We start from the raw sequence: 65,000 nt of genomic DNA, 5'->3' as shown, positions 1-65,000 counted from the left end.
ACATATCTTTCGTCCTAAGGATACCAGACATATCCTTCATCTTAAGGATACCAGACATATCCTTCCTCTCACTTTCTCCTTTTTTCTTCTCTTTCAGAGGTTCAGGACAACAAGGGCACCTGGCCGAGAAGGAAACCAGCCGCACGATTCGCGTCAAATCGTTTCCCTTTTACTCGATCCTCTCTGCCCTCGACGTCACCTTCATCGACGTCCTCAACCTGGACATTGAAGGATTCGAATTCAAGGTGAGACGGTGTTTGTGAAGTAAAGGACTTCGGTGTCAATGAACAAGTTAAGTTATAATAATTTTTCTAAATCTATTTTGTATCTTCCAGCTACAACAGCATATTTTATTGGTCATATTTCAAGCACTAATTGCATTAACTACATGAAGTTTGCATGTTGCTTTGTTTGGTAAAAAATAAGTTTGTCGGTATGCATAAATATTTAAACCGTATTTCAGACATTTAAAATGGGCCCGTCTGAATTCGGCATTAAATTATATAACATTCTAACAAAGGAATAACTTCCTCATTTGATATCCGAACCGACAACCTTTGAAAAACCAGATCAATGTTTTATCCATTCAGCCACAAAAGGCCTGAATGGTAAAGAAATCGTTGGCCTATTATAGAACAGAACTGAAAAAACACACTGTTGGCCTAGTATGGAACAGGAGGCTGTTCCGTTCCCCACGGAACAGGCTACAATATAAGTGTCGTATAATTTTGACGTTGTTTAATTGGTCACTGTAGACATTGCTCGTTCAAAGCATCATTTTCCTTCCTATAAGTGAAATTTTCATTGAAATCTCTACTTTATATTTTCCTGTGACTCTCTGAAATTCGCATAAAATTTCAGTGCCGTCTATATTTAAGTAAATATAAGTGGATTGGTGGGAAGTCTATTTATTTTGCACAAAAATACTCTCATTTTACACTTATGTAAATGGTAGTAACCCTCTTGTACCTTGTTATGGTTATTTTTCATGGTTGGTTCAAGTCGAGAATAGCATCAGTACTTTTATGTTCCGATTTTAAACTTTCATGGATTGCCTTTTAAATTACACACACACACACACAATATATATATATATATATATATATATATATATATATATATATATATATATATATATATATATATATATATATATATATATATATATATATATATATATATATATATATATATATATATATATATATATATATATATATATATATATATATATATTATATAAATTTCATCGTAACTGCCAGCATTTTTCAAATTTATACTTTTAAATGATGTATGTAAAGTGATAGTTCCCCTCTCAATCATATTTTCAATATATTATCGACTTAATTGGGAGACCTTAAGTTCCTCTTCGTTGTACAGTTCGACTGTATAGTAACTGCAAGTTGGCTGAGGATCTAGATATGTCTGAAACACAATGATTTTGTTGAAAGTTCCAGTTTCCTCAAGCTTTAAGGATAATTCTGTTCAAAATCAGCGCATGAAAACAGCAACAACTAAAATCTAGTCAGCAAACAAGTAAAACCCATTAATGTATTTATTATTTGTCGCCAGACCATTGCACCCGCTTTTGGTTGTAATGAATATCACATGGAGGTCATCAGAGTACTGTGAACATTGCCATAAAAGTACGTGATGGCATGGCACTTTGAGCTACAAACACACTTGCAGTTAGAATGGAATTTGGATTAGTGTCTTGTTATATAAACACAGCTGCAACTGCGTCTGTATAACGAAACACTGATTACTTGGAATAAAAGGAATGAAAGGGGTTGCAGCTCAGGGCCGTAGGGACGCCGCAAAGAACCTCAAGTAATGCCTACAGTGCACAGCGTGAGGCGCACTAACGGCACTACCCTCTCTCTCCACCCACCCCCTTACGAGACACACGTGTATTAGTATCTAGTCTATACAGTGAATTAATATGGAGTTACCTACAATTAAACTGGTTTTTAATCACATTGAAACACATCGGAAATCTCACGCACAATAACAGCTGTGACTGGAGGGGCGTTGAGCAAAAACACTCAAATCCCGCAGTTAACTTTTCTTCTCGTTTGCTTTCCAGGTTCTGAAAACGATCCCCTTCGACAAGATCAAACTGGGAATCATGATCGTCGAACACCTGAACATTCCTGAACCCAAAGCTGAACTGGTGAAATTCATGACCGACTTGGGTTACGCGAAAATCCACGAAAACAAATTGGATTACATATTTGGGGATCCCGAATACTTGAGTAAATTGCCGGGATGGGAGCCTTCGGAATATTTAGAGAATATAGTGGATTTTTTATAAATTGATACGGTACATTTATTAGGGGGAGCATATAAAACAGAGATCATCTCATCTAAAGATTTTTTGTTTAGTGTTCTGGGCATTTCTAGACAGCAAAGGTTTATCATCAGTAGCGATAGAATGAACAAAATGCTATACGATGCATATCTATACAAACACTGAAGGTTAGAGGGACATTGTTGGCCAATCAAAATTTGGGAGATTTGAATTAACTCCAGTCCAGAATCCAAGCAGGTGAATAGGACCTGGTGTCACTGTCAGGTATGCGTCATAGATACGCTTCAGACGTCGTATAGATGCTGGAATGTAGTGACTAATTCATTGCACTGTTGTGTTATTTAGAACTTTACCTATTTGAGGCAGAGTGCTCTTAGTGGGGAGAGGCATTCAATGATGGTCTCATAGCCTGTCATTTTTGTCAATTAATAAGGATTTTTTATTACCAAGCTTAGTCCATGTAAAATATACAATTTAGGCCGAAGGCCAAGCGCTGGGACCTATGAGATCATTCAGTGCCGAAGGGGAAACTAAAGCCCTGTCCACATTAGCGGGCACTGCCCGACGGGCAAACGCTGTTCCCATAACCCGTTCCACTATACTGACCGTCCGAGTATGGAGCCAGAACGATGCGATTGTCTGGTGACACTGCTTCAGAAGCCAGAGAAAATACATACAGCTGGAAGTGCCCGACGGGCATGCCCGCTAGTGTGGACAGGCCATAAGAGCAAAAGGTCTGAAAGGTGTACCCGGAGGAAAACCTCACAGCTGCACTCTGAAACAATCATCAGAAGAGGGTGGAAAGTAAGATGGAAGAAAGTGTGAATGGAGGTACACTAAAAAGAATGAAAGGGGTTGCAGCTGAGGGCCAAAGGGAAGTTGCAAAGAAAAGTTAAGTATGACTTAGTTTAACCAGACCACTGAGCTGATTAACAGCTCTCCTAGGGTTGGCCCGAAGGATTAGACTTATTTTACGTGGCTAATAACCAATTGGTTACTTAGCAACGGGACCTACAGCTTATTGTGGAATCCAAACCACATTATAGCGAGAAATGAATTTCTATCACCAGAAATAAATCCCTCTAGCTCTTCATCAGCCGGCTGGGGAATTGAACTCCGGCCCATCGAGTGACAGTCCGCAGCTCTACCGACTCAACCAACGAAGAGCTAGGGAAGCTACAAAGAGCCTCAAATAATACCTACAGTGCACCGCGTGAGGTGCATTGGCGACACTACGCCCCTACGGGGTCTTAGTCCATGTGGTCGTAGTGCCTACTGATGGTGCCATCTTTGATGTGGTTCATAAGATGCCTCGAAAAACGAGTTCATCCCAACACACAAGGGTTGGGCTTATTTGGAGGGGTGGGTAGAGCTCTCGGCTATGCTGTTGGACCAGCGTTCGTTTCTCCGACCAGCCAATGAAGAATTAGAGGAATTTATTTCTGGTAACAGAAATTCATTTCTCGTCATAATGTGGTTCGGATTCCACAATAAGCTGTAGGTCCCGTTGCTAGGTAACCAGTTGGTTCTTAGCCACGTAAAATAAGTCTAATACTTCGGGCCAGCCCTAGGAGAGCTGTTTATCAGCTCAGTGGTCTGGTTAAACTAAGGTATACTTAACTTCTTTATAAGTGGCACACTTTCCACAGTGAATTGTATTTTTGTTTGTAACAGTGACTGATTTTTTCCAAGGTAGATGTGATTTTAAATGGCCATACTGGATTTGAACCACTTGAATGAATTGAACTGACTGTAGAATTTACAAGCACTGGGACCTATGAGGTCGTTCAGCGCTGAAACGGATATTGAAAGGAAAAGGTTTGAAAGGCGTAACAGGAGGAAAACCTCTATGAATCAATTGTTGACTGTGATGTCATGGAAAAAGCCAGAAAATGCCATAAATGACGGTTTCCAGGCCAAGAATACTATTTGGTTTGTCAAAGTTGCATGAAACTGCATGTCCCATATTTTCACTTATGCCATTCTAAGTTACCACCACCTACTTTTCACAATTCCGTGTACAAATACACACTCCTGTTACATCATGAGTTTACTGTAAAAGACAGGCCTACTTTTATTAAAGAAATGTAAAACAGATTTTGGTTACTTCTATTATGACAAGTGATTACGTAATGTCAATATTCAAAGTAACTTGTGTAAAGATTCTAGTGAGATTTTCAACTTACAGCACAAACTGCAACTTCACAAATTACTATGTTCAGCTGGGACAAATAATTTTCCATCTTTACGTATATGTATGTATGTATGTAGAATACACACACATACACATATATACTGTATATACATTATATATATGTATATATATACAGTATATATATATATATATATATATATATATATATATATATATATATATATATATATATATATATATATATATATAATCAGATCAAGTACTAATGTACATATATAGCACCAGTAACATCTCTCAACATTTAAACAAATTCCAGTAACTCCTGTTATCACTGATGGACAAACAAAAACTGCTACTCTGTTCAACCAATTTTTTCTCAAGCCAACAGCTGTTTCAGCCACTAACCAATGGCCATCTTCAGGGCTACACTGCACCAAGAATGCCACTGCACTTCCGTACATAGGAAAGTACAGTCAGAAAACCGGTGAAAAGCAAGAATACAAAATGAAATTGTAACACAAATTTCAGTTTGGAAACATGACATTAACATATTTCACAGGCCAGTGAATACTGACAGTTTAGTTCAGGCCTAATTCACCGGTTCTCTTGTATCAAATTAATTTATAGGCAACAACTTCTGTTATTCTTTTTACATTTCTTTCTCTTTCCCTCTTGCAAAAAAAACTCTAATAGAATACAGAATAGAACAGAATAATAGAATTTAGGCCAAAGGCCAAGCGCTGGGACCTACGAGGCCATTCAGCGGAAAACCTCCAGGTTACCCTATGAAACAATTGTTAGGAGAGGGTGGAAAGCAAGATGGTAGAAAGATAATACGAATGGAGGTACAGTAAAAGGAATGAAAGGGGTTGCAGCTTGGGGCCGAAGGGACGCTGCAATGAACCTTAAGCAATGCCTACAGTGCACCGCGCGAGGTGCAATGACGACACTATCCTCCTAAGGGGGGCAAAAGCTTTAATGGACAAGAAATAACACTTGCACCCACAAATATTTATTTCCCACCTGGGAAATTGACTCAGTTCTGCAATATTTGCTTAAACAGACTGAAAAGATAAATTGATGATCAACAGTAACTTTTAATTTTAAAAGGCAGTCCCCGGTTTAGACTTCTTTGTAAATATTTTTTAAATATATTCATCAGAAATTATTTGATTTACGATCGTGCACGCTGATCCGAAAGAAATTTGGCCCCAAAACGGCAGAATAATCATAATTTGATTTTTTTTATGAAAACTCAATAATAATGCTAGTTTATGTCGTTTTCAATGCACTGGGGCATTAAAACTAAGGTTTTCAGATTTTTGACATTTTCAACGATTTTAAACAGGTTACGAAAAAGAACGAACCCCAGTTTGGCTGGGACCGCCTGTATTTGGTTCATCTAAGACAACTGTTCCTCATTTGAAGGTCAACCTTGTGTGCAATAAATAACTTCATTCTTCTTTAATCTAGAGTGCTTTTAAATAAAACTGAGACTTCTTTGTAAATATTTTTACTGAATGTTTGATTGAAAAGCCTATGACTTTATGAAAATTCAGCTATAAAGCCTTTCAGTGTTTTAAACAGTGAAAAGAGTGAGTGATTTGGCTGGACAGCTAATTTGCAGATTGAGGGACGAGGTAAAATAACAGACTAAACACAATATATATATATATATATATATATATATATATATATATATATATATATATATATATATATATATATATATATATATATATATATATATATATATATATATATATATATATATATATATATATATATATATATATATATATATATATTACATAATTGCAACAGACAAGCACAGTGGAAAGTAAAGTTTATTAAGGAATAAGTAGACGACATTTAAGGAAACATTTTATTGATGGGAAATCTCAATTAGTAAATATATTTTTACAATAAACCATACTAATATAAAAGTTAAAATATTAAAACTAATAATAGACATTCAATAATATCCTTAAATATAAAACATCAACAGTCAAAAGTTATAAAATACTAGATACCAGACACTCAGATGGATGAGATGTGTGTGTGTATACACATATACATTTTATATATATATATATATATATATATATATATATATATATATATATATATATATATATATATATATATATATTGTATACTGTATATATATACAGTGCTCCCCCACTTTCTCGCTAGGATAGGTTCCAGAACCCACCTCGAAAATGCAAAATCTGCAGAAATGCAAAATCCATGAAAATGTAAAATCCGTGAAAATGGAAAATCCGCGAAAATGGAAAATCCGTGAACATGCAAAATCCGCGAAAATGCAAAATCCCCTCTAAAAATGCTTATAACTGCCAAATTTCCTGTACCCCTTAAACTAAAATGCTTATAACTGTCTATTTTAAAAATTCACAGCCTAATTTAGTACTTCAAACAAAAATATACCTCAATTTATCATAATAAAACAATTCATTATCAATTCAAATAAAAATACACCCCAAACCATCATGCCAAAATATCCTAAGTCATCTTAGATTAGTACCGTTTTGCAACTCTTACTCTTATGTATATATGCCACCTAAAATGCTTATAACAATGATTTGCCATTTTTAAAATATTAATATAAACACAGCAAAATGTCTATAAAATGTTTAATACAAATTAAATAAATCTTTAATACAAATTAAATAAATCTGTCTTACAGAATGTTTGACAACTAATCAAGTTACCCCTGTGTGCATAAGCATAGTCGTTATCTCTCATAGTACTGAAGTTGTCCTGTTTTCTTCAAATATCAGGAAAAACAATTAAAATTATCACTAATTCACTTTCTTTTGTAGAGCAACACTTTATTCACTACTTACTGCATTTTTCACATTGGGTTCGTGACTAAATACAAATTTTTATGATATAAATAATTTACAGTGTACTTACACTGTAGCAATGTTATCTACAAAATCCGCGAATTACTGAAAGTTCCCCTGTGGAAAAGTGAATAATGTGTTCCACAAAAATCCGTGACAAAATGAAGCGTGAAAAAGTGGGGTAGCACACTGTATGTATGCATGTATAATTATATATATATATATATATATATATATATATATATATATATATATATATATATGTGTGTGTGTGTGTGTGTGTATGTAAGTATCCAGGAACAAAATCAAAGCAATTCCCTGATTACACAGCTACACAGTAAATGCCTTTTTTATTATTTTGAAATATACAGCCCAGCTACTGTAGAAGGACTTTGTGATCTGATCTACAGATCTATGAAGCTGTAAAGCCAATCACTGGGGCTCTTCCAGCCAATCAGAGCTTAAGAAAGAGAAAAAGAAGGAAATGGAGTGGCTGGACAGTAAGATATAGAGATCCAGAATAAAAAAAGAAATGAAGGACAAATATCCAAAAGGTAGGACTAAGAAGTAACCGCCAAGAGATGCCGGTCAGTTAATGCGACCTGGATGCTTGAGAATGGCATCAAGTGTTTATGTGACCTTATCTGTTGTGTTACGTGATCGATGTAAGGGTTCAAAAGCAAAGACCCAAAACTTGCATTGTAAATCACCTATTCTATTACAGCAGCTGTACGTATTCAACTACAGATGACTGGAGGTCTTTGGTTACTCATTAAACTTAAACAATACATAAATTTTTTGGCTTTTAAGTAACTCTGAGATTGATCTGTCTGAAACTCTCGTAGGAATTCCATTCAATTGACTCACAAAGAATGAATATTTTCACTCACTGTATAGGGTAAAATAAACATTAGCTCTGTTTACTAATACTCTTTAAGGGAAATGTTTTTATGATATTTACCAATATATGGGTAACAGCATTTTGCAATGAATCCGTAAGGATTAAGACTCTCCTTGATAAAAGGAAAGTTAATACATGTAAGCCAACATAACCAGAATAAATATTTATTCCCTGGTAACCGAAAGTTTTATTACATTCTTTGTAAGATCACTGGGAATAAAATATTAAATTTAATTATAACTTACATTCACAAGAACTAAAGAAAATATTAATCTACCATATGTCTGTTTCAGATGTAAATAGATTTTCATGTTTACACTTCAAAAAAATAAAAGGACTGTGACTAGGAGATTACAAACTGAAAAAGGGTTGTCAGCATAACTTCTATATAAGAGAGATTTTTAAAGACAAAAGACACTAACTGAATCATCTAACCTCATGATATAAAAGAAAGGCACTAAAGGCATGAATGTCAGTGGACCTAGTGGATCACCCAAGGGAAATCCATCCTTTTGTTTACAAACATTCAGTAGAGATCTTAAACTGCTGGTTCCTGCTCAACAAAGTAATCTATGAAGTTGCAGTTTTTCATTAAAAATCTGGCTTGAATCCTTATAAAAGCTATCAACACAGATAACAAAAATTCTGAATACACTATGGACTTCACAGCACTGTTTTCATAACACCAGTTACCAAAATTAGCATTACATACTTCTTTGATAAAAGTAAGCATATCATTTATAGTACAGTATACTCATTAATTATTACAAGAGGTGTGCATGGGCATATGCAGGTGAAAATAACTAAGACTGACATACAGTAGGTCACATGGGGCATCCATTTTCATGCACGTTTGACAAACCATATAATATTCTTGGTCTGGAAACCATCATCAAAGGTATTTGCTGACTTCTTTTCCCAGTTCAAAATTGTAAGGACTTCACAATCTTCAAGTTTAAATTTGGTATGGACATTAAAAATCTTATTTACCTCAGAAATAGTCAGTTACTATTAAGAATAACAGCACAGTCTTCACTTTGGAAAGTGTTCCACTTATAAGCACAAGGTTTGTACATTGGAGTGACGACAACTCACCTGTCGAAGCATCTCACAAGCCATCTCAAAGATAGCACCATCTCAAAGAGACCAGTAGCAAGTTTCCGAACTGAAATTCAAAAGGCCTGACAGACAATGACCACCACCAAAAGGCCCTACAGAGACCAGTATGGACTAAGTTTCCGAACTGAAATTCTTATCAAAGGCCTGACATTAACAGACAATGAGACTGCACCACCAAAAGGCCCTACAGAGACCAGTATGGACTAAGTTTCCTAATTGAAATTCTTATCAAAGGCCTGACATTAACAGACAATGAGACTGCACCACCAAAAGGCCCTACAGAGACCAGTATGGACTAGTTTCCCAACTGAAATTCTTATCAAAGGCCTGACATCAACAGACAATGAGACTATCACCGAGTGCCTCTCCCTATTAAACACACTGCATCATATAGAAAACACTCTCAATAAACCACCAATTCAAAGAATGATTCTTCTCTACATTCTGACCCTACAGGATGCATGCAGCATACATATGACTCCTTCTTGACATTAACACCATTTCCTATTTAGCTGCTGGGACAGTGCCTGCTGAAAGCATTCTGGATTCTGGACTTGAATTAATCTCCAAACCCAAATTTTGACTGGCCAACAGTTTTCCCTCCACCCTTCAGTGATGGTATAAATATGCCTTGTCAAGTATTTTTATTCATCCCACTGCTGATGATGATGAGAATGTGAGGTCTAGAAATGTATGCGTAACTGTGAGGTCTAGAAATGTACGAGTAACTCCTCAGAAGTTTCCAAAGCTAAGTGGTTGTATAGGAAATGTGTGTAAAAAAGAAGTAACATTATTTAGCATGCAAGCGTATGGTCGTTCCATTCAAGTGAATGGCAGTTCTAGAATGCATTTCTGAAATCTCCTTTTAACCTTAATACCAAAATAGATTCTGACAGTAAAGAATATTTTAACACTTTACTTTCATAATAAAGCTTAAGAATGGTTCTACTGCAGCACACACATTCAAGTGTTGAATTCTTAACCTAGAGGTAATAAATATACCATATATAAATATATAAATATAAAGTCCACTACATTCTCTCAATGTTACGATGGCTTCCATCCTGGTAGTTTACTCAGGTAATCTGGATGTGCGAATATATAATCAAATTTGTTTTGGTGGATTTTCTTGTAGCCTAAGTTGGTCATGAACTTCACCAGTTCAGCTTTGGGTTCAGGAATATTCAGGTGTTCGACGATCAAGATCCCGACCTTGACTCTGTCGAAGGGGATTGTTTTCAGAACCTAAAATGAGAAGAAGTGTTAACTTTGAAATGTGTATTATTATCGTTGTCATCTTGTCACTGTCATGCCTGTACGTTTGATTTCTACTATCTTTCAATATGATTAATGGAATGGAATATGTAATTTAGGCCAAAGGCCTAAGCACTGGGACCTATCAGGTCATTCGGTGCTGAAAGGAAAATTGAGAGTAAAAAGGTTTTAAAGATGTAAAAGGAGGAAAACCTCGTAGCTGCACTGTGAAACCATTGTTAGGAGAGGGTGGAAAGTAAGATGGAAGAAAGCAAATATGAATGGGGGCTCGTAAAAGGAATGAAAGGGGTTGCATATGAATGGGGGCTCGTAAAAGGAATGAAAGGGGTTGCAGTTAGGGGCCAAAGTGACGCTGCAAAGCACCTCAAGTAATGCCAACAGTGCAACGAGTGAGGTGTACTGATGCCACTGCCCTCTTAAATGACACGCTTAACTGCAGTACGTTCACAATGGATTACTGTATACTGTATCTAGATGCTAATACAAATTTGAATACTTCTGGGTTTCTGTTTAATATAAAAGTTATAATGTCATGATAGAGGTTTGATGATCTAAGATAATGGTACAGTTCATGAAACATGGCACTGTACTGCCAAACTCTTCCAGTTACGATTTTGCTGCATAGCTGACACCGGCGTACATATACAGTTTCCGTCTGGGATACGAAAGAAATTCGATATTGTTAAATTTGTCACTTTGTTGGAATTTTCTGTACTTGTAGTTGCAGTTTCCTTTCATTTTGGTCACTTTCCTCCTTATATTTTAATGGTTTACAGTAAACACCCCCCCCCCGTATTCGCGTTCTCATGATTCGCGGACTCACGCATTCGTGGGTTTCTCTGTGGAACATATCTAGACATTATTCGCGGAAAATTCGCCCATTCGCGGTATTTTTCACTGAGAAATATTCACTAATTACAGTATTTTCATATAATTTTCATGAATAAATGCACTTTTTGTGATAAAACTATTAAAATACTCAGGTATATGCATTTTTACAGGGGGTTTCTTGTGCTTAAATTATCAAAATGGGCAGTCCTAAGTGTTTTTAGAGGGATTTTAAGTATTCGCGGATTTTAGGATTTTAACTATTCGTGGGGGGGGTGGTACGCATCCCCCGCAAATACGGGAGGTTCACTGTACTTAAATTTGTATCTATTTATTTATTTACTTGATTTTGTTAATTTATATTTTCTTTTCTCATAACTGATCTCTTCTTTCTGTTACCTTCTGTTATTCCTTTCAAATGAACACCGTATTCTTTGGAAGCTTGAATTTCAGGCCAACGGCCCCCGGAGTCTTGATCTATATAAATAAGGTTCATCTTCTGAACACGTAATGACAACTTGCTCAATGCGCTGCTCCAAAATGAGCACATTAAAACACATCAACTCTGTTCCACTCAATAAACAAAGCTAAGTCCATTCAACTTTTTACTATCTGTCATAAGTCCAACCAACTGCTTCTGTTTGAAATGAATATCACGTAGTGTCATGAGACAGCCTTCTAATCCTACCGTGAAAATCACACGATTACATTACAGTCTGACTTATGAATGCATCTGCAGTTAGGGCAGAGTTTGAAATAATTGGTGTTAGGTTATATACACACCACTGCAACAGGATTAGAAGGAAATGACGTGCACCATAATCCTCAAAACATTAGGAAACTTAACCTTTCAATGATATCACTGCATTGTTTTTTTAGATTCTTATTATATTGACGTCCTCAGCAATCAAGATGCAGAGAGAAAACAGACTTAAGCTCTCCTAATCAAACTGATTATGTATTATGAAGAAAACACTGTTTAAAAAGGATATGCAGTATTTGAAACACGTTGATTGTTGTGATGACGATATAGATAAATAGATAAAAACACACACAAATAAATATATATATATATATATATATATATATATATAATATATATATATATATATATATATATATATATATATATATATATATATATATATATATGAACTGGAAAAAACATGAAAAACTAAAAACATGAAAAATAGCCATGCCAAGGTTAAGTAGATGTTTACTACAACTTAATATATGTAAAATGAAAACACTTTTGTGAAGTAAGAGGGCTTCTCAACAATTCAGATGTATTTAATTTAAATCCAAACGGCAATTATATTTTTGTTTGAACTTAAGTCAGTCACAACAACAGATATAATGCAGAGATTCACTGAAAATACTGTAAGTTCCCGTATAGGAAGGCAAATGACGTTTTTAAATTTTACGACAATTGTATTATACCGGTACTATACTAAGCCAAAAACTTTCTTTCCATTCATTCCTCCATGTGGTTGAATGGATAAAACATTGGCCTGGTGTTTCAAAGGTAGGCGGTTCAAGTATCTAATCAGGAGGTTACTGTTGTCAGCAAATTTTACCATTTGATGCTGAACACAGATGTAACCATTTGCAGGTCTGATGAATGCTAAAAATATTTCTATTTACTGATAAATTTATAATTCACTAAGCAAAATGACATGACAACTTCATGTGGGTAATGTAATTGGTGCTTGAAATATGACCAATAGAATATGCTGATATGCCCAAAAGATTAAAAATAAATTCTGCCAAAAGATTAAAAATAAATTCTGAAATACTAAAAAAATTACTCATATTTGTTCACTCAGGTTAAAGATCTTTTTAAATTAACATAATTTACTTAACAGATACCGTCTCACCTTGAATTCGAATCCTTCAATGTCCAGATTGAAGACGTCGATGAAGGAGATGTCCAGGGCAGAGAGGATGGAGTAAAAGGGAAACGATTTGACGTGAATCGTCTCACTGGTTTCATCCTTGGCGAGGTGACCTTGCTGCCCTGAGCCTCTGAAAGAGAAGGAAAAAAGGAGAAAGTAAGAGAAAAGAGAAAGGATATGTCTGGTATCCTTAGGGATGAAGGATATGTCTGGTATCCTTAAGGCAAAGGATATGTCTGGTATCCTTAGGATGAAGGATATGTCTGGTATCCTTACGATGGCTGGTATCCTTAAGATGAAGGATATGTCTGGTAACCTTAAGGCAAAGGATGTGTCTGGTATCCTTAAGAGGAAGGATACGTATGGCATCCTTAAGACGAAGGATACTTATGGTATCCTTAAGACGAAGGATACTTATGGTATCCTTAAGACGAGGGATATGTCTGGTATCCTTATGACGAAGGACATGTATGGTATCCTTAGGATGAAGGATATGCCTGCTATCCTTAAGATGAAGGATGTCTGATACCCATAAGGTGAAGGATGTGTCTGGTATACTTAAGATGAAGGATATGTCTGGTATCCTTAAGACGAAGAATATGTCTGGTATCCTTAAGACTAAGGATATGTATGGTATCCTTAAGACAAAGAATATGTATGGTATCCTTAAGACGAAGGGTATGTCTGGTATCCTTAAGACGAAGGATATGTCTGACACCCTTAAGACGAAGGATATGTCTGGTATCCTTAAGACGAAGGATATGGCTGGTATCCTTAAGACAAAGGATACCATGTATCCTTAAGACAAAGGATACCATGTATCCTTAAGACGAAGGATATGTATTTTAATAATAATAATAATAATAATAATAATAATAATAATAATAATTATGTAGCAGCCTCGAATGCTAAAAGTTATAAAACAGAAAAAAAAGATTTCCAGTATTCTACCTCTAAAAAAATATATATATAGAAATATCTAGATATATAGAGAAATATCTAGATTTCCCATTCATGTTACAATGCCCTCGGACTGCAAAGAAACTGTCTAAAGTTTTTGCCCATGCAAATTATTTTCTCAGTTTTGAAGCATTACCTCAAATCATGTTTCAATATTTCTCAAAAAAAAAAAAAAATAAATAAATAAAAACTAGGGGTATATGGTCATAATTTTGGCTGGGTGAAAGAAAATTTTGAAAGGTTTAGAATTACGAGCCTTAATCGTCGGACAACTAGCGAGAGAGAGAGAGAGAGAGAGAGAGAGAGAGAGAGAGAGAGAGAGAGAGAGAGAGAGAGAGAGAGAGAGAGAGATTGTGTTGATGTTGACACAAAAATACAGAAAATTTAATGTTAAATATTTTTCAATTTAAAAATATAAAAAAATCAGGGTGCTTAATCATAAATTTGGTCAGAAATTATAAACAGCCTTAGTCTTCGTACGACTATTGACAGAGAGAGAGAGAGAGAGAGAGAGAGAGAGAGAGAGAGAGAGAGAGAGAGAGAGAGAGAGAGAGAGAGAGAGAGAGAGAGAGAGAGAATGTGTTGTTGTTGACACTAATATTATATACTTAGTGTGGGTGGGGTACCATTTTCTCTTTCTGTCAGAGATGTTTAGTGTTGCCATCTATTGACCGCTACCGTAACTTTTTCATAAGCGTATGTAATTTGATGCCTATTCATTATGCTAGAATTCTTCTTAAAATATGTATTACTACTACTACTACTATTATTATTATTATATTATTATTATTTGTAAAATTAGGAAAAAGACCTTCTTAAATACAGGTTTTGTTAAACAAAATGGCAGTTTCAACAGCATTTATTTTATATAGTAAACGCTCAATTCGTCTTATTAAATATGAATATTGGTCAATTGCTTGCAACCATTCCAGCGCAAGAAAAACAATTAATAAGACGAACTGAGCGTTTACTCTATAAAATAAATGCTGTTGAAACTACCATTTTGTTTAACAAAACTTGTATTATTATTATTATATTATTATTATTATTATTATTATTATTATTATTATTATTCAGAAGATGAACCCTATTTATATGGAACAAGCCCAAAAGGGGCCACTGACTTGAAATTCAAGCTTCCAAAGAATAAGGTGTTCATTCGAAAAAAGGTAAGGGGATGCACAGAACGAGGAGATCGGTTACTAGAAAAACGGATAAATTAACAAAGTAACAAATAAATAAAAAGGTAAGTAAAATATAAAACCTAACTATAAAATATAACTATAAAGAAAAGTGATAAAACCTCCTGGCATCAACTCACGTGAAAAGAAGCTCAGCCGACGATGTCGTAGGCGAGAGAGCCGCCTGCAGAATGTAGGCCTTCCTGTGTTTGCCCAGCAATATCTCGTAGTTGACGGGATTTGGCTCTATGAGTAGACCCTTGAAACCCAATTCTCTCTCGAGGTACAGCGTGGAACTCGACGTCTCTCCATCCAGTGCCCCCACCTCCACGAAGAAGCCTTCACGCTGTTAATTGAAAAGGAGTCATATATATATATATATATATATATATATATATATATATATATATATATATATATATATATATATATATATATATATATATATATATATATCTATATCACTTTTTGTAGCTGCATTATTTCATGTGTATTTCAGCTGCCAACAAAGAAGTTAAGTTACTTTTCACATTATTCTCTGTCAATACCACAATTTTTACTACTACCGGGTGTCAAGATGATATTTAACGATACCTACTGTATCTGATGCTTCACTTATTTTCTGTGGTGAATTTATTTAAGAATTAATGTATTTTATCAATTGCTCCCAAAAGATACTTTTTTCCTACTGAACTGACCTTCCTTGCTTAGAAAATCTTACAGACACTGACCTTGTCCAGACCATCCTACAGACACTGACCTTACCTGGACCATCCTATAGATATTGACCTTGCCTGGTCCATCCTACAGATACTGACCTTGCCTGAACAACCCCTACAGACACTGACCTCCCTCACCTGGACCATCCCCTAGGCACTGACCTTGCCTGGACCATCTTACAGACACTGACCTTGCATGGACCACCCTACAGTCACTGACCTTGCCTGGACTATCCTACAGATACTGACCTTGCCTGGACCATCCTAAAGACACAGACCTTCCCTGGACCATCGTACAGACACTGACCTTGCCTGGACCATCTTACAAACACTGACCTTCCCTGGACCATCGTACAGACACTGACCTTGCCTGGACCATCTTACAAACACCGACCTTCCCTGGACCATCGTACAGACACTGACCTCACCTGGACAGCCCTACAGACAATGACTGCCTGACCATCCTACAGACACTGACCTGTCTAGACCATCCTACAGACACTGACCTTGCCTGAGCCATACTACAGAAACTTACCTCTCCTGGACCATCCTACAGACACTGACCTTGCCTGGACCATCCTACAGATACTGATCTTGCCTGGACCATCTTACAGATGCTGACCTTGCCTGGACCATCCTACAGCCACTGACCTTGCCTGGACAGCCCTACAGACACTGAACTTGCCTGGACCATCCTACAGACACTGACCTTCCCTGGACCATCCTACAGACACTGACCTTGCCTGGACCATCTTACAGACACTGACTTTGCCTGGACTACCCTACAGATACTGACCTTGTCTAGACCATCCTACAGGCATTGAACTTGCCTGGACAGCCCTACAGACACTGACCTTGCCTGAACTGTAGTACAGACACTTAACTTGCCTGGACCATCCTATACACACTGAACTTGCCTGGACAATCCTACAGATACTGACCTTGCCTAGACCATCTTACAGACACTGACTTTGCCTGGAAACATCTTACAAACAAACTTTGCCTGGACCACCTTACAGACACTGGCCTTGCCTGGACCATCCTACAGACACTGACACTGTCTGGACCATCCTAAAGATGCTGACCCTGCCTGGACCACCCTACAGACAGTGACCTTGCCCGAGCCATACTACAGACACTGACATTGTCTGGACCATCCTAAAGACACTGACCCTGCCTGGACCATCCTACAGATACTGACCTTGCCTGGACCGTACAAATCGCCGACAAATTTTGACTGTTCCATAAAGGTGAAATGTTTCCGTTTGGGGTTGGAGAGCTGGTAATCCTCTGTCGATGGCGGACGAAGCAGCGAGCGAATGTAGGTTACCAGCTTTGGGTTTTCCTGCCATAGACCCTGTGGTGGAGAGAGAGAGAGAGAGAGAGAGAGAGAGAGAGAGAGAGAGAGAGAGAGAGAGAGAGAGAGAGAGAGAGAGAGAGAGAGAGAAATTTTGCTTTAGTTTCTATGGTTTTCTTAAGCATATAAGTGACTGTTTTTTCATTGGCAAGACTGTTGATATCACGAGACTTATCCCAAACAATTCAAGGCAAACCAATTACGTGAAGACTACATATCTCAAGACTCTATTTTTATTTATTTATTTGATCTAAGTTTTCCCTCGTTATATTTAGTAGCTGTATAACAGACAAAAATCTTACCTGGTAATTGTTGTCTGTGATTTTCTCAGCTGCTGGTTCAGGATCCCTGATATTTGGGACGTAATCTGAAAAATATGTCCAGATAGAGTTGCTCATCACAGGAGAAATAAATAATGAATGAATGAATAAATGAATGAATGACAAGGAAGAAATAAGTTAAGGACAATAACCTTCGTTTTCTTTCTCGGAAAAAAAAAAACAACTCCCACTTCCAACATGCTTTAGTTTTCATCATCACTTTTTTTTTAGAACTGCGTCTGTCAAGCTTCAAAATACCTCAGGTTCCTGAGTCGCCAACTCAAAGATCAATCTTGAATCAATCTTTCAAACCTTCCACTACCGGGATGTGGAAATCTCTGCTGTATTCTGTACTCCCTACATATAAATTTAATCATTTTCTTCTCAAGAGGTTGGTCCCTTTGATGCTTAGGGCATCATATTGCCTTAATCTACCCAATGACATTAATTAAGGCATTACATGCCACAGCTTCCTTAATATAAGTAAACACCACTTTAACTCTTGGTGTGAACATCAGACTCGAAAATTTATACAGAAACTGTTCGGAGGTTTCCATCACAAGAGCTAAAAATGAATTAAACATTCATATATTCAATTTTAGAACTTGAAACAGTCAACTACAGACCATTTTACGCTTTTCTTTCTAGAGGCAAAAGTGTCATCCATTAACAAGTCAGACTATAACTTCATGGCAGTAACCGTACAAGATTTACGTCGAAGTCATTTCCTTCTTTAATTACAAGACATCAAAGAAAATTTCATATTAATAAACGAAGACAAGCGAATGAAGACAAGCGAATGAAGACAAAAGAAGGAAAAATATGAAAACATAGAGTACGAAAAACTTGGAATGGGAATATCAAATTTAGGTTAAAAGCCAAGAGCTGGGATCTATGAGGTCTTTCAGCGGTAAAAGGAGTTTTGAAATAATTGTTAGGAGAGGGTGGGTGGGAAGTAAAATGGAAGAAAGAGAATATGAAACGAGGCACAGTGAAAGGAATCAAGTGGGTTGCAGCTAGGGGCCAAAGAATATAAAATAAAATATAAAATTTAGGCCAAAGGCCAAACGCTGTGACCAGTGACCAGTGAGGTGAAACAATCAGTGAAAAGGTTGAAACTGAAACAGGATGAAAACCTCGCAGTTGCACTACGAATCAACTGTTAGTAGAAGGTGGAAAGCAAAACGGAAGAAAAAAAATATAAAAAACAGACAGAATAAAAGGAATCAAACGGGCTGCAGCTAGGGCCCAGGGGGACGCTGCAAAGAACCTTTAAGTAATGCCTACGGTGCATCGCATGAGGTACACTGACAGCACTAAGCCCCTACGGGAGAGGAAAAACTTACTCTCGTTTCCCTGAAGACAAAAAAACACCAGGAGCACAAGCAGTCCTAAGGAGAATATCACCAACGTCCTTCTAGACACCAAGGACCTCTGGCTTCCATAGGACATTGCGTCGTGATAATACCTCCTTCCTGTTGCAAAGATAAAATAGAAAGTTCTTCACTTTACAAGTTAAAATTCTGTATTTTTTTTATCCTACACATTCAAGTTTGTGATAAATTATCTTTTTGCTATGAAAACATTAGCCTTTCCCTTATCCCTAATATATATAATATATATATACATATATATATAATCTTTATATATATATAGATATGATTATATATATATATATATATATATATATATATATATATATATATATATATGTATGTATGTATGTATATATGTATATATACATATATATATATATATATATATATATATATATATATATGTATATATAGATATATATACACACACCAATAGGCTATATATGTATATATAAATTATATATATATATATATATATATATATATATATATATATATATTACAATCAGAATATATACATATAAATTATACCTCAGCTCACTAGTTAATATTCTGTAAATTTTTTATCCTACACATTACACTTTGTGATAAAGCATTTTATTGCAAGAAAATCAATAGTCGTTCCCTCTATATAATATAATATATATACAGTATATATGATATATATATATATATATATATATATATATATATATATATATATATATATATATATATATATATTATATAAAGGAATGGTAGAGGTTGCAGCTAGGGACCGAAGGGACGCTGCAAAGAACCTTAAGTAATGCCTACAGTGCATCGCATGAGGCGCACTGATGGTACTCCCCCCCTACGGAATCTGGTACCTTGGGGATTTCACGAGACTGTGAAGATGACGTTGAGAAAGCAGCGACAGAGTAGCTACATTTCTGTCTGGCTACTAAAAATGTCCCATTAGTAGCGAGAGAGAGCAGGGACCTACTACCATGGCAAGTTATGAGAGTTAGCAGACTAGAGGGTTCATTAAACACATGCCAATAACCTGTACACTCTGCTAGGCCCGAGTTCGAGTCTCCGGCCAGCCAATGAAGAATTAGAGGAATTTATTTCTGGTGATAGAAATTCAGTTCTCGGTATAACGTGGTTCGGATTCCACAATAAGCTATAGGTCCCGTTGCTAGGTAACCAACTGGTGCTAAGCCACGTAAAATAAGTCTAATCCTTCGGGCCAGCCCTAGGAGAGCTGTTAATCAGCTCAGTGGTCTGGTTAAACTAAGGTATACTTAATTTTTGTAGCTAGATCAGCTTCTGAAAACATTCTTAAAAATAAATAAACAATAAATGTATAATTAAATAATCAAATAAATACAAATAAAAATAAATACATAATAATTCAAAACTAAATAAAAATAATTAAAAATAAATAAATAATATATTGGCCAATAAGGCCTGTACTACTCTATGCAACAGAAACATAGGCACTGACAAGTAAAACTGGGATTCTGGAAAGAAGTGACCACCGACTGTTCAAGTTCACTGGAGCTGAAATATAAAATCTGCGCCAACGGCCAAGCGCTGGGACCTACGAGGTCATTTAGCGCTGAAAATGACGTAAAAACAATTGTTTGGAGAGAGTGGAAAGTAAGGTGGAAAAAAGGAATATGAAAGGAGGTATAGTCAGAGGAATGAAAGGGGCTGCAGCTAGGGGCCGAAGGGACGCTGCAAAGAACCGCAAGTAATGCCTACAGTGCACCGTGTGAGGTGCACTGGCAGCACTACCTGCGATACGGAGGTTAAAATTCGTGGCCAGAATAGTGTAAAGATCGTATTACGAACGAATAATCGGTCAAGTGGTACCAAATGGCTGAGAGAACAAAAAATCACTTATCACGGGAAATGATGATAACTACGGAATCTGTTACGTCACTTCCCAACATTGCTGTTTGAATTTTGTAATAATTCCCAACAGCCAGTGACTATTTCCTTTCTTAATTTAACAGCACATACTTCTACAGCATCCAAAGCCTTGTTGATCCATCCAAAAGACTTGTTACTGCGTTACTGTAGGGAGATCTCTCTCTGATGATGAATAATTTCACCGCAAGGTGATAGTCCTGTTCTCTTAATCTTTTTATAACACTTATCTTATCAGCAAGGGTTGGGACACAAATGACTCGGGGTCACTAGATCGTGCTGAAAATTCTTATCTCCGGAAAAGCCTAACTTAACTCACTCTGGTCCTAGGATGCTAGTTTTGATCTTTATACTGCTAGTTTTATTTATTTCATTCAACTGATCTTAATAATAATAATAATAATAATAATAATAATAATAATAATAATAATAATAATAATAATAATCTTTATTGCGACTCAGGGCCATATACATGGAATAAACAAATACAATACACACAATCTAGATACATAAGGTAACATGATAAAAATAATGATCGTCAGTATCCACACCGTTGCTGAAGAAGTAGAAAAAAAGAATTCATAATAATGGTAATGACAGTAATTACATGGAAAAAAAAAAGTAAAAAATGATAACAATAAAAAATACAGATTGCAGACGATTAATTTCCATCTGGGAACCTTAGGTGGTTACACGAGTCAGGTCCAGAAGGCTAAATACTAATACTGAAAATTGCAAAACTCTACAATGATATTAATCACAGTAATAATAAAGAGTTTTATTCATATGTCTGTCTTATACCCATTTCCAAATGTCTCTTTCAAAGAAACTTCCCAAGTCCCTTTGAAAGATTTAGAAACTTTCCAAGTCCCTTTGAAAGATTTAGAAACTTTCCAAGTCCCTCTGAAAGATTTAGAAACTTTCCAAGTCCCTCTGAAAGATTTAGAAACTTTCCAAGTCCCTCTGAAAGATTTAGAAACTTTCCAAGTCCCTCTGAAAGATTTAGAAACTTTCCAAGTCCCTCTGAAAGATTTAGAAACTTTCCAAGTCCCTCTGAAAGATTTAGAAACTTTCCAAGTCCCTCTGAAAGATTTGACAGACTGATTTATGAAATTTGGGCTCTCAGGCCAAGCACAGGGGCACTTTCGGCCATTCAGAGCTTAGGACAATGAAAAGAGGGAGTTGGAAGGTTGGACAGCAAGATAAGGAGATCCAGAAAGTACGTGGGTCTAAAGGTTGGAATTGGAATATAAAATTTAGGCTGTGGAGCAAAGCGCTGAGACTTATGAGGTCATCCAGCACTGAAAGGGAAATTGAGAGTGAAAAGGTTTCAAAGGTGTACCTGGAGGAAACCTCAAAGCAGTTGCAATATGAAACAATTGTTAGGAGAGGGTGGAAAGTAAGATGGAAGAAAGATAATATGAACGGAGGCACAGTAAAAGGAATGAAAGGGGTTGCAGCTAGGGGCCGAAGTGATGCTGGAAATAACCTTAAGTAATGCCTACAGTGCACCACATGAGGTGCACTGATAGCACTGCTCCCCAATGGGATGGGTCTACAGGCGGAACTGTAGAAAACCCCACAGTTGCACTAATAAGCAAGAGGTTGGATAGTAGGACTGAAAAAAGAACTGTAATGGAGGTTAATTACAAGGCTGAAAGAGGTTGCAGCTATGAGCCGAAGGAACGTTACAAACAACCATTAGTATTGCTTACTGTGCACCACATAAGATGAACTGACGGCGCTACCCCCTCAGGGGGTCCTTTTGATAGCGCACGAAGCCTCATGAAAAAAATGGGATGCACGTTTCGTCCTTTTCCAAATTTTTTCGTCCCGACTACTAATGTTCAATGGTCAGAAAATTACTTAAATGCGACTGGTTTTTTCAAGCTAGGATACACCGTACGTCACCTATTAATAAATGCATTCAGCATTATCTTTTAAGTCACTTCAATGGGTTCCTAGATCTTTTTAGAGGTACGAATTCTTCTTAGGCTACGGCGGTTCAGGTAACACTCTTTTGGTGGGACGCCATATTGGATTCAAAATCCCTTTCGACACTTATTTTACGAAGACTTCACATGCTTATTCTAGTTCGTATGGCAGTACCCTACAGCTCATTTTGTTACTGAAACTTCAATCTTTTGAAAGGCGTTCTGAAAAGTTTAACTTTTTTGTTTTTTTGCCAACTAAATAGCGAGTGAAAAGTTGCCAACTGAGCGATCGGCGCGTGTCATCGGCGATGTCTTACCCTATTTTCGTAGTTTATGATCATCGAAGTACATTTTACTCGCCAAAAATTAAGGCATTATATCTTATCATGGATTTGTTGATATTCCCTTTCTGAATAAACCTGACTGAACATTCTCTGAATCTTTTAACAGAGCTAAAGTTGCTCTTCCCGACAAGGGTCAACAACTTTGGAATAGCCATCTGAAAACAATGAACAGGAGGTGAGGAGAATTAATCACCTATTTTTTATACTGCTACTCTGTTACGGAACGGATGTGGGAAAACGGAAGTGTGTTACCGCTCATTGTTCTGACACCGCTAGACTGTGGAACAGTCTCCTCCCTGAGGATGTCCTATACAACTGGTACTTGCAAAGTTCAAGCGAAGGTGCAATGCATTACTACCCTAATATTATTCTCCCCTTGCATTTTAATACCGTCATCTCTGTTTATTAATTTAGAGCCTCGATGGCCAAGTCAGTTAGAGCAGCAGCTTCGGACTTCATAGAGGTCTGTGGCACGGGCTCAAATCCGCAGCCGACCTGTCAGAGAGGCGAACACTTTGCTATCCGTGTAGACGCCCTGGGATTATGTATGTAATCAATGGATAGGTTTGCTTAAAAGCAAATGGGTGTTACAGACTAATACACACACAAACAAAGCCAATCCAACATCTCCATAAAACATAACAGACACCTCACACGTCTCGAACTGTCGACCTAATCGCTCAACGTCTCCTCGCCGCTGAGAGAAACGGAGCTGGTGACTGGTACAATACATGTATACGCTACCGGGGTCTAAGTGATGTCAGGCAGGGCAGCCGATCGAGACTACGGTCTACCCCAAAGCCAAATCAAAGTCCTTCAAAGAAGGCATCGTGCTTACCCCATCTAAAAATGGGAAAATAGCATGTTAAAAGAAGAAGAAGAAGATCTCTATTTATTAATCTATGTTGTTCTATTTTAATAAGTGAGATCTGATCTCTTCTTTCTGTATTTCCCTTAAACTCCTCTCACTTCTCCCTAATGAGCACCATATTCTTTGGAAGCTTGAATTTCAAGTCAATGACCCCCGTGGGATTGTTACATATGAATAGGGTTCATCTTCTCAGCATTAAAAAGAGGGGGTTAGAGCGGCTGGACAGCAAGATAAAGTGATCACGAAAATAAAGGAGATGAAATACAAAGATCTAAAGATGGAACTGCACTAGGAGGTAACAGAGGTGTTGGACAGCCAGACTGCAGAATGGATGCAGGAATAGAATATAGAATTCAGACCACTAGCCAAGTGCTGGGACCTATGAGCGCATTGACAGAAAAAGGGTTAACAGGCATAACAGGAGGAAAACCTCGCAATTGCACTATATATCAATTGTTAAGAGAGGGTGGAAAGTAAGATGGAAGAAAGAGAATATGAACAGAGGTACAGTTAAAGGAATAAACAGGGTTACAGCTAGGGGCCAGAAGAGAGGCTGCAAACACCCTTTATAATGCCTAAAGTGCACCGCATGAGGTGCACTGACGGCACTATCCCCCTACGGAAATGGGAATAGAGGCAAAAAAAAAAAAGGGGGGGTCGAAGGGACGCTGCAAAACACCCTTTGGAAATACATATGGTGCGCCTCGCGTACTGCCCCCTTACAGGGAGTACCAGGGACGTCGAAATGGTGCACGCAATGGTTGTTATTAATATTAACGTTCCACTAAACCAAGAATGGAGAATTCTTTTAATTTCGGACACTCACAACAGAAGTTTAAGTACACTATAAGCGAAACCACACATACACACACACATACATCCATACATGTATATATATACATAATATATATATATATATATATATATATATATATATATATATATATATATATATATATATATATATATATATATATATATATACACACACATTATATATAGATGAGAGAGAGAGAGAGAGAGAGAGAGAGAGAGAGAGAGAGAGAGAGAGAGAGAGAGAGAGAGAGAGAGAAACTTAAAGTGGATTACACGAATACAACTTAGGTTCAATTAAGCCCCATACGTACCTTTCAAACACTGAAGAAGTGGCATTCATTAACTTCAACAACGATAGCAGCCAGAACAGCTTACTGTGAGATACGAGTCACTCTGCAAAAATCAAATGAAACGAAACGTTTCTATGCTCACAATACAAGAAGTCTGAACGACACACTGTGACTTACACGTCAGGATATGAGAAACAAAACGACGGAGAATCCAACGCAATCAGAGAGCACCTCTGTCGTCGATCTTACATCGGCGTCTGATCGGTCAACAGTGGCTGTGCCACATCACTTCCTCGATAAAACACGGCACCGATACTTCGGGTACTTTTTTATTCATCCCTACCTAACCGCCCCACCCCTGGTGGAGTGGGGTGGTAGATACCCGACACACTGTCATGGGAATTAAGCCTTAAGGCTATGTGAAAATAGAGGCGATTAGATAACGGAACACCTACGTATTATTTATCTACTTTTTTTTTAAACAGCTTAATATAGACCCAACCCAGCACGAGGTACACTGACAAGTACAACAGCAGCAGCATTATGTACATGCGTACCTTTACCTGTTTCTTAATTAGCCTCCAACTACCTGGATCTTGGATCAGTCATCTCTGTGTTAAGTTTTCACTGGTACTTCGTCGCTACCCTAAAGCTATTCTCCATGCATGTTAATGTATTCTTATCTATTTGTTAATTTTGGTATTTCATTTTTCTTTTTAATGAGTGAGATCTCTTCTTTCTGTATTTCCCTTTACCTTCTTTTACTTCTTCCTAATGAGCACCATATTCTTTGGAAGCTTGAATTTCATGTCAGTGGCCCCTGTGGTGGGCTTGTTCCATATGAATAGGGTTCACCTTCTGAATAATAATAATAATAATAATAATAATAATAATAATAATAATAATAATAATAATAATAATAATAATAACAATAATAATAATGGAAAGTAATTCTGGTATCAAACGAAACAAACACTTTTGGTTCTTCTGCTTAATATCTCTGATAAGTTATCAATAGGCGTGGATAATGAATGCTGTGTGCGGGATTTTGGGAAGGTACATTTGTCCTACACAAATTATAAATATATTTATACATACATACACACATATAAATGTATATACTGTATATACATACATGTATATAATTATATATACATACATATAATCATGAAGCCACAAATGTCGTTTAACATCCAATTCAAGCTACTTCGGCAATATCCCCGATGGGGAATTATCACCGAAGGGGAATTATAAGTAATAAATGGATCGGTAGATGGCTCAGTGGGTAGAACGTCGACTGGAGTCGTTGGACGGTAACTGTGTCGAGGGATCGAGACCCGGCAGTACCGATCCATTTATCGCTTACAATTCCCCTTTGGTGATAATTCCCCATCGGGGATATTCCCGAAGAACCGTGAATTGGATATAAAACGACATTTATAGCTTCATGATTGTATATAAATCACGGTGTGATAAAAATTTCATACATTTCATATATATATATATATATATATATATATATATATATATATATATATATATATATATATATATATATGTGTATGTGTATATATATATATATATATATATATATATATATATATATATATATATATATATATATATATGTGTACAGAGAGAGAGAGAGAGAGAGAGAGAGAGAGAGAGAGAGAGAGAGAGAGAGAGAGAGAGAGAGAGAGAGAGAGCACTTATGGACATAACCTGAACTGTGATGAGAATGACAGGTATAAAAGTTGTACAGAATGACTGGAAGTTTTAAGTACTGAAGCAAGGCATGTGTAAGAATATGTAAGAAGGTGAGTGACTGGTTTTGTATGAAGGTGGCTCTGAGACAGGGGTTATGTTATGCCTCTCTTGCAGTTCGAGACAGTTGTTGGAGGAGTGATGCAAGAAGCCACAGAAAGCACAATACCTGTAGGTGCAAAGTTGTGATGTATCAGATGATAAAGTACATAACAGAGACAGGGACAGAAAGCTATGGAAGCCATTGAGAGTTTGGAATTAGAGGAGAAGTTCAAAGTAAATGTCCACAAGAGAAAGAATGAGGGTAAATGGAAGCCATAAAGATAGGACAATGAACGTTAATGTGGATAACAGCAGAATGAAAGCAGATGATTTGGATAGCCATGATAATATAAATATAAGAAATGTAAGTAGGACGACAGAAGAGGCGAGTCATGAATAAGTGAAACAAAATTGGTAGCAGTGTGTGTTTGTGTGTACAAGTCTTGGAAGAAACTGGAAATGTCTATGGAGGCCAAGGTGTAACTGCATGAATGAATGTTGGGCTCTACTCCAGGGAAATGAACATTATAGAGTCTTTAGAGCAAATCACAAACGAAATGTTTTCATAAAACAAACAAAGAACTCCTATCCCCAAAGTTCGTGCTCTTGGCAAAACATAAAAACTGCTGAGGAAACTATTGATTGTATGGCGAGTGATTAAGTCCACCAAACACACTCCTGGCGCCGTATTGATTTGGGAAGAAAACTTAAGTGTACGGTGACTCATGGTTTGCTATACTGTATATATCTAGTTCCTCGTCAGGGGAGTCGGTAGAGTTGTCGCCTACCACTCGCTAAGCCCGAGTTCGAGTCTCCGACCGGCTAATGAAGAATTAGAGGAATTTATTTCTGGTGGTAGAAATTCATTTCTCGGTATAATGTGGTTCGGATTCCACAATAAGCTGTATGTCCTGTTGCTAGGTAACCAATTGATTCTTAGCTACGTAAAATAAGTCTAATCTTTCGGGCCAGCCCTAGGAGAGCTGGTAATCAGCTCAGTGGTCTGGTAAAACTAAGATATGCTTATTATGGTTTGCTATACCTGACTGCAATTTATCGAATGATGGATAACAATAATTGTTTGGTAGATACACTATTTATGAGCTAATACCAAAACGAAGAAATATTTTACGAAACTGGGCAAGCATGACATTTTTATAATAAAATAAAGTATTATATACACTTTCCAAGTAATTACAGAGCTCTGAAAATGAAATTACTTGGTAAGTTGCTTAAACAAAAATTACATTTTTATAATAAAATATAGTTTTATACACACTAACCAAGTAACTCCATAGCTCTGATCATGTAATTATTTGGTAAGTTGCGTATATAAAAATGACGTTTTTACAATAAAATAAAGTTTTATATATACTTACGAAGTAATTACATGATCAGAGCTATGCAATTACTTGGTAAGTTCCTTATATAAAATTTATATGTTACGGGTTAGCAATTTATAGCAATAGTCCAGTATGAGAGAGAGAGAGAGAGAGAGAGAGAGAGAGAGAGAGAGAGAGAGAGAGAGAGAGAGAGAGAGAGAAGAAAAAAATAAAAAAATATATGTCGTTAATACAGTTTGGCTGAACAGTCTCCACATAGAGAACATGTGATTTGAAAAGGCTACATGTACACTGTATTATTCAGCAATTTATCCTGTTAGCTTTTTTAATCTATACAATGAATCGCGTATAAAATGTAAAAGCAAATATGACTTAGCTTTCATGTATCAAACGTGATGGATCCGAATCCGGATGCTGAAGGATAAAACCCTACAAATAATGTAGGTTTCATTATAACAAGAATATAAAACAAAACAAAACAACAATAATAATAATAATAATAATAATGATAATACCTACTGAAGTCCTATGTAAATACTGGAAAATGTCTACAGCATTTTCTCATGTAACAGAAGATGTTTTGACATCATGCAAAAAAAAAAAGTATTGATTACCAGAACCTATGCTACTTCATCTTGGTGCTTACGGTAATTAGGGAGTTGTTTGGGTCTTACTCACGTAACCAGGCACACAGAACAGTAATTAGCCAGTTTTGGTATATGATACCTAGCTGGGTAAGACAAGGTGCCTATTTTACTTTCCGAGCAATGGCGGTGAAAGATTGTCTTGAAAGTTGAATTCTTAGAGGAGGAAAAACTCAGTGGGTTAAAGAATTTCATTAGAAGAATACATGATTGATTGACTGATTGATTATGAAATTCAGGTCTTGATGACCAAGCGCCGGAACCCTTCAGGATTATTCAGCGCCGTAATGAAGGTGAAATATATAAATTAATGATATGATTGATATTGAATAGGCGAATGATGAGGACTAGTGACAGATCCCAAGTTGAGGCTTCTTGGATCTCAAGGAGTGGGAGTGGTGGCACATTTGTTGCAGGATTCCATGAACCCACGGAACAAATTTTGGGATCAGCATCACATTTTGCCCTCTAAAGAAAGATTTATATCACCAGGAGACATAAGGAGGGCGATTGCTTATCCCAGCTGCTGTGACGGTAAGCTAATTTGATAAAATCGTCCAATATTGATATGCTACCCACCAGCTGCATGAACAAAAGCTCGAAGGTCTAGCTGCATTGCAAAAGCTCGAAGGCCTATCTTTAAAAAAGTTTATGTGGTTTCCTGAGGCTTCTGCCGACCACAGACCTGACATAACCACATCTGATGTATGGATATCCCAGCCCTCTTTTGAGGTGCCCGAGATAAATAAAAGTTTGGAAGCAGGTGGTATTAGAGGGACTCCTGAACTAAGATTGTCTGTGTCTTGTCACCAACTGAATAGTCTGAGAGGACTCATGAGAGTACTAGACTGAATGGTCTTTTGGGTTTCTGGATGCTAACTAGTAGGCAATAGACTGGAGCTCTAGACCTTAGGTGAAATCAACTGTGGGACACCAGTATCTCTAGCATGAAAGGTGGCCAGTAACTCTTTATCATAAGTATGCAGAAGGTTACGGTAGATTGAGAAACTTGTGTATGACCTGAAGAGATCTTTGAATCATGTCCTAAATCACTTAGATCAAGGTGGTCGAGGTGCATACTCCCAATCCCAAGGAAACATCCATCTTGGATGGAAGTAGGTCTGACGTGGCCAAGCTGATAACTAAGCCCAGTTGAATACAACGGTCTGTGGGGCTGTGAGGATGTTTTTGGTGTTTTGCCACCGATGAGACCATTATCATCCAGTCACCCAGGTACCTCACAAACATGATGACCTGCCTGTGTGAAATCCCAGGGGGCTGTTACTACACACAAGTAAGAGTCCTGAACTGAAAATAGTGCCATAACACTAGAATCAATGGCATTCTCTTAATGAGTGATGGATCAGTACCTAAAAATAAGCATCCTTCAGGTCAATTAGGAAGTTGTCCTTCAGTCCAGATCAATGTACCAAAGTTAGGGCATACATCCAGAAGGGAGTCAAGAGTAAGAATCGATTAAAAGGGGATAAGTCGATGATGGGTTTCTACTGGACCAAGGCTTTGGGGACTGTGAACCTCGTAAAGTCTGCAATCACCTCCACCATAGCCTTTTTCTCCATACCAACCTCGTCTCTCAGTCAAGCTTGATGACCTTCTCTGCTTCCCTTGTGCATAATAGAAAATGAACAGGCTCTACAGCCAATGGGGGACTAATTTCCAAAAATCAATGTCAATAGCCATCTGTGGGGGTCCTACGCTTCCCCATTGTTATCAATATCTCTAGAAACGAACCCCCACAGGATACAAGTGGGATCATGGGACGGAGTCATTTAGATGCACCCGTCTTCATTTAAAGAGTGACCTTTGAACCCTTGGAGTGGCTTGTACTGGAACTGAAGGAGAAGACCTACTTGCTAGGGTCCTAGGATACATAAAATCTTTTTGCTTTTTAGAAAAGTGAGTGACTAGAGAGAAGTCCCTCCAACCATGATCCTTAGAGAATGAGAGGTCCTAGCAGGTACAAAGCTCCCCAATGAACCTCATGGCTGGACTAGTTGAGATAGCATCAAGACATCCCAAAATCTACTTCACAACATCTATGGGGAGAGAGTTAATGTCAGAAGGGATCAACAAACTTGACAGCATCCTATGAACTGCACACTTTTTCTTCAGCAACTGGCAAGAGATTAAGCAAAATTCTTCATATTTAAAATGGAAGCTGGCCCCAGAGAGGCTGCTGGTCTCCTGGTTTTAGAAATGTTCTCAATATTGGTACAGGTATTTATCAAAGTTTGCTTTTGCTCCTCTTCCTTTCATTCTCAAGGCCATCTCAATAACAGTTTCTGAAGTCGGTCACTAGGAACTCAAACCCATTAAGAGACTACCCTGTCCTAGCCACTGACTTGGGCATTACTTCAAAATCATACTAGGAAGCAAAACCTGCCTCTCAAAATGATGAACCTCTAATATCAATTCAAAACCTCACTGAATCATGATTTGTCATGATGTGGAAGAAGTACTGCACCTCCTTATTTCCATCAGCCATAATACAGTGAATGTAGGTTTCCCAAACTTGTCATTAAGGTGTTGTTCCTTTTCTGCCAAAACCATGTGTTGTAACCTGAAGACTGTATCATAGGGTTGGCCCGAAGGAACAACTCAAATAGCTGCGAACAGAAGAGATGTGTGGTGCTGCTTATAAGATGATTAGGAGTCACATTACAAACTGTCTTATCCAGAAGATTTCAAGTGAGTAACATCTGGAAAGCAGTCTCCCCAAGATTAAATTACCATCAGCAAAGTGACTCACCAGTCACAAGAGAAGGGGAGTAAAACTCCATATCACCTCATTAAATGCTGTAACTGGTAAACTCTATGAGTGAACTGAAAACCTGCCCAGAATTAAGTTAGCATTCTCACAATAAGTTATGTTTCTTTAGAGCAGATACAGTGTTCAGCAGGATAACCCCATTGTGAGCAGCACGAAATGGGTGGAGCATTGGTGTGAGTCAGTTCAACTGAGAGAGCAAGTCATGAGAAGAATCACAGGTATTAGTACTCTGGACATGATTACTAAATGAATGGTGTTGCATGGCTGCATGATCCGAAAACGAAGAAGGACAAGAAATGTGTACTGCACAGGAAGGTGTGGCACATGGAAAATCTGTCCTAATATCTGAAGGGACACTGTGAGAAGTGTGGGGTGCTGCTGTTGGACCATGAAACTTCCTAGCCACAAGAGCTACTGGCAGAGAGGATGAGGAATATGCAGCGCACTGGCATTCACCAACACCTTAACAGCAGCTTGTAGCCTTTCAGGGGAAGGTGGCTTTCTATGAGAGGAAGGGTAAAAGGTTCCAGTTCAATCAACATTTCCTGAGAGGTTCTCTGAAGATTCTGCTCTATCTTCTGCTAGCGCCAAGAGCACAATACACTCTTAATTCTACAACTTTGGATTGCTCTGTAACTGGCTTTGTTTCTCCAATCTTGTTGACAGGACACTGATCCATTTCCTTATGAGGAAGTGTTTTGAATTACAACAGAAAGCTTAAAAGATTATCTTTTTGATGACTGAACTAGAAAATTTATTAGTATTTGCTGTCACAGTCAGATTTCATGCAGAGTGCACACTTCATCGCTGCTAATATATTTGATGACATCCTATAAGAAAGGGCAGAAAACCACCCACTGACCTATTGGAAAAGCACTCCTTTTTCCTTCTACATCACTGATTGTGTGGAGAGGGATTAGGTAGGAATTTGACAGCTTACTCTGGTTTGTATGTCTATGAAAACTGCAATTAATAATGAAATTTTGAAACTTGTTCCTACAAAAATACAAAACTTACTTGTTAAGTGGGAGGATGGTCTCGCGGAACACAGGTATTGTTTTCTTTGATACCTGGAATTTTTATTTTCTCAGTTACGATGTTGAGCAGAGTAAGGAGTGACTACTGTAACCTCCTATACAGTCTTGCAATATGATGCAGAAGTTAATAGCATCACACACAAGTTTGCAAACTACTGTAAGAATAACCAGGAGGACTCTGTCTTTCCCACTGTACAGAATATTCAGGTTGATAAGGCAGCAAAATTATTGCAACTATTCCCAGATAAGTGTTCTACACTCTACCCCTTGATGAAGAGAGGATGGAGGACGTCACATCTAGAGTTCAGTGCCCCAGATGGATGCACTATTTGTGGCAAACAATACTGCCAACTTGGAAATGGAAAATAAATAAGGCTATTGGGACTTGACTGAGTTCCTTTTTCTACAAGAGAATAAATACTTTGCAGTACCAAAAGAACAGTCACGAGGTTAAACAAAGCATAGGATATGTGGTTTCATTTAAAAAAAACTCACATAATGACTAAAACGGCATTTTACCAAAATTAATGACACCAGCATTATTATGAAATGGTGTCATATCCAACTCTTTTACACTGACTAATAAATGTGCTGTAGTATTCGGCACCATTCATTATGCTGAAACCAACAAGAGTATCAGACCTTATGAGGTAGTCTGCTAAAAATATTCCTTTACTTCATGACTCCCTTGTAAGGTTATACAAGGTTATATCAGAAGTCCTCTATTTCCAGCATGGCACACAACCATACCATATCAGAGGTACAAGTTTCTTTTTCACCCAAAAATTAGCAATCTTGATCTGCTCTACCTTAATCAGACATATACCCATCATGGCAAGAGCTGGTGAATATACAAATGTACATTGGCATCCACAATCTCCCGCAGGAATGTGTGCATGGTTAAATTCTTCTTTCAGTAGTGCAACAGGATGACTGCAGTGGACAATGCAGTGGACAGAGGGTTTATCATCTGTTGTTACAACTCTGTTGCAAAGTGTGTGTTGTAGGAGGGCTTTGCATTGCTTTAGCTGTGTATGGGCGTTGCTGACACTGTAACAGCATGAGAACACGTTGTGATGATGTCAATACTAACAGCATTTAGTAACGTTCTCAGGCAAAGACATCTCTGGTGCCTGGCACCATAATCACCCATGGGGATTACAGCACAATGATGAGCAATGACCTGTTTAGAGGCATGCAAAGCAAAAATTCAATTTGTTAATTTGTGTCCTTGCCTCTCATCGAGTAAGTAGGGCATACTTTATTATGCTTTCATCTGACAAAATTAGCATAAAGGGTGAGCTACCTTGAGCAGGCATCTGATAACTGAGTATACTCAGTACAGTCGACTCCCAGTATTCGCGGGGGTTAGGGACCACAAATGCCCACAAAAAGCTGAAATCTGCAAACACTTGAGACCCCTCTAAAAATGACTATAACTGCCTAATTTATTAGTTCAGGCACAAAATACATGTTAAATTATCATCCTAAAACACTTTAATATTATTTCAAAGTCATCTTACAACATTACCCTTAAAAATATATGGCTTACAGCTATGCGTGACACTCCTGCAACTCTTACCATGGCGAAAACTATTCAAGTTACTCCTATACTCAGGCACACACATTTTCTTTCATACAGTAGTCAAGCCTTACTGTTTTCTTTTAACATATACAGTAGATAGGGGTAACACTGGTACATTCTCAAAATATTTAAATATTTAAATATGCATTGAAAAAATATATGTATAATGAGAAATTTAAGATTTTGTAAATCATATGGGTACTCACTGGTGATGAATGCTGACTGATGAATTAGCTGTACAGTCCAATGAATGACAATGAAGATATGATTGCACAGCAAAGCAGAGGAGTTATATCTCCTCTGGGGGCACCTCTTCCCCTTCTTCATGTGCTTTGTTCACCAATTGCACTTTTTCAGGGGCTTTGGGAGGCTTTGGAGGGTCCTCCTTCATGGGCTTGAGAAACATGGTGACAGGCAGCTGCTGATGCTGCTTCTTCATGCTGACAAGGAGGTTATTATAGGGCCCCAAAATCACATCAAGGGCATTTTAAAACTTTATGGAGCATTCCACATAAGGATCCCAGGCCCCAGTCACCTCCTGCAGCTCCCTGGCTGCCCTCATAATTCAGGACAGACGTTCAAAAGACAGGCCCTCATCCCCCTCCTCATCCCCATCCCCTGAACCTGGCGTGTCTTCTTCCTCGATGGCAGACTTCGTCAGCTCTTCCAAATCCTGGTGTGTCAGGGGGTTAGAGCGGACATTAATGAGGGTGTCAACTTCATCCTTAGTGATGTCATCAAAGCCTTCTCCACCAAGCGTCCTCGCCATTTGGACTGCCTTATCAATGGCTGACTGTTGAATTTCTTTAAAAGAGAAGCCCTTATAATCGTGAACACACTCCAGCCACAACTTCTTTCAGCATGCATTAAGCATCTCCTTCATATCCTTCAACGATCGGCTGATGACGGTCAGACATGTGGCAATCGTGAATTTATACCAATACTCGTTCAGCGTAAATTCACTGTCAGTGTCCATTGCCTTCACAAGGTGCTTGAGGGGGTTCTGGGTGTAGAGTGCCTCGAATGCATGGATCATGCCCTGGTCCATAGGATGGGGGAGAGGTGGTGTTGGCAGGAAGGAACTCGAGCTGGACTTCCTTATAATAAAGATCCACAGGGTGGCCACCTTGAACTCCATGCACAAGCCGTTGAGGTAATCCTTAACTTGGGGGATGAAGCTCTGAACGAACCAGTTAGATGTAAGGACTTTGGTGATCCAGGCCTTGGTGTTGTGCATCCAAACACAGGCAGCAAGTTCTTGTTCATATTCTTGAGGGCCCTGGGGTTTGCAGCATTGTAAATGAGGTCTGGTTTCAGCATGAAGTCAGCAGCATTGCCACACAATGGGGGTAACCCTATCCTTCTGGGCCTTAATCCCAGGGCTCTGGCTTTGTCCTTCATGAGGTATGTCTGTGAAAGCATTTTTTTCCAGAAAAAGCCAGTCTTGTCCATATTGAACACCTGTTCTGGTTGGTAGCCCTAGTCCCTGCTGATATTCTTGAAGGTTTTGGTATATTTCGTGGCCACTTCTGTGTCTGCTGATGCCATTTCCCCATGCAGAAGAACATTCTTTAGGTGGAACCGCTTCTGGAAACGGTGGAACCACACCTTGTGGGTCTGAAAACCTTCAGGAGCTGACGATGGTTCTGATTCTTCCTCTTCTTCTTTGGCAGGGTTGTCGAAGACTAAGAAGTCTGTTTCCAGTACAGTATGTCACCGCCTTCCTTAACAGTTGAAAACTGCTGGTAGACTTTTCGTGCTTCTCACGGATGATGTTGCCATTGAGGGGGATGTTCTTCTTACGGCAGTCCATTATCCACAACACCCAGGCTGACTCCATCCTCATGATGCTCTTATCCCACACAGTGGAAACGGTCTTGGCACTACCGCAGAAGCTAGCATCCACAGTCTTCCTTATTACTGCCTCTTTCTTCTTAATGTACTGGAAGGTACTCTCATTCACTCCACAGCGGTGGGCTACTGTGGCATAACTTTTCCCTTCCTTCAACATTTTCAGAAGTGCTACCTTGTCCTGGAGTGTTATGACATTCTTCTGGTGCTTAGGCTCTTTGCCAGAAGCCTTAGAAAGAGCAGGGCATTTAGGAGGCATCTTAGAACATAATTAAAAAAGATACACAAAGATTAAAAACGAGACACAAAGATATGCAAGGTACTGGACACAGATACGCAGTGAAACACTCAAACAGCAGAGGTCTATGCAGTGAACTGGCAGAGATGCAGGCTCCCACAGCACACCTCCAAAAGACAAAGTCTTTGGGGGGGTACAGCCAATCAATCCCAAGGAAAATAAATGGTGCTCCTGGATTAGCTTCTTTGCAAACGCCAGCCAATAGCATGTCAAGTAGCATTACGCCTAGGTATTTCAGCTTCTAAAGCTGCATTTTCTTTCCAGTGAGCTTTGTGTATGTAATTTGCCCATTGTTTGGCAAACGTTCTTTAAGAAAAAAAAAATGAAGTTTTCATAATAAAACTAATATTGTAATACTTACCTGAACACCTGAATTAGCCCTGGTCACCTACCAGCCCAAACTACATCCCCACAGCTTTTACCCACTAAGTGGGTGATTAACTGTCAAATGAGTTACCTGAGGTACCGTTGGCAACACTGCTGCAAGTCCCGGCCGAGTGAGGCCAAGATCCCCAATCGCATTATTCACTATTCAAACTGAAGTGGGGAGAAGGGTGGGAATCATTCCGGTGTTCAAGTAAGTATTACAATATTAGTTTTATTATGAAAACTTCATATTGCAATACACTCCCTGAACACCTGAATTAGCCCGATTAACAAAATTTTAAGGAGGTGGGACCAATCTAATTCAGCCCGACCTGCCAACAGGGAAAGTAGGTAACTCATTATTCACCTACCCTGTATAAATGAATATATCCTCACCTGGTTATCCCACTCGGCAGGTGAGGATGACTGTAGAGAAAGTACCCCCGACATCAGTCTCATGTCTAGGTACTGTCTGAGTCGAGCTACCTCTCATGTGGTATTCAAACCTCCTCATGGATAGAGAGCAGCAAAAATCCAACCTACCATGTGACTAATCACAGCCTCCCATGAGTAGCAGAGAACGATGAACCTCCTATGTGGCTAATCAAAGCACTCTCATGTATGGAGGGGTATGATGAACCTCCCATGTGGCTATTGTAGACTCTCATGTATGGAGGAGAAGTTGAGTTTGTAGGATCTTCGAGTTCTTCGCTGCCCGTTGCTGCTGATGTCTGCGCAGAAGAGGTTGAAGAAACCAAACCTGTCCACTGGATCTTCCTAACTTCACAGTACTAATACTCTCCCTATGATTCCTGACTAACAGAGAATCCTAAGTTCCTTAGACTACATTCATTACCTAAAGTTCCCCCTGTCCTTGACATTACTATGTAATTATAAGATTGAGTTGGTTGTCACAAAGGGACCCAGTGAGTAACTCTTCTCCGAAGAAAACTGAATGTTTCTGAGGTAGAAAGTCATGAAAACCGACACCGACTTCCATGTGGCCACCTGTAAGAACCTCCGCACTAAGAGAGTACCCTCTCAGCTAAATGAACGCACCCTTGATAATAGAGTTAGCTGCTACACACGGACTAAGAGAATAACTCTCATGTAAGGAGGAGAACGATGAATCTCCCAATTGGCTATTCAGAGCCTACCCTGTATGGAGGGAATGAGGTAGTGTGCCAAGCCGTTGACCCTCCGCCCTGCAGGTTGTGGCAACGGCCTAGGTTAGCCTACGAGAGCACCCCCTTGGACTCTAATAGGGAAACTATCAGACTAGGATACTTAAAACATACTAAAATTAAGTTCATGTGATTATACTATCACTGTTGCTTAAGATTCTAAAGCCTAAAAGGAATTCCTCTATCTGCTCAACCTAATAACCACCGTAGTACGTGAATACCACCTCAGCTAAATGAACGCACCCTAGATAATAAACCAAGTAAAGGAAGAAAACACTGAGACGGACTCCCAAGTAAACTGCCTCCAGAACAGAAGACACTGAACAATTCCTCAGAAAGGAAGATGAAGTGGACATAATCCAAATACTGTGTGGTAATGAAAAAAAAAAACTGTTACTGTAAATGCTAAATATAATGTAAAGTCAAAATTAAACTGTATTCAAGGGCATAAAGCTCGCACCACATGAGAATCGTGTAGTGTGCCCGCAACTGTGTTTGTGGAGTGGGAGCTTATGAACCAGGAACCCTCTCTCCAAAAGTAACTAATCGCATTCTTTGACAGCAAACAGGAAGGATTCAGCGGAGAGACAAGAAGTGTACACAGAAGTGGACAGAGTTTCTCAACCTTTGATAAATAGACTTTAATATTTGCACCGGACATAAAGACATCCCCGCTTGATCGCTGGAACTGAACACTTGCAGATAAAGAACCTTAAACGAATGAGACAGAGTTTTAGCCTTCGACTCTGTCTTCGCCACGAATTCCGGAAGAAGAGAAATACATATCATTTCCCGCCTAGGAAACCAGCCTAGAAAACTTCCTGAAGCTCGCCCACCTTTCCATCTGCAGCTAAAGCCGAAAGAAAGAAAACACCTAATCAGTTGTCTTAACGTTAGAATTTCTGAAAAATCTCACGAAGGAGCCCGAGTTAGCAAGACCGGACGTTAAACTAAAGGAACGTAATAAATCATAGAAATTTTCGGGAAGATGGAAAAATGTACTGCTAAGTGTTGAGCGGTAGCCAGCAATAGCCGAAAACGGAAGAATCTTGACTTTCCAAAGGAATAGGAGAAAATCAGCTAAGATGGAATGACCTTCCTTATAACACATACTTCCACATGTCCAGCTGACCTGGTAAGCTTACGGGTTGACTTTCTCAAGCTGAAAGAAACACTGTCTAGACATAGCTTTAGAGAATCCGGTCTGTCTGGCTGTTCGCTCGGCAGTCGCCTGCAACTAGGTTCATCCTGCAAGAGTTTGGATGATAATGGTGAAAATGCGGTTGTCTTGGAGATCTTCCGCATGAGAAGGGACATCGGAACTTCCGTAAGGAGCATTAGGAGTTCCAGAAACCAAGGGCATTAGGGCCAGCAAGGAGCTAGAGTCAAAGACGTCTTGACACTCCCGCAATTCCTGATTACCTGATGAATGAATCGAATGGCAGAAAGCATACACCTCTAAAGTTCTAATGATCTTGTTCCCCCCCAAGTTCTCAGATACGACATGGTAGTTATGATGTCGCAAAGCAGACCCACTACTCTGTTGCGCACTAGGACTGAAAAACACCAGAGGGCTTCCTTTACAGCCCTGAGTTCCCGAAGATTATGACTCCTCTCATTCCCGATCCCTCCAGAGGCCTGAAGCCTGGGTTCCTCCAAGGTTGCTCCCCAACCTTGATTCGGGAAGAGGGAAGACGACAGAACTTCCGGATGTCAGATGCAATTCTTCTGACTATCACAGAAGATCCAACAAGCGAGAATTGCTCCAGACTAAACCTGCACTCTTGATGTGGAAGTCCCAGCGATCCCTCATACCTAAGAGAAAACAAGCAGAGAGAGAGAGAGAGAGAGAGAGAGAGAGAGAGAGAGAGAGAGAGAGAGAGAGAGAGAGAGAGAGAGAGAGAGAGAGAGAACATTCTCCCTAAATGAGTACTGGCTGTTCCCTGTTGGACAGAAACACCTCTACTTCAACATTTTGTATCCTTGACGATGCATAATTGCACACTGGAGACATGAGTTAGATGCAACAAGTTCGTTATACTCTACTGGCCACATACCCTTAACCCTGAGCAGCCACACTAATCATAGCCTGCTGTGACGCTACTGCTGACGACGGCTACACGAAATTGACCATGGAGGAGATATCCTCCTCCCTAAGAGACTGTTGCAGAGCACAAAAGGCGCCCTCAACAGATTCTTCTCCAAATGTCCGGATAGTGCAGCGGAAGCTTAAAAAGAAGTTCCTCCTCTTCTTGCCAAAGAATGTTGTACAGTCAGACGAAATGTTAACCTGGTATGCCAGTCCCATTGAAACCTAAGTGATGAGGTGTCAGGCAGTACAGGATCAGATGGGAGTATATCCATCTTGTTTGAGAAAACCCTATCAACCAGGACCACATCCACATAGGGTGGGACAAGACCTCCGACTGGCTGGGAAAGGTGTCCTCCAAGATACAAGCCTCCCTAGATGAAACTGAGACCAGACAATTTGACGAAGGAACCAGAGAGAGAAGAGCCTCAACAGATATGTTGCGAGGAACCCTGACAACCGCAGAAGAGTTACCCGCTACCTTGTAAAAAACCCCTCCCGAATAGGAAGCAAGGTTGAATCCTGCTTATTTGACCATATCAAAGCCACTAACCTACGTCTGCCTCCCTCAATGCCTGCCTGACACAGCCAAACCAGACCAGGTTCTTTGATGATTGAGCAACTACCAGTTCCATCGCATATAGCAACTCGAACATCGCTTGATTCGCTAGTGTAGGCTCCTCCGGAGCCTTGGACTGAGGATAAAGGGTATGGATGAAGTCCACCATCCACTTATACTCATTCTCATTAGCTGAAGGAAAACTAATAGCCGACAAATGCCAAACTCGAAAACCCGGAACTCGGCACACCTGGGTGCACGAGATGGACACCTGATGAATCAATCACGAACATACTGGAGGCACCAAAGTAGGCTGCGCAAACCCTGCACCATCCAATGACGATGACGCAACACCTGGCCCAGCCACACCTGGGTGGACAACGCCCACTCCTTAGAGCGAAGAGGCTGCAACACCCGAACCACGCAAACCCAGATGTATCAAAACCGCATGAAAATGGGAATCCGCAACTGAAGACTTGCTGGTTAATGAAAAAGGGGGAAAAGCCCTTGATGACCCAGAATCAACCCCGAACCTACATGGGAGCCTTAGGCGGAGGGACAAACAAACCTGCAGGAAAGCTGAGAAAGAAGAAGCCGAAGGAGGGAAGAAGGAAGAAGCCACACTCGCAGTAACCACCGGGGAGCCTAACGCCAACGCTGGACAAATGGAGAAGGTACCAACTGGACCAGAACTCAAAGGAGTTTCGAAGGGGAAGTTAAGAGGTATTATACCGAACCCAAGGTAACAGAGGAAGGCAAATTACCAGCTAACCTAAAGAATGGAAAGACTGAGGAAACTATCAGTGCTGATACACTGAATGCTGGCGCAGGCGAACTGCCGAATGCCGTAGCATCCGCAAGAATCGCGGAGGATACATTACGGTTAGTAACCCGTAAAGAATGAAAATAAGGAGTTGCTGATGCCTCCGCAAACACCTGAGAAGCAACAAGATTGGATGCCAGAGAAACTACAGGATTCGCAAAAGGTGATAAAGAAGATGGATCCATTAAAAGTACCCCTTCCCTTAACCCCGGAGAGAGAGAGGGAGCCGCTGAAGCTCTAATATCACAGGGTTGAACCAAGAAAAGCCTTTGCTCTGCTGAGTTAAAAGCTAAGAAAACAGGATGAGCAAACGAAGACCCCGAAGACCGAAAAAGAAGACTGAGTAAGGGCAAAGGAAGAAGGCTTAGAAGAAAATGGGGGAAAAAAGGAGAATTCTGTAGCGGCCAAAGAGGCCATAGATTTCAAAGAAAGAAAATAGACTGATTCTGTCCCTTCCCCCCCCCCTCCTCCGTAATCTTGATAGACATCATTATCAAATTCAGAAAATTCTTTAAGACGTGATCATAAATACTGGAAAACTCGATCGCCAGAATTACCACCATCGCAAGATAAAAGAAATTTTAACCCAAAGAAAAAGGAACCTTCGAAGAAGAAGGAGTATTCAAGTAAAAACAAAACAAATTCAAAACCAGATGTATCAGAAACCAAATCTGAACGACCCTCCAAAGATCTGGACACCTTTTGTTGCACAGAGCATGAAGCAGGAAATACAACTGAAGATTGATCTAAATGAGAGCCTAAACATTAGCGACTCCAGACCAACCTGAACCCAAAGAAGACTGCACGTTCAACTACTCTTCCTAAATACTCCCTAAAGTAGTATTTCTACTCGTCTGAGTGATTCCTAATTCTATATCCACCTTAGAACTTATGCTTTAGAGGGAAGGGGGGAATCTGCTGCCAACACTGCCTGCTCCACACCAGGGGCCGTCAGATCCTACCTTCGAGGTTTGCGGTTTTCCATGACCCCCGCCACCTGTTAGGGCTGGTTCTAGAACAGGCAGGGGGGCTGAAAAAGAACAATTAGTATCTACAACACTAGTACTACTATCCTTATCTTTAGTTTCCGTTAATTTAGTCATACAGCTAGAAAAATAGACCAGGCATACTACCTGGTAACTTGTCCTCTAACTTTTTGAATAATTCTTCCATCTGATCTACCAACCAGACTCGCTGCCTATCTGACTGATCCTACACTGCATCTTCCTACACAAAATACAAACAGAATGTCGATCGTGTTTGAGGGTACTCATCCTATGCTTGCAGGACGTGTAGGACCGATGAGCGTCAGCATCTTCAGCAGTAGAAGGCTCTGTTGTCAAAGAGTCCAAAGTACCGATCCCAAAGTCCAAAGTGGGAAAGAAGTTCCAAATCCAATCAATAAAGTATCCATCCAGGAGAAAATGCGTTGAAAACAGCCCAAATCGTAATCTGATGTCCAAATTCTTCAAATGAAGGGTCAGGCTAAATGACCAAAAGTTCACCTGATGTGGGACACACCCACACAGCATGGCGAACAAAAAGCAATTGGGGATCTCAGCCTCACTCGGCCGGGACTTGCAGCAGCGTTGCCAATGGTACTTCAGGCAACCCATTTGACAAGATTTTCCTGTAAGCATTGGTAACGCTGACAGTTAATTACCCACTTAGTGGGTAAAAGCTATGGGGATGTAGTTCAGGCTGGTAGGTGACCAGGGCTAATTCAGGTGTTCAGGGAGTGTATTGCAATATACATTTTATTGATATTTTGCTGTGTTTACAAGACATTAATATTAATATTTGAAAATTGGTAAATAATTTTTTTAACATGAAAAATGTATTTAGTCACAAAAATAAATTGAAATTAGTGAATATTTTAGATATGCTCTACAAAAAAATCCACGAATAGGAAAATTTTCTGTGAATAATTTGGACTTATGTTCCACAGAAAAATCCGCGAATACAGTAGGTGAATCCGCAATTGCTGAACAGCGAATAGGCAGGGGTCTACTGTAGCTGTGTATGGACAGGAATGAGCTTGATGAGGTGGCTGCACAAGAGCCATTTGAATCAATACATTCACAAGAAAGGACTGAACAATGACCCAAACATTAAAAGAATTGAAATTAATTATATGAGTAGTATTCGATACATTCACAGGGAAGGATTGAACAAAGCTCCAACATAAAGAGAATTGAAATACAGTATACTGTAATTACTATATATACATTATTATTATTATTATTCAGAAAATAAACCTTATTCATATGGAACAAGCCCACAGGGGCCACTGACTTGAAATTCAAGCTTCCAAAGAAAATAGTGTTCATTACGAAGAAGTAAGAGGAGGTAAGGGGAAATACAGAAAGAAATTGTTAACATTTTCAGTAGATGTTTCTCAAAAGTAAAGAGGTGGGTCAAAAGTTACACCTAGAATAGTTAAAGCTTCAGACTCATTCATCGATTTGGAGGGAAGGGTGGGGTGGAAAATCTGTCAGAGATCTGCTAATCAACAGTGATTTCATGTTACTGGAGTTCAGCCTCATGCCCCACTGGTTACACCAATCATTAATCTGCTCCATGTCCTGACTGAGACTAAGGGCAGCTTCATTTCTCAGAAGTGAAGACTTTATGACACCCAAAAGTGTAGCATCATCGGCATACTGAACGATCTTGTTTTCCAGGCCAACAACCATATCACTTGTATACAGTACACTAAAAATAACAGTGGGCCAAGAACACTGCCCTGTAGAACTCCAGACACAATAGGTCTTGGTTTGCTAAAGATCCCATCAAAAGCAACTCGTTGCTGCCTACCTGTATAGCCTATATGGAAATTTTGAAGAAAACCAAAACATATCCACCCACTCCAAGATTCTGAAGTTTGTAATAAGTGCCTTGTGATTTGCTAAATCGAAAGCAGCACTAAAATCTATTTGAATTACTCTACACTCAAAATCCTTATCAAGGTTCTCGTGTCAATGGCATGTCAAATCTAAAAGAGCATCATAAGTACCTAACTGCTTTCTGTATGCATATTGACTCTCAACTAAGAATTCTTTAGATTCCACATACTGTATGTGTATAGTGGCTTAATAATAAGTTTCTCTGCAAGTTTGGAGAGCACAGGGAGAACAGAAATTGGGCCATAGTTACAGCAGTCTGCAGATATGCCAATCTTTGGAACAGGCACTGCACTGCTAAGCTTGTGCTCACCAGCAAAGATACTACGTCTCCATAAAAATCTACAGAATCTACTAATATTGGAAGACACACTAGAAACTTTCTTAATAAACAAAGGGATGAAACCAACAGGTTCTTCTCCACCCCAGCTATCAAGATTATCAATGAAAATTGGCCATAAGAACAAAATATGTCCAATATCAATAAAAAATAACTACTTATTCTGAGAGAGAGAGAGAGAGAGAGAGAGAGAGAGAGAGAGAGAGAGAGAGAGAGAGAGAGAGAGAGAGAGAGAGAGAGAGAGAGAGAAACTGATTCCTTTACAGAAGGAGCCTCTTGATGAATGGTGAGCAAACCAAAATTAAACTGAAGAAATGGTGACGTGGGCAAATCCCAAAGTGTTTCAAAACTAGTATTGTTTCTCTGAGACTTACAGAAACCTCGGCATCTCTTCTAATGAAATCAGGAAATTGTTATGACTCCTGGAACCTGGAAAGTGATCAATAAGGTCACTGCATGAGTAGGGAAGAGTATAGAAGGAAGGAGGGGAATGCTCATGTCCTGAAAGCAGTAATCACATCACAAAGAGATTACCAGTACCAGACTTCCAAAGTAAAGCAAAGGAAGTAGAGCCAGTGGGAAGTTCTCTAGGCAAATGACAAAAATAGGGGAAAGAGTTGTTACCTTTCTTTAAAGTAGATCAGTACTTAAAGCAGTGACCTAGGAGGAGGAGACCTTGCTTGAATGCTTAATCTGAGTACAGGTTAATAGCCAGGCATTGGGGACAAGGTGAAAAAGGACTGCAAGCAAACAAACAAACATAGGACAGAACAAAAAAGACTCTAAATGGCAGAGCGTCTAGTCACCCAGAGAAAATGCACCAAGCACGTTACTGAAAACAGCAACCAAGTCACTACTGATTGGGGAAAAGACCCAAAATCAAGAACCATCTTTGCTAGAAATGGAACAAACTGTGTACAGATACAGGCTTGATGACCAAAATTCAGACCAATACTGGTTACGAACTTAGTACCTGCTCAGATCGGGAGGAGCAAAAGATGTAACACTCTACAGACATACGCCTCAACTGGCACGGGCTTCGCCCACATCAGAAGACAGCACTGGCCAAAATGGATATGGGTGCTAGCTGCAGGATGAGTTGCAAAAGACACCTCTTGGCCTTCCTGCTTTACCTTTCCCAATCCAGAGGAGACAAGCCTACACACTCCTTACAGTTGAATCAGGACTGCAGACCCTGTCCCAGAAAAATGAGCATAACCCAAGAGGATCCACAGTAAAAGAGGATATAAAGTGAGCAGGCACACACTCACATCCTAAACATGGTTGTTCACTCAAACCTTTATCCTTTTGAACAACATCCATACTGAATCATCCAAATTGTGATCCAAAATGAGCAAAATTCTTATAAAAACAGCTTCAGTTGTAATCTGCTGCAGCATGCTCAAAAGTCCTCACAAGATGGCAGTCAAAGAAATATCTGGGTTTTAAAGCATCAATGGTCTTTTTCAGCTTGTACCATGGATACCCCTATATAAAAGGCAATGCTTTGCATTGTAGTAGGGACAAACCAAGGTTGCCACTGTGATTCTCCATTATTTTTTCAGAGAAATGTCAATCACCATTGGAAAATATCAAGAAATCCATATTTCACATTCATTCTATATTAAGCCATTAAAAATAATATCCACCAACAAGAGTCATACAAATAGCCTAAGCTACCTATATGGTTAATACGTTTGTAAGAAATAAATTTCTAACAAATAATTATCCAGACATTACAGAATTATTCTATCATAAGTCCGATTAGTATATAACTTTCTAATTTCTCACCACCATGAGATTTAATATAACCAGAGGTCATATGATGGTAATTCTAATTTCTGTCCATAAGGAATATGAAGGGCAAGTGAACAAGAAGTTATGAATTTACCAATAAAAGTAAGAAGACAGATTGTTTTCCAAGTCCTCTGTTGTTTTGGTGTTCCATAACTTCTTTGACACTGCTTGGGAAGTATTAGGCACACAGAGTTCATGCCATAAACTGTATAAAGGAAAATGGAGATCTAATTTTCACCACACAATTCATTCTGTTACCAGAAGATGCTTCTTGTGTAAGGAGTGCAGATGGCGAATGTACTAATTCTAAACTTCCGTTATCGAAATCAAGATACAAATTTTCTTTTGAACCATTACAGATTATGGAACAAGTCATTCTACTGCACAGTGCCTCACTTCCAAAATCCCCTCTGTTTGGGGACATGAAGTCAATTAGCATACTGGGACTGGAAAAAGAGGAAAAAATGTTGACTTCTTTTAGAAGCCACAAATGTAAGCCATACCCACACCCAGATAGCCTACTGGTGAACCACAACCTACTAGCAATACCTCTTAAACAAAAAGTAAGGCCTTTGCTAACTGTATGCTCCTTTGCCTGTTAGGACCTGATATCCTACATTAGGTAAGGATTCGATGTCTTTTTGTATTTCACTATATGCACTATGGTGCTCTAAACCAGGTTAGGTTCAGGGATTGGTTTGTGTCACCCTTGGTCAAGTTACTTTAGGTTATGGTAGGTTAAGAATTATCCCAGTTTTTCTCTATGAAGGAGCCCAGTCTATGGTATTATGCTTGTCTCAAGCTTGGCAGGACCAAGCATCTCAAGTCACGCTATGTTAATTAGGATATGTTGGGATTCATCTGTGTAACTGCTTTTGCCACATCTTCAAACTTAATATGTTTTACTGTGTGACTGTTCCTTAACACACATATTATGAACAATGCATTTTTCAGACTGATTATCTTGAGATTTAGCTATACATAATTTACAATGACTATCAATGCAATCCTCTGGTTTTTGATAAACCACCCTAAAAGCAAGGTTTCCCATTGGAGTTGCCCCATTACAATTATAGAGGATAGCAGAAAAAAACACCTGTAATTTGCACCTAAATTAGCGTAGGACAAAAAGTACATAACCTTGCTTAGCCTAAGCCTATAACACAAGATAAGAACTTGGGAACATTTAAACCTAGACTGGTGGTGGTTCAGGTCTTCAGTAAGAAATCTGCCAAATGTATCATAGACTATATGTAAATTACAGTAGGGTACCTCCGTTGATTAGGCTACCAACAGCCCAGTCTGAGAGGATCTAGTCTGAGCTGTCACCTGCGGATTAGGCTACTGGTAGACCTGTCCTATAGTGCATTATATAGGCTAGGCTACAGGGTAAAACTGCACACTACTACCGCAGCCTGATTTCTGCCAATTGCCGACTCTGATATTTATTGTCTGTCTATGTTTGTGTCTTTAGTTCATGTTTATGATAAGTACCATCTTTTATTTGTTTTTACATTTATCCCCATGAGGCTGGTTCTACCACATCACCCATTTTACACATAAACCAGTGGTTGCCAAGCTAGAATTGAATGGAATATAAAATTTAGGCCAAAGGCCAAGTGCTGCGACCTATGAGGTCATTCAGTTCTGAACAGGAAATTTAGAGTAAAAAGGTTTCAAAGGAGTAACAGGAGGAAAACTTCGCAGTTGCACTAAGCAATGAAACAATTGTTTGGAGAAGCTGGGAAGTAAGATGGAAGAGAGAATGTGAACGGAGGTACGGTAAATGAAATGAAAGGGGTGGCAGTTAGGGGCTGAAGGGATGCTGCAAAGAACCTTAGGTAATGCCTACAGTGCGTCACGTGAAGTGCATTGAAGACACTTTCTCCCTGCGGAGATAATACCTTACAATTTTACCGACTACCGTATGATATAATAAATCATGACCATAACTCCAAATACTGGAGATATGAAATAACACAGAAACTTTGAACTAGAACTCACTAATTCCATATCGAAATAACAGAAACTTTCAACTAAGACTCACTAATTCCATACCGAAATAACAGAAACTTAACTATAACTCACTATCCATACCGAAATAACAGAAACTTTTAACTATAACTCACTATTCCATACCGAAATAACAGGAACTTTTAACTAGAACTCACCGATTCCTTACCGAAATAACAAAAACTTTTAACTAGAACTCACTAATTCCATACCGAAATAACAGCAACTTTCAACTAGAACTCACTATTCCATACCGAAATAACAAGAACTTTTAACTAGAACTCACTGATTCCTTACAAAAAAACGAAATAACAAAAATAACAGCAACTTTAACTAGAACTCACTAATTCCATACTCACTGAAATAACAAAAACTTTCAACTAGAACTCACTAATTCCATACCGAAATAACAGCAACTTTCAACTAGAACTCACTGATTCCATACCGAAATAACAGAAACTTTTAACTATAATTCACTATTCCATACCGAAATAACAGGTACTTAACTATAACTCACTATTCCATACCGAAAGAACAGAAACTTTTAACTAGAACTCATTATTCCATGCCGAAATAACAGGAAATTTTAACTAGAACTCATTATTCCATACCGAAGACAGCTTTTTCCGGAAACGCCTATCCACGAATTCCAATAGGAAAAAGATACCCTTCGGCTACATAGCACTTAAGTTTCCTTAATACTCAGAACAGGACAATGAAACCTTCATTTTGAACAGATCTACGCAATGCCAGGAGTACTTACAGGTTCCTCTGTAGCCTATATAACAGTATCACTACAATTTCCCATGTCAAACGAAGTCTCATTTGTGTTTGTTTACAGTTTGTTTTCCCGAGGGGTTCTAACCACTGAGAGCCATCTTAAGTGGAGTGGCTACGTTTTCTCGGGACGTGCAATCTCTGGCAGCCATATTGAAACTCCGATGTCTAATCGCTTCTTTCATCTTGTTATTGACTCATCATGCCTGTATACAGTATTCCTTATCAAGAATAAATAAAATGTCACCCAGTAAAGTCTGTTTCGAAATATTGCTACTAAGAGAACTAAGATGGTCGAAAACTTCGCAAAAAAAAAAAAAGATGTATTCACTCACTAAATTGGAAAGCAAAATACAACCGTTTTTTTTTTAATAAAAAAATGAACAAATGCCAATCTGCACACGTAAAAGAAAACAGTTCAATGTACTCTCATTTTAACGAAATGATATAGGATGCTGTTACAAGTGTCAATGTGCAGTCATCCACTTATTATTGATGTTTAAACACTGACAATCTTCACAGCTTTTCCTAATAGAATGAAATGATTTTTTCCCGTGAACGTTTGCCGTGAAGCATTGTGAAACCAACACAGTTAATTTATAGATATGATTATCCTAAACAGATGTATCAGAAACGTGTCTTTCTAAACAGTAAAATATTCGTGTCTTGCAAATACAGGTATATGTAAGATTACAGGTGACACAACTGAGGAGATGACAAACATGGGTTGATGTTTAAAGAGATATGCTTGATCTTTAGAACCTAAAAAATACCTCTCAGTTTCTTCACAAACTTTCGCAATACGCTGAATTTCGTGAGAGAGTTCTCCCTGTCTTAGTTTTTGTTTGTATAAAAGAGCACATATTTGTATTTTTTCATTAACTAGTAATAGTACCTCTTGTCATAATTTCCGACATTTCAGTTACGTCTTAGAACAGTAAAATATATAACCCTGTTGCCTTCATGAATCAATGCAATGTTTAAAATGTAAGACATGTTGACAGAAACAACGACCTACACTCACCGCTAAGATCTTCAACGACGATCAGGATCTGTTACCGTACAAATGCGATATATGTGAAAAGAAGCAGCGATATTCAGATTTTTTTTTATATTTAAATGACCAATGTACATATCTGTCACTGATCTGCTGAAAATACGAGATAAATAGGGACTGCCTATGAAACGTTATTCTATTTATTTTTAAAAATTTCTTTGTCGAATTCTGCAGCCGTCATTCTGCTTTGCGAAAAACATTGCAAGTGAATGTGCGCCGTTCCGATAGGTGCCAACATGAGAGCTCCGTCATGATGACAGCACAACAAAATACGGAGCAGATGTACACGGTTAGCCACTCCACTTCTAATGGAGCTCAATGGTTTTCCCCAACATATACTATACAAAATGGTTCTGCTTGTCTAGGTTGTTTGTTTTTTTTTTTTAATCTGGGGTACCATGGAGATATGCTGTTCAATATACTTGAATTTCTTTGCAAAATTACTGTTATTTCAACGTTTTATATTAACAGTTCTTGGGGAGTGGTCTAAGATAATCGGTTTCCTGGACTATCCTCAGTGAATGTCCTCGATTCATCAACATCTTCTTCTTCTTCTTCTTTTTCTTTAACGTGCTTTTATTCCCATTTTTGTATGGGGTAAGCATGCCTTCTTTTGAAGGACTTTGATTTGGCTTTTGGGTAGACCTGTGGTCTCGATCAGCTGCCCTGCCTGACATCGCTTAGACCCCGGTACGTATGTTTCATGTATCATACCAGACCCAACGCCCTTTCTCCCCAGCAGCGAGAAGTTATTGCGCGGGTATGGCGAGAGTTCGAGACGTGTGAGATGTTTGTTATGTTTTTAGAAGGTGTTGTAGTGGCTTTGTTTTTCATCAACATCGTAATATCATAATTCAGTTTAGCACATTTCTGTTATCTTTCTTCACCTGACCTTGCACATGGAATATTCATCTTGGCCCTTATCGAAATCCTTCTATAAATGCTAGTCACACTGTAACAAACTAAGCTATTGCTTGTTTAACTTTCAACGTGTATTCTCTTCCCTTTTGGACGTGGGTCTTGACGCAGGTGAGGAGCGAGCGAAGTGGCTGCTTGTACCTTTGGGCGGTTACTAACTTGTCGTCTGAAGGGACAGGCCGGCTTTGCTTTTCTTTGGCATTACTGGAGTTTCGATAATTACGACGTTAAATGTGATCGTCTTCGATGCAGTGTGGTATGGCCGTGACCTTGAAATGATTTCAGGGAGACGTAGCCACAAGGTTACAAGAAGAGCTGGGCTCATGGACATTTCATGAAGCTCAAGTAGCGTTTTTACGCTTTTATAATCGAAGAAGAAAGGGAGAGACGAGTGGGAAAACTGCCGTGACAGTTGATTACCGTTGGTACGTATGATTGTGCACACCTGCGTGGATTTCTGCATGTGCTACTTTATGACATGTTGTAACTGCACCTACCAAGACTGGTGTACTGACTATCATTTGCTTTGCAAATATTTAGAGAGCTCTCGGTGGGGGCGGGGGAGGGGGACCATTTTTTCCTACTATGGGAGATACTGCAGGCTGTTTTTTGAAGATTCTTGAATCGACACGAAGTCAAACGCACTTTTCAAGACTTATAATATCTCAGCAAAATACATGTTGCACGGTTAGGATGTTGTCAAGATCCCAGAAGTTGCCATGATCACTTTAATATATATATATATGACGTTCAGTATTCGTGTGCTCACTAATTAAGTATTAGCACTTAAATTGTTAATAAATTCATTAATATTTAATCAGTTTTTATCCATAGGCCTTTGTTGTGCTGTATTGTTCATGGAACATTGATTCCTGATATGTTTTATAGAAAGTACCTGGTTATGGGATAACAAGGCCCGTAACACACACTATGACAGCTGACTCACAATGCAATGTTGGATCCATTTATCGACGAATAATCAGCGCATCTTAGGTCACAGTGTTTGCTTGTTTGATGAGAGGCTGGTGAATCTCATTTCATTAGGTGGCCTAGCGTACTCTTTGTCCACGTCTGAAGAGCTGCTTAGAGATATACATTTAGAAACTTTAGGATATCACAAGGCCAAGAGAAAGAGAAGGTCTGCCCACTTCCCCCCAAAATCCCCCATGTAGGCGGAGCTTTGTCTACCTCCTTATTGCGTCAGCAGGTGAATTGCCGTAATGAGCAGGTAGCTCTAAGATACGTCATCTCCTACGTAGTTACTCCAGGTGGGAGGCGACTCCACCCAATTTGGTAGACCTTGTCTCTCTTGGCCTTGGGATATTAGATACTGCATATAGATACCGTGGTGCTACTTTGGCTTGTTATCTACACGTACTCCGAGGTGCTAATACTAAACACCGTGTGGTAAATGTAAAGTAGACGGCCGCACGAAGATACCGTTTATTTATATAATTTGTTGACCACACAATATGGAAATCGGGTGTAAATAATACTTTGATCCCCGAGGGGCTAGTACTAAACACGGCGTCTCAAGGAGCTTCCGCCATGTTTAGTACTAGCACCTCGGAGTAGACAACAAGCCAAAGCAGCACCAATACTTTTTTTAGTGTGGAACTGTTCGATTACTTATCTAAGTCTCCAGTCCCTTCAGTAGATGATGCCTCACAAGAAACTGGTGACGTTATCTGAGGTTTAAGCAAAATAAAGTAAACGACACGGAATGATTAAGGACAGACAAGAACAGAGCAGGAGGTGTATTGGATTCTCCAGGATGTATGAAAAACCTCGTCCAAATCTGTACAGATATTTATAGGCCTATTTTTTTTTTTTTTTTTTTACCCCAGTACATGAGGAGGAAGAGTTTGTTTCCATAACTCTCTGCCTTTTTGAGTCGTTTATTTTCTGTTGAGTCACTTTTGTAGAATGAAGAGAAGCAACAAAAAATATCAAAGAGAGAGAGAGAATCTATTAATTTCTCTCTCTCTCTCTCTCTCTCTCTCTCTCTCTCTCTCTCTCTCTCTCTCTCTCTCTCACCTGAACAAAGACAGGCAAAAATGGGAAAGCGAGACGGGCAGGAGATGAAAAGTTAGGATTTTAGTCTTTGAAGATAAAAGTGTTTTGTAGGCTATTATTCTTTGCAGTATGACTGCGGATCAAAATGAGATTATTGGTTTTTCAGACCCGTGTTTTGACAGGAATCGGTATATTATTTTTACATAGCTCTAGTAAACAAAAAAGCGATCAGGCTATCCAGAATGACGAGTTACTGAATCGACAAATTACTGGGACCTGTCTGTAGATTTCTAAGTCCACTTCATGCGCACATATGCACCAAAACACATACACATGTACGTATATATACACATAAACGTGCTTACATGAGCGTATAATTTTTTGCTACATACTTTTTTTTCTTTACGAGAGAGTACCTCCAAAAAGTGTGGCCCTATAAGATTATTTTCCTGACGTGTTTTTACCAAACCGTTTGAAATACATGGCAACAAAGGGGTCTTTGTGAAAACTGGCTAGAAAGGTCATTCTTATTTTCCAGTTTTCTTTTTAGAAAATTGGAAGATTTAATAGCTGATAGAAGTTTATACATCAAACTGAATAAAAAACGGCCGGGATTAAACGGATAAGTCGTTTTGTTAAATGACTTATCTATTTAATCTAGGGCGTTTTTATTCAATTTGATGCATAAACTTCTATCATCTATTAAACCTTCCAATTATGATACGATTTCTTACCGTTTTCAGACTTTGTTATGAAACGTGAAGCCTTTAGTGTAAATTTAGTAGCTTACATACAGAAAAGCCAGATATAATCTAAATTATATATATATATATATATATATATATATATATATATATATACATATATTACCTTCCTGAGGATGACATTATCATAGGAATCTCTGCTTTCTTTTGATATCCCACCAAACAATACGAGTTGTCAGCCCTGATTTCTTGGTACGCGCATTGAAGAGCTTGAAAAAAAAAGTTAAGCATATCTTAGTTTAACCAGACCACTGAGCTGATTAACAGCTCTCCTAGGGCTGGCCCGAAGGATTAGACTTATTTTACGTGGCTAAGAACCAACTGGTTACCTAGCAACGGGACCTACAGCTTATTGTGGAATCCGAACCACATTGTAGCGAGAAATGAATTTCTATCACCAGAAATAAATTCTTCTTAATCTTCATTGGCCGGTCGGAGATTCGAACTCGCGGCCAACAGAGTGGTAGCTGAGAACGGAACCCGCTCGCCCAATGAGGAACGATGTGAAGAGCTTAAGAAAAGCAATCGTGGATCTTTATAACATTTTTAACTTTTTGAAGTTCAAATATGCAGGTATCTTCGACCTCCATCTCTCGATAAATAAATAGCTCAGGTTATATTTAGACCTCTAATAAGCTTGTAATTCCGCTTTATCGATATACACGCGTCCTTTTGCAACTTTGATCTTAAAAGCAGATAACGGACTTTTTAGCCGCTGCAGAGATAACATCCTGCGATAAGAAGGATAGTTTTGCCACTGTTATTTGATTCAGAAAGTGTATTTTTATCGGCTCTCTGAATGCTTTAAATCGGCCACTTCTTTTCTTTTCATTTTTGTAAAAAAATTTTCTTAATTTGGCATAACATCATTAAACGTAAAAGAATATAAAAATTTTTTTTTGCTGAGTGTGTGAAGCAGAAAAAATAAGAAAGCGGGTGTTATCAATCACTTCCAAATAGGTATTATTAGTATACGTGGAATGTGTTTTTATGTTAATATCAGCAGATCCTCTCGAGATGTGTATCAAAAGCGTTGGGACTCCAAAACCCTAAATGAAAGAAAGAACACAGTGACTATTATACCTATCTGAAAGTATGGAGATGTGATCATAATAAAGGTATGGGAATGTGACTATAGTTGCCAAATTGTGATGCCAGTTTGATCCTCCTGAATATGAAGTCTTTGATGGCTAAATGTCCTAGTCTTGGGGAAACTTAGTCTGGCGGTCGGCACTTTTTCTGTCCGCCCTCAGTTCTTAAAAACTACTGAGGTTAGAGGGCTGCAAATTGGTATGTTGATCATCCACCATCCATTCATCAAACATTCCAAATTGCACCCCTCTAGCCTCAGTCGTTTTTATTTTATTTAAGGTTAAATTTAGCCATGATCGTGCGCCTGGCAACGCAACAACACAGGCCACCACGGCTGGCTGAGAGTTTCATACAGCATTATACGCTGTACAGAAAACGCGATTGCGCATTTTTTACTTGTTTTTTCTGAGACTTGTCGTGGCGATGACAGTTCAGTCAAATTAAAAAAGTCAGCTGAAACTCATTCACCAAGTTGGAGCTATTATACTCTTTCATTTTCACTGGCATTTTCCAGTTAAAATAGTTCACATAACAAAGTTTCAAGGCGAGATTCCTGCTTCAGTCTTCGAGAGAGAGTTTTCGTATGGCGAAGACCTCCCTTGAAGAAATATTATCTGAGTTGTACACATTTGGGAATCAGAATTTTAGTCTTGCTTGTTGTTAGTTTAATATTACAGAAGTTTTTAGTACATATATATGTGTATATATATATATATATATATATATATATATATATATATATATATATATATATATATATATATGTTTATATATAATATATATATATGTGTTTATATATAATATATATATGTATATATATATATATATATATATATATATATATATATATATATATATATATATAATAAATATAGTACACCTACATCTGTGATATGATCTTTATTGACGTGAGTAACAAGTTCTTTTGATGGTCTAAATAATTCCTCTCATTGCTTGAGACATTTGTAATTTTGTCAGGAAGGGAAAAGGTTGTGAAGTATTTTGGAAAAAAACATGAGAGAGAGAGAGAGAGAGAGAGAGAGAGAGAGAGAGAGAGAGAGAGAGAGAGAGAGAGAGAGAGAGGACTGAGGTCTCTCCTATTCGTCAAAACAAAGAAAATGAGGACATATTTCGCAAGTGCTTTCATGAAATTCTCGAGGGAGTCCCGGAAGTATGCTTTTAGGTTTATATTTCTCCTTTTACACTGGAACAAAAACAACCCACGGAATATATTTTCATTGTTCTTGAATGCACAAACAAGTGGGACGAACGGTGAGGAGGCATTGCTTGCCTGCGATGCTTTAAAAGCACGAAGTGATTCTTAAGTCTTGACTATATTTCCAAACTACAGTAAATATCTCTGTCTTTGATATACTTCCAAACTACAGTAAATATCTCTCTCTTTGATATATTTCCAAGCTACAGTAAATATCTCTGTCACTGATATATTTCCAAACTACAGTAAATATCTCTGTCTGTAATATATTTCCATACTACGGTAAATATCCCTCTCTTTGATATATTTCCAAATAACAGTAAATATCTTTGTCTGTAGAATATTTCCATAGTACAGTAAATATATCTCTCTTTGATATATTTCTAAACTACAGTAAATATCTCTGTCTGTAATATATTTCCATGCTACGGTAAATATCCCTCTCTTTGATATATTTCCAAACTACAGTAAATATCTCTCTGTAATATATTTCCATACTACAGTAAATATATCTCTCTTTGATATATTTCCAAACTACAGTAAATATCTCTGTCTGTAATATATTTCCAAACTACAGTAAATATCTCTCTGTAATATATTTCCATACTACAGTAAATATCTCTTTTTTTATATATTTCCGAACTACAGCAAATATCTCTGTCTTTAATATATTTCCATACTACAGTAAATACCTCGTTCTTTGGTATATTTCCAAACTGCAGTAAATATCTGTCTTTAATATATTTCTGAACTACAGTAAATATCCCTGTCTTTAATATATTTCCAAACTGTAGTAAATATCCTAGTCCCCGCTTTTTCTTAGATGGCAATGTAACACCTTGTAGACTGCCTCTTCTTGCCATTACTCTGTGGTAATCAATAATCCTGGGATTACACAGTTCAGTGGCCACTTGTTTCTCACTGCTGTGAGGCTTTGGAACTCTCTCCTTGCTTCGTTTTTTTCTGACTCATAACCTTCTCTCCCTAAAGAGGAGGGCTATAATTTTTTTTTCAGATTTGACCTGTCTTTTTCCTATTTAATATTTGTGCATACACACACAAACGTACACACACACACACACACACACACACATATATACATATATATATATATATATATATATATATATATATATATATATATATATATATATATATATATATATATATATATTTTGGAAATGAACACATGGGAACGTGTTTCACAGAAATAAATTCCTGACTCACCATGGGACCGAACCCCGGTCTTTCAGTGAGAGTCCAGGGCAATAGCAATTTGTGCCCGAATTCCTAATGCCCTGGACTCTCACTGAAAGACGAGGTTCGGTCCCATGGTGAGTCAGGAATATATATATATATATATATATATATATATATATATATATATATATATATATATATATATATATATATATATATATATATATATATATATATATATATTAAAAAGATCATTCAAACTGGATGGTATCTAATGGAGTATCTATTCAGAAAAATACTCCATTAGATACCATCCAGTTTGAATGAGGTCCTTTTAGTAATTCTACTAACGCACAGAACAATTGTGTATGTGATAAATATATAATATATATATATATATATATATATATATATATATATATATATATATATATATATATATATATATATATATATATATATTTGTGTGTGTGTGTGTGTGTGTAGCCTTTACTCACGCTTATATTTACTTAATTTCCTTTATCTTTATCTGCTCATTTTTCTCGACTATCGTTTTCGATAATCTTGACATGACCTGTGCACTAACCTCTCTTTTCATCAGTCCACCACTAACTGTTTTAATTCCTTCTCCCCGTGGGCCTACTCAAGCACCCTCCGCTGACCGAATGACCCCAAACTTGAATTTCACATTCTCCCCATTTATCATGTTCCTTCCACTCCAATAATCCTGACATTCTTCCAGCCGGAGGTAACATATAATGGAGAGGAATTCGACAGCTCAAACGGTAGGCTGTTGTTTTCGCAAAACAACACTTTATTCCTGTTGTTTCAAAGTGGTGAATGTCTTCCTCGGTCTGATGCAACAACTCCAACCTTTTCTTTACAATATCTACAGGAAACGACTATAAAATAAAACTCCCTATTATTTTCCTTTAGCCGAATGTGACTTGCAGTGCAGAGCCCTAGAGAGGTCACCCGCTAGGCTGTTGTTCTCCGCAAAACAACACTTTATTCCTGTTGTTTCAAAAGGATGAATGTCTTCCTTGGTTTGATGCAACAATCCCCAACCTTTTCTTCACAATATCTTCAGAAAAACAATCACTTCCTTTCTATAACTTTCCTTCAGCTGAAAGTTGTAGTCGTGAGCACTCGAGAGCTCTAGTGAAAGTCTGTTGTTTTTCGCAAAACAACACTTTATTTCTGTTGTTCCAAAAGGGTGAACGTCCTCCACGGTCTGATGCAACAATCCCCAACCTTTGCTTCACAATACCTACGGAAAAAATTGTAAAAAAATATAAAAAAGAAATATCCAAATCCCGGTTGTCGATCAGGATATATGTTAGGGATTCCGGATCTCTTCTTCTTCTTCTTCTTCTTCTCTTCCGAATCCGTATTGACAGATGGTTTCTGATATCGGTTTTCGGTGAATAGACTTAAAGCCGACCTTTACGAGGCTCTGTCCTTTAAGGCGGTTCTTGTTTTCCTGAACTTTATCGCTTGCCTTTATTTATTCACTTATTTATTTATTTATTTATTTATTTTTTTTAGCGGTAGGAAAGACACTGTCATGAATTCGCTCTGTTTCAGCGTCCACGATTTCCAGTTAGTTCTCTTAAAAGAAATAGTTCAGGTTTCCCTAATAAGAGAAAGTTAAGTATGCCTTAGTTTAACCAGGTCACTGAGCTGATGAACAGGTCTCCTAGGGCTGGCCCGAAGGATTAGATTTATTTTACGTGGCTAAGAACCAATTGGTAACCTAGCAACGGGACCTACAGCTTATTGTGGAATCCGAACCACATTATGCCGAGAAATGAATTTCTATCACCAGAAATACATTCCTCTAATTCTTCATTGGCCGGCCGGAGAATCGAACGCGGGCTTAAGGGCGGGGTGAGAGAGAGAGAGAGAGAGAGAGAGAGAGAGAGAGAGAGAGAGAGAGAGATCGAATGATCTTTGGAGAACTTTTTTTTAATGAGATGATGAATCCTTTGGCTTTTTTTTGACCTCATTATGAACCGTCGCCTCATGTCTTTGATGGTTTACTTTACTCTCTCTCTCTCTCTCTCTCTCTCTCTCTCTCTCTCTCTCTCTCTCAATCGAAAATCTCTCTTCTTCTATCTCTCTCTCAATCGAATATCTCTTTCCTTCTATCTCTCTCTCAATCGAATATCTCTCTCTCTCTTTCATTTGAAAATTTCTCTCTCTCGATGGAGAATCCCCTTTAAAAAAAATCACTCCCTCTCTCTCTCTCTCTCTCTCTCTCTCTCTCTCGAAAATCTCTCTCTCTCTCTCCTCTCTCTCTCTCTCTCTCTCTCTCTCTCTCTCTCTCTCTCTCTCTCTCTCTCTCTCTCTCGCACTTTTATTGGTAAAACCTAAACATTTTTGAAGAGAATTGGCGGGAAATTGGTGACGCTGAAATCGAGCCATCTGACGACAATCTCTTCCGTGTGGCTACGAAAACCAGGAACTGTTTCGTTTTCTTGACTTATTTCTATAACTTTCTCTTCTTCAAAGGGCGAGTCTTTCTCGCCTCCTTCGGGGATAAGACACACTTGCTATACACTCACGCTTTAAACACTCCCACTTAGTATACACACACTCAATATAACTAAACGCTCACTGAATACTCAACACTTACTAGGCACTCACTATAGACTAAACACTCACTAAATATTCACTAAGCACTCACTATACACTAAACCATAAAACTCGTTAAACACTAAATACCCACTAAACCCTAAATGCTCATTAAATCCCTAAACACTCATTAAACACCAAACAGTCAATGAACATTCACTAATCACTCATTAAACACTCACTAAATACTTACACGCTTTCACTAAACCAGTGGTTCTTAAAATGGGGGCGCCTTCTTTAAGGGCGCCAGAGGCTTCTCAAGGGGGGCCTTTGAGTTGAGATGGTGCCACAATTTTTTAATTTGTGATGTTACTTACAAAATTGCCAAAACTTATCACTGCTTCCATATATTTTTTAATCATTATCTGAAAACATGCCAAAAACAAAATATAAGTAAATTTTAATTTCAAATCTTGTTTATGAATCGCCGTTTATTGTTATGATAAGTATAATAGCATACAAATAGACAACATATTTGTAGATTATAGTTGGCAAAAATTTCAGGGGCACTCACTTAATCCATAAACATAATGCAGAGGGGGCACTAAAAGCAAAAAAGTTTAAGAACCACTGCACTAAACACTAATTTTCACAAGACACTCACAAAACGCTCACTAAACATTCACTGAATACTTACTAAACATTCACTAAACACTAACATTCACAAAACATTCAATAAACCCTAAACTATCACTAAACATTCACTGAAAACTTACACACTAAACATTCACTAAACACTAACATTCACTAAACATTCACTAAACCCTAAGCATTCACTAAACACACATTAAACATTCACTAAACTCTAAACACTCACTAAACATTCACTGAATGCTTACACACTAAACATTCATTAAATAATAACATTAACAAAACAGTCACAAAACATTCACTGGCTACTTACACACTAAACATACACTAAACTAACATTCACTAAACCCTAAGCACTCACTAAACACACATTAAACATTCACTAAACTCTAAACACTCACTAAACATTCACTGAATGCTTACACACTAAACATTCATTAAATAATAACATTAACAAAACAGTCACAAAACATTCACTGGCTACTTAGACACTAAACATACACTAAACTAACATTCACTAAACCCTAAGCACTCACTAAACACACATTAAACATTCACTAAACCCTAAACACTCACAAAACATTCACTGGATGCTTACACACTAAACATTCACTAAACAATAACACTAACAAAACATTCACGAAACCTTAAACACTCACTAAACATTCACTGAATACTTACACAGTAAACATTCACTGAATACTAACACACTAAACATTCACTAAACACTAACATTTACATGACATTCACTAAACACTGACTAAACATTCACTGAATATTTACACACTAAACATTCACTGAATACTTACCAAACATTCACTAAACCTTAAACACTCACTAAACATGCACTGAATACTTACACTCTATAAACATTCACTAACATTCACAAAACATTCACTAAATCCTAAACACTCACTAAACATTCACTGAATGTTTACACACTAAACATTCACTGAATACTTACACACTAAACATTCACTAACATTTACAAAGCATTCACTAAACCCTAAACTAAACATTCACTAAACATTTACTCATTAAACATTAACGATAAAAAAAATTCACAATCGCACTAAACCCCTGTTCAATTTGCAGGTTAACAGACCTTTAAAGACGGCTGCAAGGATTTGCAGCACTGCCCTGGTGGAAGACCACCGAACTACGTGTACTGGTATAGAGATCGCAACTCCAGGTACATATACTTTATGTTCCAGGCGGATCTTGTCCAGATCATTCTTGTCATCCCCGGGGTGACAGTAAGGAATCTGGGAATTCCGAAGGTTTCTGGAAATTCCAGGGGCTTATGGGGCTTCAGAAGGCTTCAAGACAATCTCTGGGCTCTGTAGCCTTTGGATTTCTTGCACAATACTAAAGAACAGAGTTTTATGAAGAAAAAATCGGAGAAGAAAGGCATCGAAGATTTCTTTGGGGATGTTTTAGGAGATGAATAAGCCCACGTTCTTGGAGATGAATTCCGGAGGCATCTGGGGCTTCCGAAGGCTTCAAGACGATCTCCAGGCACTGAAGCCTTTGGAAACGCCCACTGGATTCTCCAGGAATGCTTCAGGTGCTGAAGACTGCTTCAAAGTCCTTCTCTCGTCGTCGGGGGATATCTATGTATATTAGTAAGAGGGAATCCCATAACATTATGGAAGACGGCTCGTTAAAGTAAAGAAAGTACTTATGTATCAGAAAAAGAACTCTAATTAATGATTAACGCGGTGTTAAAATGATCTAAAACCTTCGGGATTTTCCTTGAAGACATTTTGGAATCCTTCAGTCTCCAGCTTCTGGAAGAACGAGAGAATGCCATTCGCGCATCCGCTGAACTCCAGTCTCCAGGAACAATCTCCATGGTGCTTCAAATAGTCTGGAAGCCTTTAGAGAGAGCAAGTGTCATATTTGAAAAAGGTGTGTAAGAGAAAGGAAAGAGTATGGTGAAGGGAAGGGCCCGACCCAGAGGCTGCTTCCTCGGAGGAAGGCAGGTATCCTGCCAGGCTGGGGAAGCGGGTCTGGAGAGGACCCAAGCCCCTTAAGGATGGGCCACAAAAGCCCCCAAGGCTTGCCAGTCTTTTGAGGGCAGCCTTGAAGGGAAGGGTCCGACCCAGAGGCTGCTTCCTCGGAGGAAGGCAGGTATCCTGCCAGGCTGGGGAAGCGGGCCTGGAGAGAGCCCAAGCCCCTCAAGGATGGGCCTCAAAAGCCCCCAAGGCTTGCCAGTCTTTTGAGGGCAGCTTTTAAGGGAAGGGTCCGACCCAGAGGCTGCTTCCTCGGAGGAAGGCAGGTATCCTGCCAGGCTGGGGGAGCGGGCCTGGAGAGGGCCCAAGAAATTCAAGGATGAAGACCAAAGCCCGCCAAGGCTCGCTAGCCTTTTGAGGGCAGCCTTGAAGGGAAGTGTCTGACCCAGAGGCTGCCTCCTCGGAGGAAGGCAGGTATCCTGCCATGCTGGGGAAGCGGGCCTGGAGAGGGCCCAGAAACTTACAAGGATGAGGACCAAAATCCCCCAAGGCTCGCCAGTGTCTTGAGGGCAGCCTTGAAGGGAAGGGTCTGACCCAGAGGCTGCCTTCTCATCATGATAATGTCAGGCTGGGGAAGTCAAATAAAAGATACTATTGTTTCATTAGGATTATTTCCTCCAAAACTTACAAGAGTGAATGCCAGTCTCTTGAGGGCAGCGTTGAAGGGAAGGGTCTACCCAGAGGCTGCTTCTTATATAAGGCAGGTATCCTATATATATATATACATATACATAAGGATATACACAATACAACACACATGGCCAGTTGTTTTATATAGCCTATATATATATCCTATATATATATATATATATAAAGCAACCATGAACAACTTATTCTTAACTTCTGTAGTTACAAAAACATTTGGATCAGGTTCCCAGTGACACTCTTTTGAAAATCCAAACAGGGAGCGAATTTGGGTATTTTTTCTCCCCGAGAGACTGCGCAGTGGAACACACTCCTTTCCATTTCCTGTTCGGACTTTGTGAAAAAGGAATAGAGGGCCCTGATCTATCTATCTATCTATCTATCTAAAAGTCTATCTATCTATCTATCTAGGGCAGCCTTGAAGGGAAGTTTGTCTACTGATTGATATGAATCACGTGATGATAGGCATATATATATATATATATATATATATATATATATATATATATATATATATATATATATATGATCCCAAAGTCTCCAAAAATTAATCGACCGTTTGCAGCCTTGAAGGAAGGGTCAGACAGAGGCTGCTTCGGGAGGAAGGAAAAGAATAATTTTGTTGAAAGAACTCACAAGTCTCCTCAAAGTCCCTCCAGGACTGGCCAGTTTGCTGAAAAAAGCCTTGAAGGGAATTCTTTAACTCAGAGGCTGCACTTCGGAGGAAGGCAGGGCAGGCATCCTGATCCAGGAATGTGCTCCCGGGGTTTAGGGAATATGAAATGGGTGTTTGGGCAAGAACGATTAAAATGCAATGAGACCCAAAGTCCTACAGAGAGAGAGGCCAGAGAGAGAGAGAGAGAGAGAGAGAGAGAGAGAGGTCCGACCCAGAGGTTGAGAGAGGAAGAGCAGGCATCCTTTGTTGGGGGTCTGGGGATGGAGAGTTTTGGGTGATTAGCCCAAGAACACGAAAATGAATGAAAACAAAAGTTTCCAAGGATGGCCAGTCTTATACCATTCTATAATGGAAGGGTCACTATAGAGGCTGCTTTGGGATTATAGAAGAACAAGAAAATAGAATAGAAACAAAGAGGGCCCAAGAACTTCAATATGATATATAAATATATATATATATATGGCCAGTCATCAACAGGGCAATCCTTGAAGGGAAGGGTCAGAAAGAGGCTGACTCATATCGGATCAAGACCCAGGTCTCCTCAGGTGGAAA

The 65,000-nt window shown here is 38.6% G+C and overlaps 2 protein-coding genes across 9 annotated transcripts in view; one reads left to right on the top strand and one right to left on the bottom strand.

Moving 5' to 3' along the window:
• LOC136837071 (protein Star-like) overlaps positions 1 to 4,408 on the top strand; it is a 14,521-nt gene extending 10,113 nt beyond the window's left edge. For 4 of the 6 annotated variants that reach the window (XM_067101679.1, XM_067101678.1, XM_067101675.1 and 1 more), the window contains 2 exons: positions 98 to 245; positions 2,087 to 4,408. In XM_067101679.1, coding sequence (XP_066957780.1) covers positions 98 to 245; positions 2,087 to 2,314 — 376 coding nt within the window. In that variant the 3' untranslated portion in view covers positions 2,315 to 4,408. The remainder of the gene's footprint in view (positions 1 to 97; positions 246 to 2,086) is intronic. The other 2 variants (XR_010852571.1, XR_010852570.1) reach the window with 1 other exon arrangement.
• A 5,028-nt stretch (positions 4,409 to 9,436) lies between these two features.
• Positions 9,437 to 49,721, bottom strand: LOC136837005 (protein Star-like). 3 transcript variants are annotated; one of them, XM_067101535.1, is made up of 7 exons: positions 49,608 to 49,721; positions 19,235 to 19,363; positions 17,871 to 17,935; positions 17,413 to 17,568; positions 15,633 to 15,838; positions 13,334 to 13,481; positions 9,437 to 10,598 (listed from the first exon to the last, which is right to left on the bottom strand). In XM_067101535.1, the coding sequence occupies exons 2-7, from the start codon at positions 19,338 to 19,340 to the stop codon at positions 10,401 to 10,403; spliced, it is 879 nt and encodes a 292-aa protein (XP_066957636.1). In that variant the 5' UTR covers positions 19,341 to 19,363; positions 49,608 to 49,721; the 3' UTR covers positions 9,437 to 10,400. The 3 variants fall into 3 exon arrangements, with proteins under 3 accessions (XP_066957636.1, XP_066957637.1, XP_066957635.1); XM_067101536.1 differs by lacking the exon at positions 49,608 to 49,721 and adding an exon at positions 25,593 to 25,711; XM_067101534.1 differs by lacking the exon at positions 49,608 to 49,721 and adding an exon at positions 25,437 to 25,674.
• Between the last annotated feature and the right edge of the window lie 15,279 nt (positions 49,722 to 65,000).

This window comes from Macrobrachium rosenbergii, chromosome 57, assembly GCF_040412425.1.
Source record: "Macrobrachium rosenbergii isolate ZJJX-2024 chromosome 57, ASM4041242v1, whole genome shotgun sequence".
NCBI classification, from domain to species: Eukaryota; Metazoa; Arthropoda; class Malacostraca; order Decapoda; family Palaemonidae; genus Macrobrachium; species Macrobrachium rosenbergii.
This window is presented reverse-complemented; position numbering and strand designations above follow the sequence as displayed.

Bases quoted from the DNA above. Each gene is read 5' to 3' on its own strand.
- LOC136837005 (XM_067101534.1), bottom strand. From the start codon at position 25,461: ATGCCACTTCTTCAGTGTTTGAAAG. The intron at 17,936-19,234 runs GTAAGTTTTTCC...CATATTTTTCAG, and splicing joins TTGTCTTCAGGGAAACGAGA to ATTACGTCCCAAATATCAGG. The intron at 13,482-15,632 runs GTGAGTTGATGC...CTTCTCTTTCAG, and splicing joins TCGGCTGAGCTTCTTTTCAC to AGGCTCAGGGCAGCAAGGTC.